Source organism: Triturus cristatus, chromosome 2_1, assembly GCF_964204655.1.
Source record: "Triturus cristatus chromosome 2_1, aTriCri1.1, whole genome shotgun sequence".
Taxonomy (NCBI): Eukaryota; Metazoa; Chordata; class Amphibia; order Caudata; family Salamandridae; genus Triturus; species Triturus cristatus.
The window spans coordinates 1190882924-1190955012 of record NC_140581.1 but is presented as its reverse complement, the minus strand read 5'-3'; the positions used below and the strand labels follow the sequence as shown (position 1 = coordinate 1190955012).

General features: G+C 49.8%; 5 pseudogenes; all 5 read left to right on the top strand.

The window, feature by feature from the left end:
- The first annotated feature begins 34794 nt into the window (after nt 1-34794).
- Nucleotides 34795-34912, top strand: LOC146866598 (5S ribosomal RNA; annotated as a pseudogene).
- A 325-nt stretch (nt 34913-35237) lies between these two features.
- Nucleotides 35238-35356, top strand: LOC146866597 (5S ribosomal RNA; annotated as a pseudogene).
- Nucleotides 35357-49085: 13729 nt separating this feature from the next.
- On the top strand, nt 49086-49203 carry LOC146866596 (5S ribosomal RNA; annotated as a pseudogene).
- A 1421-nt stretch (nt 49204-50624) lies between these two features.
- LOC146866595 (5S ribosomal RNA) lies at nt 50625-50733 on the top strand (annotated as a pseudogene).
- Nucleotides 50734-50801: 68 nt separating this feature from the next.
- LOC146866594 (5S ribosomal RNA) lies at nt 50802-50919 on the top strand (annotated as a pseudogene).
- Nucleotides 50920-72089: the final 21170 nt, after the last annotated feature.

The following is a 72089-nucleotide window of genomic DNA, read 5'->3' as shown; positions in this document are numbered from 1 at the left end:
AGGGAGTGGATTTTGCAGAATGCGGACTCCCACTCTGGCTGCGTGTCTTACGTTTGCCCCCGACCCAGTGGGTGTGCCTACTTCACCCTGTGTGTGCGTGCCAGGAGGTGTGCGCTTGTCCTTCCCTGCTGGTGTGGTGCCTGTGTCTGGTGGGGTGTGTGCATGCTGACGTCTGGGTGTACATGGGACAGGCATGGGAGTGGGAAGTGTGGATGGGGCATGGGTAGGGGGTGGGACGAAGTGCTGCAGGAGACCCACTGCTGCAGACAGTGTCGAGCCAATAGACCTCAGCAAGTTGCGTTGGGTCAGCCTGCGATGCTGAAATGCCCTCCAAGTATGCCTCCATGTTGGTGAGCACTTGGCTGTGGCCATGGAGGACATTAAGCATCGCAGCCTGACCAACCTGCAACTGCCGCAGGATGTCCACAGACTCGGCATTGGCGGCAGCAGTGGATACAGGGGCAGGGGGTGCGGTGCCTGGCAGGAAGGAGACACGTGGTGACCTAGCACACCAGGAAGGGACACGAGCAAGTGGGAGGCCGGTGATGGCAATGGAGGGGGCGGGGAGAGATGTTGTGCGGCTGTCAGCTGTTGGAGCAGCCTCCGCCCCCTCGGAGTGCTCAGCCTCGGACCCGTCAGCTTCATAATCTGTGGTGGCAGTGGACAGGTCCACCAGCTCACTCCCCTCGGCCTCAGTTCCACTCGATGTGCCAGCTAAGGTGTCACTGCTGGCACTGGTGCCCGGTCCCTCCGCACGGTCCGTGCCGGTGTCTCCATCCGTGTCCCCCGACGAGGCTGTGGGCAAGGTGAATAAACAGGAATTAATCAGACACCTGTATACATATGTCACATGAGTCAAATCTACATAGGTTACAATGCATAGCCTGAAATGAAAGATGAGTAACATCTACAATACAAGGTACATATATAGGCCCTGCAACACCCAGTTGGTTCACCCACCATGCCACTGAGAAACTATGGAGAGCATGACACATTTGCAAATGACATGATATGGATTTGGACAGAGGAGCCAGGCTCTGGGGCCAATCCAGCACTGCATCTGCACCACACAGCGTTGCCGTAACTAGGGATGAGCAGGGACCATCTCCATGAACTTGAGGCACATGCTGCAAAGGTAATACTTAAAGACATGCCCAACATGAATGGGACACTGCACCTTGAGTGTATGTCCAGACAAACATCACACACTGGCCAGACCGAGCAATGAGATTTCAGGTGTCGACATGTAGGCCTTGCCCGCACCAACCACCCCCTACATGAGACAATTTGATGAGACACAGGAAGCACTTGCATCTCTTAGTCTGGGAGAAATACACATGGGCTGCCAGAAACCCATATTGGACCCAAAATACCCCATGTGCGCCTGTACAACGATCTCATTTACAAATGGCCATCATCAGTAATTGTAACAAGACACACAGGCACTGGCCACCGTGAGTATGAACGAGGAAAATTAGGTCAGGCTGTACAGTGGACACTTGTAGAACACGTTACGTAAATATACATGGTGCCAGGGGACAATGGCACAGAGCACATCCTATGCTGTAGACACTGAGAGTGTCCACATATTGTGATGACACACATTATACCTAGCAAAATATGCCCCAGGGGACAGTAGTGGCCACAATATTCCATGGTCCTGAATGGTAATGACTGCAACACAGGCCACCATCCCAGCACTCTGCGTATCGCACACTCATGCACATCATGTCACAGGCCACAACATAGGACATGCTTGCTGTAAGGCATTACACTTCAGAGACATACTCCTATGTCTGGACTCAGCATCAGTGCCAATTGACATGGACCCCACAAGTACTGAACTGGACAGGGCACAGGCAAGGTCCCAAAACCTGTTACACACCACCCCCACACATGATGCTGCAAGCATTGGTCACGTGGATAAACTGCCAGCCCAGATGACCTTGTGAAAGAGTGACTACACACAGACCAGGGAACACATGGTAAGGAGGAGAAGGGAGGAAAGACAGCACCGCTATAATGTGGGTGACAGGACCTGCACCGCACATTTAAACACTGGCAGTGTATCCATGCAACTGCACACTTACAAATGCTGGTGACACACAACAAACACACATGTACCTACCCCCTTCCTGCTGCTGCTTCTCCCATAAGCGCCTGTCCATGTCTGGAAAGACCACCGCCAGCAAACGCTTGTGGATGTGGATCAGACGGCGACGCCCATGGTTCTTAGGGCCCACAGGTGAGTCCCCCAGCAAGACCCGTGCGATCCTCCGCGTCCAGCACCGGATATCCTGCCAGCGTTTTCTCACCTGGGCCAGGCGCCGCTTGCGACCCTCCGTCCTCCTCACGGCACTGACGGCGTCCCTCCAAATCTGCTCCTTGGCAGCGGCGCCTACCTGTGGGGTTGAAAAAGTGAGACTACATCAATACACCTGCCACATGTCACAGAGACACACATTAGTACAATTTTGCTGGTTTCAACAAGGCATTGTATGCAGCCAAAGCATTGCACCTTTGTCATAGGGACATTTTTCTCTGTGTAATGGCAAATGCACCACGTGCCATTGAAAGTACACAGGTGGCATGAGGGGTACGTCACAATAAATGATCCAGACTCACACTGTGCATCAGAAGGTACACCAGGATTATGTGCAGCACCTCAAAGCAGTCACATGCCACAGGCCACTGACGCTACCTCAGCAGAGTACACAGACACACACAGGCACAGGACATTCACCTGCCATTGCCAAATGCAGCTACAAACCTCACTCTGCACATGTGCCACTAGACTGGGGGGCTCACAGGTGTGGGGCTGGCTCTGCACGTCAGACACACAGCACTGCTCCCTGCTCGCATCAGATGGGCAGGGTATATCCATCCCTCATGCAGCTTGGGTGCTACACTCCACATATGCACCCACCCACATGACAGGGGACTTACACACACCCCGATGTCCAGGGTACGAACACATCATGTGGACACTCTCAGCACAGGTACACTGAACTAACACACATCTGTGGGTACAGTCACCTGTCACACTGGGCTGACCACAGAATCACATGAGGACTGTAGAAGCAACATTCCCAGGAGGATTAGACAGGCAGAATGTGGCATGCACCATGCAGTGATTGTCACAGTAAACACAATGCAAGTGAGGACGGCAGACATGCACCACAGCATGCTCTGGCTGGGAGACATCAGGCATTCCCCCCCTGGGACCCACTCTACAGTACAATGCATGTGTGTCACACCTGGACACAATGCCTGAAGTCCCAGTCACAAAAAAGGGACACAGTCTGTGCTAGTGGACTCTGCACTCACCTGAAACCCTGGTCGCCCATACAGCATGGGGTACTGTGGGAGGATCACATCCAGCAATGCCAGATTCTCCTCCAGGGTGAAAGGCTGGGCCCTCTCCACAGACCTTGACATGGTGCCAGGGAATCACGAGCAGCAGCAGTGTTGTAGAATCAAAAGATGTGCAGGCAAGTGCTCTCTCATGGGACCTGGCTGCCTTATATCTGCCTTGCTGGCCTTTTTCATGCACAGGAGTACAGAGTGATTGGTCACTCACATTTGCATCCTATGTTTCCTCCAATCCCTTTAAACCTAGCACAGTCAGTGGCTTTGCTCTTTTTTTTCTTGAGCATGATGTAAACTCCACAACCACTTTGCAACAAAGTAGATTCATTCAAAGCGACTTTTGCTGGGCACCTGATGAAAAATTCAAACTTTAAACTTGGTCTCCATGACAACCAGCATGTATGTAGGGCTTTATACTTGTTCCTCATGTGTCCCCTATGTAATTTTGAGACTCACACACAGGTACGGTGCGTTCCGGGGCCCTAGGGCACCCCAAATGCATAGCAACGGCCCGTACAGGCGTGTGTACGGTCCGTATCACTATGGGTATGCATACGCGAGCACACCCATAGTGATAGTGAGCGTACAGGCGTGTGTACGGTCCGTATCACTATGGGTTTGCTCGTGTATGGGTACCCATAGTGATACGGACCGTACACAGGCCTGTACGCTCACTATCACTATGGGTTTGCTCGCGTATGCGTACCCATAGTGATACGGACCGTACACACGCGTGTACGCTCACTATCACTATGGGTGTGCTCGCGTGTGCGTACCCATAGTGATACGGACCGTACACACGCCTGTACACTCACTATCACTATGGGTGTGCTCGCGTATGTGTACCCATGGTGATACGGACCGTACACACGCGTGTACGGTCACTATCACTATGGGTGTGCTCGCGTATGCATACCCATGGTGATACGGACCGTACACACGCGTGTACGCTCACTATCACTATGGTTGTGCTCGCGTATGCGTACCCATGGTGATACGGACTGTACACACGCCTGTACGCTCACTATCACTATGGGTAGGCCTACAGCAGCACTCCCATAGTGATAGGGAACGTACACACGCCCTCAGAGCGAATGTACGGTGCCTTTCACACATAACAGTGGTGACAGGCAGCACACAGAAAGGAATAGAGCTGACATACTTGTCCATGGATGGACATCAAGGCATTGTCTGTGCAGTACTCCATGTGTGGGGCACAGGTGTGAAAGGCTGTGATGTGGCACATTACTCCTGAGTTGTGAAGGCAATAGATGTATGATGAGATGTGTACAGATGTTATGTGTGACGGTGCACTATGTGCCAGACATGCCCTTCACTCCTTTGACATGTGTGCATGTCGTACAGCACACTTGAGATGAGCGTCACTGGAATGGCACAGTCAACAACACACGCAAGTGTCCCCTGATGCCCGCTACAGGGGTTGCCACACCTGACATGTGACTACCCACGTTGCACGATGTGACTATGTCATGTATGTGTGGTGTGTTCACATTAGCTTGATGTTGGTGTTCCCTCAAATGCATCTGCTGTTGCTGCAACCAACATGTGTCTGTGTGTAGATGGCCATGGCACACTGTTACGCACACCAGGCCACATGTGGTATCGCATGTAAGGTGTGTATATATGCATGGGACACGGAGTAGTGTAACAAGGACCTGTCTGCATCCTCTCAATGTATGTGTGGTCAGTCATGACATGTACACCTTCATGGCAAGGTGTGTGGGCTGTCCTAGTGTAATGTCATGTGACCTGTGGCTCTAGTGTTCCGCTACCTGTCTCTGCAATCAACATCCTACTTCTGCTCATATGTTGATGTATGTCACTCCTGTATTGCGTCTGGCTGTTCACTTACACTGGGACACAGCTAGTCCCATGCCATGGGATGTGGAGGTTCACAATCTCCGTGTGTAGCTGGGTCTTGGTAGGAGTGTCACCTGGCAGCCATACATGTCCAGGGCATGTAGCACATACCTGACTCCGTATGTAGCATATGTGTATTGACAGATTAACATGTGCTCAGTACATATAAATTGTTGGTGTAGTTCACTCACTCTTCCTTGTCACTTCCAAATTACTGCAGAGCGCCGCCTCTTCCCCGACCAATTCCGGACTTGGCTGACATGCGGGAGAATGACTTTATACGCTGCTACCGCTTCCCCCAACCGTTGATTGAGGAGTTGACGGCAAGGCTGGCACCACACCTGCAACCGCTGCACAGGTATCCTACGGCACTGACACCCAAGCTGAAGGTAATGGCAGCCCTACATTTTCTTGCCACGGGTACCTTTCAATATACCATAGCTCATGTTGGTGGCATGTCCCAGAGCATGTTCAGCCGTGTGCTGCATGATTTTTTAGAGGCCATGTTGCGTCACCTGGATGAGTTCATCCATTTCCCAACTCCTGATCAGTTGACTGCTGTCAAGCGTGGATTCCGTGCCCTGGGAGGGATGCCCCATGTCATTGGGTCCATAGATGGGACACATGTGGCTTTGGTACCACCACAGGCACAGGAGGTAGCGTACAGGAATCGCAAGCACTACCACTCCATCAATGCCCTTGTGGTGTGTCTGTCCAACATGGTGATTTCACATGTCTGTGCTCGTTTTCCATGATCAGCACACGATGCCTACATCATGAGGCGTAGCAGGGTGCCTGAAATGATGACAAACGAGCATGTGTTGTTGGTGGGTACACTCTGTCTGTCCTTTATTTTGCGTAGACTTCCAGCCCGACCGCTTCTCCTGTCCTACTTATGTCCATGTGGTTTCCATGTAGGGGACGCTGGCTATCCCAACATGCCATGGCTGATCACACCTCTCCGCAACCTCAGCACGCCGGCCCAGCTCCGCTACAACACCGCCCATGGCCGGACAAGGCGAGTGATAGATAGGACATTTGGCCTCCTGAAGAGCCGATTCAGGTGCCTACACAAGACCGGCGGCGCCCTCCCATATGCCCCGGCGAAGGTCTGCAAAATCTTCATGGTCTGCTGCATGCTACACAACATGGCAGTTGAGAAAGCTGTGCCACTCATCCTGGATCAAGATGATCAGGACCATCCACCCGTGGAGGACGAAAGGCTTGGCAATGGGGCAAGTGATGTGGAGGATGTGGTTCCGCAAGAGGACATCCAGAGTCGGCTCATACGCGACTTCTTTGCTTAGTGGTGAGTACCAGTGTCTGAGTGTGCACGCATTGGTCCCCGTGTGGCATGTGTTGCGATGTGTGTGTCCATCTGCATGTATGCCACGTGAGTCAGAGGTGTGTGTGGATGTGTCACTCGAGTGATGGTGCCAGTGATGAGTGTATTTCCACAGTCATAATTGTGACCTAGCATGTTGTCATCCTTACATGTGTCGAGTACATGCACATGCAAGTGGATGTGCTTTTTGTGGCTGACTTCTTGTGTGTCTCTCATCCCCAGGTACTTGCGCATGCCGTCTGCTGGTTGCATTGTTGTGGCACTGCTCTTCCTCATGGACACGTCATCGTGTGCTGACTCAGCGTTACACGCACGGACAAGTTTGGAAGTCTCCTTAGGGTAAGGGATGCATCAGGGGTGTATTGGGTGTGGCAGTTGTTTACGATGTGTGCACACTGCCCCTGTCAATGTTTGGTTCCTCTGCAGACATGTCGCATCACTATGGGACACATGACATGTAGCTGGATACACCTGAATAGATGGTCAGACTTGTTGACAGTCATCTGTAATGGGATAGTGGATTGTGATGATGGCATCAATGTGTGTAACACTGCCCTCGGACACATACAGTTTGCATTGGCTTGACATGGTGTGGGACTTCCACATCAGAGGATCAATGGTGTATGGCAGCCTCTCCGTGAGCAGCAGGGGGTGTTTAGCTGTTACCCGACACTTGTGTGCCAGTTCCATGGATATCAAGCATTTGTGGTGCAGAAGGGGGTGCCAGTGTTGGACCCACATGTTACTCCACAGGACCTGTGTATGTGTACTCCGAGTTGCCTCTGCATTCCGTAATACATGACTAATAAAGGTGTCCCTATGCCTCCAAGGTGCCTCTTCTCAGTCAATGCTGGTGTGTTGCCACGGTGCATACGGCATGTCTGGCATGGTTTTCAGTGATAGTGGCTGTGTCTATGTGTAGAGTAGCAAGATGCAAGCTGTTTGTCTGGGATTAGACTCTGTATTGTGCATGATGTCCATGACTGTGTGGGTATTGTGACATGTGCCATCCCCATGCATCCAAAGTTGGCCAGGCCACCATTCTCTGCATCCACCTGACTCAAGCTTGCAGGACATGGTTCTGCCACCTGTCTACACATACCTGGGTGCCCCCCAGGACACTCCACATGATCCCTGACCTCTGCGCATGACTGTTGCTGTACTCAATATGTCTGTCGGCACGGTTGTGCGACCACCCCCTCAGCTGGTTGGGCCCATCATGGGTGTGTATGGTGCTCCATGTCTGTCTTGCCTAATACATTGTGACCCATGTGTGTCGTGTGCCAGACTCAGGCCCCAGGGTATGGATGGTTGAAGTCATATGAGAACTCAGGCTTGGTTAGACTTTACAAGACACATGTAAGGTAATAATGCAAAATGTAGGCATCATCTCTTGATCGTGTAAGTTTTTATTTGTGTTGGGGTACGTGTTGGGGGGGGGTATGACAAGAGGGGCTTTCCGGGTGTGTGGAATCCAAAGTTCACTGGGGGAGTTGGTGTCCTTGTCATTGTAAATCATCTGAGTCCATGCCCCAGTCTTTGTCAACATTGGTCAGACAGTGACCAGCAAGTCCATGTGGCAGAGAATGTCATTTGCTGATGTGCTGCTGTTGGTCCAGTGGGCCAGGTGCCAGGCCAGGTGTCCTGGGAGATGGTGCTGTTGCGCCGACCCTCACGGTCTTTTCCGTGGACGACCCGCCCTCCTGCGGGAACCCTCAGAAGCAGGCCGTGACGATGTTTGGGATGCTTCATCGGATGTATCCTCCTCCTCCTGATCCCTCCCTGTGGGTGGTGATGTCCTTCGCCTGGTGGCACAGGAAGGGTTGCCCATGTTGTCGGCTATTCAACAGAGTGAACGGTTAATTCCCGTGAGCACCGTCACAAGCTCAGCCTGTCTGTCCTCCATCCGTCCTTGGTGTCGCAGTTGACAGGCATGTTGCTCCGCATGTTGCTGGGCCTGCTGGGTCTTGATCTCCTTGAGGGTCCCCTTCATCTCGTTGAGGGTGGACACAACCTGGCTCATGCCCGTGGTGTCCTGCCGGTATGTGTCCAGGATGTTTCTTACATGGGAATATACCGGTTCCGCAGCCAACTGGTCAGGCTCGCGCCTCCGCCGTCCTCCACTCCCACCACCCCTGCCCACTTGCACCTGGCCTGCCCTTGTGGGCACATTGGGTCTCCGGGACCCCTGAGGGGTGGCATTTGCGTTGTCGCCTGCCTCCTCCTGGGTGCCCGGTACACCGTGTTCCTCCTGGTCAGCCTGGCTGCGTTGTGGTGGTGGGGCAGGGATCCTGGGTGTCTCCTGGGATGTGGCAGGAGTGGGGGTGGTGGTTGGCCCAGTTGTACCTGACGCAGGTGCTGCAGGTGGTTGGACACCAGAGGGGCCAGGTTGGTCGGGGTCGTCCACAGAGTGGTGAGAGTCGTCGCTGCCGGTGGGATCGTCCTCCCGCAGAGCCAGGTCCTGTGAGTCTTCCCCCCCAGTGTTGGGGGGTGATCCACGACGTTGACCTGTGTGAGAGAGACAATGTTATTTTTGTTCCATGCAACATCCATGTTTCATTCGTTTCAAAGTTGGCACATTTCCTCAGGGTATTTGGATATGTCTTGCATTCCACTCACAGTGCACTTGTGCATGGGTATGTCCCTTGGCCACAGCTTTTGAGACTTTACCTATGTTTGACACAGTCTTACTTGCTGCGTCAATTGTGACTGCAGTCAGCAGTGGAGTTGATAAATACAGGCCCCAGCTAGGCCCGCAGAATACAAGGGTTCGCTCTCTTGTAACAAAAGCTAGAAGGAAGTTGGCACGGAAACTGCAAAATACAAAGACAAAGTTTATTAACCCTTAAGGGTGGTCCTACAACCTATACAACACCTTTCAGTATTGCACAAAGAACTTGCGCACACAGTCCCCTTTTATACACAACAGAGGGGCTCATAAGTGGGTGGATACAACATGAAGCAAAGAGTATTACCTTTTATGGACATTTTCAATATGTGGGCGGAGTTAACACACTCCTAAGCCCGCGAAAACATGGTCAAGCAAGGACTAACTGATAACAGATGTGGTCAAGTCTGGGCATGCGCCAGACGGACAAAGGAGCTATTTATAGACTGTTACTAGGCAGATTATGAGAGCAACTGATACGAAGATAGGACTCTTCTCGTGCTGAGCACGTGGAGACACGACAATACAAAATGGAGTCCAGACATTAGTCAACATAAGGAGAGAAACTTGGTCCAAGGAAGGGGAATTCATGTCTTTAGTGAATGCTTAATTATATCGCTGTTTCAATTTTCAACAGACGACCCTTTCAGCATTTACTGAAGACATCCGGCTTATTAGGATAATCATCATATATGTCAATTTTCATCATCTCTTCCACCTCTTTGGTTAAATGTTTCTGATAGGTAACATTGGCAATAGCTTTCATTTCAGGAATACAAAATGACACACATAGGGAACAGAGTAAAGGACCACATTGGACACAAATGCAACAAGAAAACAGAATTGCTACAATAATGCAGAGACCAGTCAAAACCTTCCACCCCCATGCAGTGATCAATGCCCAAAACCATCCAGAAAAGGTCCAAGTGCCATTTTCTGTATGAATTTCAGCTGCGATTTTATGCAATTTATTGATAGCATTATAAACTGATGGCGTGTGGTCAGGAATAAACACACAACAACTACTTCCGATAATTTTACATGCTCCACCTCGGTCAGCTAACATAACATCTAATACCATACGATTCTGTAATGCAACAATTCTAGTAATTTGTAATTCTTCCGTAAGATTCCCAAGAGCAGCAGCGGTTTGATTTGTCACAGCCTCTACAACTCTTGTTAATCTTCGAACCTTCCTACTATTTAGGGCAGCTCCAACAAAGAAAAACAATCCTAAGTTAAAATCAATATACTGCTGCAATCTGGTATCAGTTTGATCAACATCATCAATAGATAGAGTACGCTTATACCTATTTACAGTCACATTATTCAACAATTTCAAATCTTTATGATAAGATGCAGGTGCCAAAAATACAGGAGGTAATAGGAATGCTACATAACATACTCCGGACCAGCCGGCTGGCAAACGATAATAACCCTTATTCCCACATACAAAGTATGTGTTATGGGAGGCTAAAAAAGTACTGTTATTCAACCCATCAATATTCAGGATAATGATACAGTCACTAACACCAACAGGAATATAACCCACACTCTGGACACACAGGTCCGCTTGAGCTTGTGCCACTTGAATCACAAATTGTTCCTTCCCTACAGTGTCTCTAGTGTTCGTGAAAATGTAGGGGATCGATTCATTGTCTGGTCGATACTCTTCCCATTCCCATATTGTCCCATTCGCTTGTGGATAACCATCTTTATCTTGATGACATTCCCTATTAAGTCTGAAAAGTAATCGTCCCACTGTAGGTTTCCGTGTGGCAAAAAGCAAAGTGTACCATGCTCTACAAGAGCCATTATGAGAAAAAGGAAGAGGTATGAACGGAGTTCCTCCTTTCTTCTGATGAGCTGGCATCATGCCACATATCCAACAGTTCGTAGCATTTGTAGCAACATGGGTATGATGCAACATCTGGATGAAAGTGTTATTCAAATAAGACTGACGATGCTTCAATTCTTGATACGGAAGGGTATAAAAGTAGTGCTCCTCAGGCACTGGAGTGGTCAAAACAAGCAACTCACGGGCAGGAGTCACATCCTCAACAAACCACGTGGTTGTACCAACAATAACTACAATGATAATAAAGCTCGTCGCACAAAGAATCTTCTTCTTCTCCATCTTGTAGTAAGAAGTCACTATCTTCCTGAAACTAAAAGGTTGTCAGAACTCTTCCCCTTAGGCAGCCGTTGATTTCTTCACCAGCGGGCCAAGACGGGTGTCGCTACACTAATGCAGGGCTGATCCCCCCCCCTTGCCACATTGGCTCTCCGTTTCACTAACCTAAGGGCCGTTCTGACAACTGTGGATACAGCATTCATTTCCTTGGTCTGAGGTGATATCTTCTTCCTCCAGGAATCACTTGGTCCGGGAAGAGCTCCTCAGTGTCGTTCGGTTCCACAGCACGGCCTTTCTCCGCAGTCAGGATTTCTCGATGGTCGGTCAACACAGCAGGCTCCACCAACCCAGGCGGCACTTTACGACAGTGCAAGGAGTGGATCCAGTTCTTCCGGTTGGAAACCCGCACAGCTGTCCTCGTCGCGAGCAAGACTTGCTCAGGACCAACCCATCTCGGCTCCAGACTGTTCGTCCTTTCGAAGATTTTTAGCATAACATGGTCTCCAGGTCGGAGATTATGACCTTCACCTGTGGACCGATCAGGGAGCGCTTCTCGAACCTGTTGATGAATAGAAACCAAATTATCCGTTAACTGTGCCAGATAATCATTCATCATTACACAAGGTACATCATACACTGACCTCGGTTTTGGTGGACCCCAAATATTCATTGGGCGTCCAAATACAATCTCGTAGGGTGTGAGACCGGTCCGAGAATGCGGTATCGATCTAATTGACAATAATGCCAACGGTAAAGCGTCTGGCCAAGTCAAAGAAGTCGAAGCTTGGATCTTAGCGATCTTAAGCTTCAAAGTACCGTTATATTTCTCAACCAATCCCGCAGACTGAGGGTGAAATACTGCATGAAACTTCTGGGTAATGCCTAGGCCTTTCAGGACATACTTGATAACGTCTGCTATAAAATGAGGTCCGTTATCACTCCACAACAATCTGCAAACACCATATCGAGGGAAGAACTCCTTCAATAGCATTTTGGCTGTAGTCATTGCAGTATTATCTTTCGTAGGGTATGCCTCAACCCATTTGCTGAAGGCACAAACCACTACTAGAACATACTTCAGATTGTTACAGCGCTCAAGCTGAATGTAATCCATCTGCAAAACCTCAAAGGGTGCAGTAGGTGTTGCAAATCCTCCTGCTGGAGTTCGTGTACCCTTTCCTGGGTTATACCTCAGGCAAATCATGCAAGTCTGCACTACCCTCTTTGCCGTACTAGCGATCTCCGGTGTCATGTTACGGCGCTTGCCGTCCCCCGCCACGAAGACGCACACACAGAGACGACCCGAAATACTCACTTCCGGGCGGAAGTCGAGTACCGGTCTAGTCATCCACAGGAGCACTAGGGTCAAGGAAGCGCTTCCGGGGGAAACGCTTATACGCCGCGTTTCCCGCCGGCTCGGCGCTTCGTATTCTTTGGAGTTCCGAGCAGCGAGGAGCGAGAGTGACCGTCCTGAAGCCGAACGGAAAAGAACGCCGTCCCTATCCAGTGGAACCTGTTTCTACCTTCGTCCACGCTTCGGAACCAGTCCTGGCTTCTCAGGTTTTTCCTAGACCCTTGTCCCCTAGGCTGTTGAAGGGTGCCGTTGCTGATTTGCCTTTGATGATTTTGCACAGTTCATTTAGCCTAAAACGCGCATTGCGCCATTTCTGATTTCCATTGCTGATTTTGCCTGGATGATTTTGCCACAGTCTGTTTTTGCCTAAACGCGCTTTGCGCCATTTCTGATTTCCATTGCTGATTTTGCCTGGATGATTTTGCCACAGTCTGTTTTTGCCTAAACGCGCTTAGCGCCATTTCTGTTCTCCATTGCTGATTTTGCCTTTGATGATTTTGCCCATTAGTATGTGCTGAAATACTATTGAGGAGTTTCCTTTGACTTTTTCGCTGTTGCGACTTGCAGTTTGTTTTCTCTACTCGGAAGCAGGGGTTAAACTCTGATTACCGCTTCCAGGGTTGTTATTGGGAAACCAGCTTGCATTCCACTGACCACGGTGTGAGAGCACCGACATCTGCTTTACTGTAGAGCCTGTCCTTGGCCTTTCACCTACTCGACGGCCGTGTAGCGACCGGCGTTCCCGCAGTAGGGTGAGTTCCTTGAGTCTGGGACAGGACATAGCTCTGTGTGTGCTTCCATTGTGGTTGTGGGTTCTTCACTGACCATAGTCTTCCTCCTTCGCAGGTCTTTCCGAGATACCCTGCACCCCTACCCACCGCTTTCATTCAGGCTCCTTTCCCTGCGTCCATCTCATCCCTGCTGGGTTCTACGGTCCACGAGGGTCAGGTGGGTGCGGGGACGGGCGCTCCTGTCGTCTCTGTGGAATCGCTGCACAAGCAGAGGTAAGTCTTGTGGAGCATAACTGACAGAATACGAAGCCCACGTTTACTATTCTGCCCGGACGACATGGGCGACCCAGAGGTCACCTTGCAAGACATTGCCTCCATGCTAACCGCAATACAGGCAGAAAACCTCAGCTTACGTCACGACATGACTACTCTACAGGGCCAGATGTCATCGGGGGTCACCAACCCTTGGGGGTCCGCCCCGAGCCACCGGAGCATACAGGAAGGAATATTACGACAGCCAACATTTACGTTCGGGGGGTCATCTGCCGCCAGCAACCCGACTCCTGCAGTCCAAGTTATCGCTCCTCATCCTGTACAACTGGCACCACCGGAACGGTTCTATGGCGACAGTACCAAGTATGGCATCTTTATCCATCAATGCCACTTGCATTTTATGGCCAGGAATACTGCCTTTCCTGATGATGCATCCAAAGTTGCCTACATCCTGTCGTACATGGGCGGAGACGCCGCTCAGTGGTCAATAGCATTGGTTGAACACGACGACCCCATGCTGCACCACCTGCCGACCTTTAAGGAAGCTATGCGACGTATGTTCGCGCGGCACACCTTTGTGCAAGCCGCTGATAACGCGTTGCTCAGCCTCAAGCAAGGCAACCAGGACCTCCTGCACTACATCACCACTTTCAGTAGGCTAGTGATTGAGTCCCAGTGGCCCGAGGACAAGAAGGTGTCAGTCTTTTATCGAGGTTTGCGAGACGAACTAAAGGATCTCATTTCGCAGTTCCCTGACCCACCCGAGGAAATCGGTCCCTTCATCGATCTGGTGGTGAAGATGAACTTTCGGTTGCAAGAACGAAAGTCAGATAAAGGAGGAAGCAGTGACAGTCGTTTCCTATCTATGGGGGAGAAGGAGACCCGGAAGACCCAGGAAGGGCCCGGTCCCCAGAGCGACGCACCTGAACCTATGCAAATCGGAGGCATAAGAGGTCCTTTGTCAAGTCAGGAAAGGGAACGGCGGAGGAAACAGAATCAATGTCTATACTGTGGGAAAAGCGGACACTTCGTCAGGGAATGTCCGGTGAAGCCCACGAAGTCCCGGAGCGGGAGGCCGTTCGCGTTGCCCATCACCAAAACGGAGAAGACGGGAAACGAGACAACCCAGTAGATAAGGGGATCCGTCCTCTGGGTTTTTCGTATTGCAATGCCGCGATCCCTGCTGTAGTCGACGGTACTCACCATATAGGAATGGATGTTTCCTTGCAAAACCAGGAGGGCAGAACCTGGCAAGTAACGGCGATGTTGGACTCCGGTGCTACAGGCTGTTTCATAGACACCGCATTCTCACGTGCCTTGGGTATAGCTACAGTGTCAAAGGCCCATCCCGAGAGGGTCAAGGCGGTGGATGGAACAGACCTAACTTCCGGCCCTATTCGGCACCACACCGAGAACATGACTATGTCCTTTATCAATCACCACGCCGAAGTCATCAGCTTTGACGTCATTGATGCTCCTCAATTCAAGGTGATATTGGGGTTGCCGTGGTTGGTGAAGCACAATCCTCGCGTTGATTGGGTATCCAGAAGCATCCACTTGGATTCAGAGCATTGTTGTGATTCCTGTTATACTCAAGACCACCTCCTCGGGACTCGCTCCATACAAGCAAGATCGCTGCCCGTGCAAGGAATGGGGTTGGTTTCCCAAGCAGCCGTGCCCAAAGAATACCTGGACCTCGCCGACGTGTTCGACAAAAAGGGAGCCAACACCTTGCCGCCGCATCGCTCGTTCGATTGCCGGATAGATCTGATTCCCGGTTCCACGTTGCCCTGCAGCAGGATTTATTCTCTCACGGAGAAAGAAAACGCCCACCTACGCTCCTACTTGGACGAGTATTTGGTCAACGGCTTTATCCGTCATTCCAGGTCTCCGGTTTCCTCTCCTCTATTTTTCGTGGCTAAGAAGGAGGGCGATCTGCGGACGTGCATTGACTTTCGAGCGATGAACAACATCACCGTCAAAAACCGTTACCCGCTACCCTTGATAACCAATCTCCTGGAACAGGTAAAAGACGCCTCGGTGTATACTAAACTCGACCTGCGGGGTGCGTACCATCTAGTCAGAGTCCGAAAAGGCGACGAATGGAAGACCGCTTTCCGAACCAAATTCGGGTTATTCGAATACCAGGTCATGCCTTTCGGACTCTGTAACGCTCCCGCAGCGTTCCAGTACTTTATCGACGAGGTGTTGCGGGAGTTCATAGACGTCTTTTGCATCGTCTACATAGACGACATCTTGATCTATTCGCAGACCATCACAGAGCACGTGCAGCACGTGCGTTCCGTCCTTCAGCGGCTGGGTAGACATCGTCTGTATGTAAAGCTGGAAAAGAGCGCCTTTCACGTCACCACGATCGAGTTCCTGGGGCATGTCATCACTCCAGCGGGCATACAAATGGACAACAAGAAGGTGGAAGCCATCCTGTCCTGGCCCCCCCCGGAGTCCGTGAAAGGGGTACAACGGTTCCTGGGGTTTTCCAATTACTACCGCCGATTCATTACTGGCTTCTCCGAGATGGTAGCCCCGATTACCCGGTTGTTGCGTAAGGGCGTGCGCTTCGATTGGGATCAAAAGGCGGATGACGCCTTCCAAGAACTGAAGAGACGTTTTACCATAGCCCCGGTTCTGATGCACCCCGACACCAAGCAGCCCTTCGTCGTGGAGGCGGATGCCTCTAAAGATGCCATCGGGGGCGTGCTGTCTCAACGGAGCACCCGCACTGGACTACTGCATCCGGTGGCATTCTATTCCAAGAAACTACAACCTGCGGAACGTAACTACTCGGTGTCGGACAGAGAGCTCCTTGCCATCAAGACCGCTTTCGAGGAATGGCGCCACTTCCTGAAAGACGCCAAACACACCGTAACCATCTATACGGATCACAGGAACCTTCAGTTTCTCCGGTCAGCACGCGCTCTCACCGCCCGACAACTCCGATGGACCCTTTTCTTCAATGACTACGATTTCATGATCACGTTTCGGCCAGGAAGAGAAAATGCCAAGGCTGATGCCCTCTCGTGGATGGAAGAAGCTGACAACGAAGCTGAGAACACCGAGCCTGTTCCTATCCTTGCCGAGAAACACTTCCAGGGTGTGGTGACGTCTTCGGGCTTCTTAACTCAAGTACGGAAGGACACGGAGCAAGTCGACCTGGAGGGACTGGCGGATGGACGCACGGACGTGTCATACACGGACGGATTGCTGTTTCATGGAGACCGGCTGTATCTACCTGGGGTGCCCAGTCGGCAGGAAGCGGTCCGCCTATGTCACGACCACGTTTTGTCCAGCCATCCCGGTTTCCATAAGACACTAGAGCTCTTGCAGAGACAATTCTGGTGGCCGACCATGGTGGCCGACACAGGACTTCATGTGAGGAGCTGTACCATCTGTCTCCTGAGTAAGAACGCTTCCGTGCCTCCGGTGGGCCTTCTGCGTCCCATTCCGATACCACCGTATCCATGGCACACCATCTCCATGGACTTCGTGGTGGAACTCCCCACCACCAAGACGGGGCACACCACGATTCTCACCATCGTCGACCATCTGTCCAAAATGGCGCATTTCGTGCCTTTGCTGAAGGTGCCCACAGCTGTGACCCTGGCCGGAATCTTTGTGCAAGAAGTAATCCGCCTTCATGGCATTCCATCGGTGGTCATAACAGACCGGGGATCGCAATTCGTGTCCCACTTCTGGAGAGAGGTGTGCAGAATCCTCAAGATGGACGTACGCTTGTCCACAGCGTACCACCCACAAACGGACGGTCAAGCGGAAAGAACAAACCACACCATGGAGCAGTACCTCCGTTGCCTGCTGCTTATGGTTGACAAAGACTGGTCCGAGGTCCTATGGATGGCTGAGTACGCCTACAACAACAGTAAGCATTCTGCCATCGGAATGTCTCCCTTCTTTTGCCTCCAAGGCCGTCACCCCCGCACCTCTGCCTGGGAAATACCCCGGGACTGCTCCTTGCCGTCAGTTCATTCCTATCATGCTGCCTTGCGTACCATCTGGCAACAAGCTCGGTTTGGGTTGGCCAAGGCAAAGGACACCTACAAGGCGCATGCTGACGCCCATAGACAGAAGGAACCCGAATACCGCTTGGGTGACCAAGTGTGGTTGTCTATCAGACATCTCAACGTGCATGGCCCCAAGAAACTGTTACCCCGTTATGTGGGTCCCTTTGTCATTGAGAAGGTGGTGAATCCGGTGGCTATGAGACTCACGCTCCCTCCGCACATGAGGATCCACCCCGTTTTCCATGTCTCTCTTCTGCAAGCGGTCCGCCCGGATGGCGGGGTTCCCTCTCCTCCGTCTCCAGTGGTGGTGGAGGACCACGTGGAGTACGAAGTCCGGGCCATCCTGGGTTCTCGTCGTACCAAGGGGAAGTTGTTCTACCTGGTCGATTGGAAGGGGTACGGCCCGGATGAGCGGTCTTGGGAGCCTTTGTCCCATGTTCGCCATGCTCCTGTTCTGGTCCGTGCCTTTCATCTCAGTCACCCCTGCAGCCCTCGCCCTGCTGTCCCTTTTTGAGCCCCTGGGGGGGGGGGGACTTGTTTTTGAGGGGGGGTTCTGTCATGTTACGGCGCTTGCCGTCCCCCGCCACGAAGACGCACACACAGAGACGACCCGAAATACTCACTTCCGGGCGGAAGTCGAGTACCGGTCTAGTCATCCACAGGACACTAGGGTCAAGGAAGCGCTTCCGGGGGAAACGCTTATACGCCGCGTTTCCCGCCGGCTCGGCGCTTCGTATTCTTTGGAGTTCCGAGCAGCGAGGAGCGAGAGTGACCGTCCTGAAGCCGAACGGAAAAGAACGCCGTCCCTATCCAGTGGAACCTGTTTCTACCTTCGTCCACGCTTCGGAACCAGTCCTGGCTTCTCAGGTTTTTCCTAGACCCTTGTCCCCTAGGCTGTTGAAGGGTGCCGTTGCTGATTTGCCTTTGATGATTTTGCACAGTTCATTTAGCCTAAAACGCGCATTGCGCCATTTCTGATTTCCATTGCTGATTTTGCCTGGATGATTTTGCCACAGTCTGTTTTTGCCTAAACGCGCTTTGCGCCATTTCTGATTTCCATTGCTGATTTTGCCTGGATGATTTTGCCACAGTCTGTTTTTGCCTAAACGCGCTTAGCGCCATTTCTGTTCTCCATTGCTGATTTTGCCTTTGATGATTTTGCCCATTAGTATGTGCTGAAATACTATTGAGGAGTTTCCTTTGACTTTTTCGCTGTTGCGACTTGCAGTTTGTTTTCTCTACTCGGAAGCAGGGGTTAAACTCTGATTACCGCTTCCAGGGTTGTTATTGGGAAACCAGCTTGCATTCCACTGACCACGGTGTGAGAGCACCGACATCTGCTTTACTGTAGAGCCTGTCCTTGGCCTTTCACCTACTCGACGGCCGTGTAGCGACCGGCGTTCCCGCAGTAGGGTGAGTTCCTTGAGTCTGGGACAGGACATAGCTCTGTGTGTGCTTCCATTGTGGTTGTGGGTTCTTCACTGACCATAGTCTTCCTCCTTCGCAGGTCTTTCCGAGATACCCTGCACCCCTACCCACCGCTTTCATTCAGGCTCCTTTCCCTGCGTCCATCTCATCCCTGCTGGGTTCTACGGTCCACGAGGGTCAGGTGGGTGCGGGGACGGGCGCTCCTGTCGTCTCTGTGGAATCGCTGCACAAGCAGAGGTAAGTCTTGTGGAGCATAACTGACATCCGGATGCTCCCAAACTCGTGTCAGTAATTTAACAATTGCGGAAGCTCCGACATGCGCTAGTCCATGTGCCATCTGAACCATAGGTTGTACAAAGGCCTTGGGTAACTTCCATTTATCCATCTGCTTACTTCTCCAACACCCTTCATCATCCAACTCCCCATCATTGGACCATTGCTCCCGTTCCTTATCGGAAGCGGTCCTCTGTATTTCCAGCACTTCTCTCCTAGCATCGTGCCATCTTTCTGCCTGCGACTTCACAACATACATTGCAGTAGCACCAGGCTGCATCGCAGTCTCTCGTGCCACACGGTCTGCTAAAGCATTCCCTTCTCCAACTTTATCAACCACTTTCTTATGGGCACTACATTTAATTATAGCAATCTTCTTTGGATATGTTAATGCAGTCAAAAGGTTGTGAACTAACTCCCCGTACGTTATCTGTGCTCCATGTGACGTTAAAAACCCTCTCTCCTTCCAGAGTAGGCCACAATCGTGCGCTACTCCGAAGGCATAGCGGCTATCTGTATAAACATTCACGCACAATCCTGCACTGAGCTCACATGCTCGTGTTAATGCTATCAGTTCCGCTGCTTGAGCTGATTTCTGCGGTATGCGTGCTGTCTCCACTATTGTTTGTAATGTGGTAATTGCATACGCTGCTGAAGTCGTACCATCTGGTAGCTTCAGGCATGATCCGTCCACCCACAGTTCTCCATCTATATCTGTAAAGGGCGTATCCTGGAGATCAATACGACCCTTTGGCTGTTCCTCAGTCACAAGAATACAGTCATGTGCTTTTCGTGCTTCAAACTGAGTTTCCGGGAACGGCAACAATGTGGCCGGATTTAACGTTGCACATCTCTTTAACGTAATATGAGGAGCCAAAAGCGTCAACTCATATCCCGTTAAACGGGCACTGGTCAAATGCTGCGTCTTTGTCTGATTAAGCAGGGCATCAACAGCATGGGGAACTAATACCAACAGTTTGTGAGATAACACAATTCCCTCACTTTGGCGTATTGACACAGCTGTCGTCGCAACCGAGCGAAAACAACCAGGCAATGCTCGGGCAACAGGATCAAGTACAGCCGAAAAATATGAACAAGGGTGCTGCTTGTCGCCGTGCATCTGCACTAAAACTGATAATGCACATCCATCCTTCTCATGCACATACAGTGAAAAGGGCTTCGTATAATCAGGGGTACCTAACACTGGTGCTGAACAAAGGGCTTGTCGTAATTGCTGGAAAGCAATTTCACACTCATTTGACCAGGGAAGAGGGATTGGTGTGTCTTTTGTCAAAAGTGCTAACAGTGGTTTAGCTATGTGTGAAAATCCCAATATCCATTGCCTACAAAAAGAAGCAAGACCCAAAAATGCACGCACATCCTTCTGTGTGGAAGGCACTGGCGTGTCCAAAATTGCTTGAATACGATCTGGTGTGAGTGCACGCCCCTCCTTAGACAAAAGGTGACCCAAATAAGTCACCTTTGGTCTACAGAATTGCAATTTCTTCTTCGACACTTTGTGATTGTGAGATGCCAAAAAGGAAAGCAAGGATAACGTACTCTTTTCACACAACTCTGGGGTGTCGGCCGCCAACAAGATGTCATCGACATATTGTATAAGGGCGACACCCTCGGGCAGAACAAAGGAATCCAATTGTCTTTTCAATGCTTGACTGTAAATGCTAGGGCTTTCTGTGTAGCCCTGAGGGACTCTACAAAATCTATAAGACCTATTATTCAAAGTGAAACCAAAAAGGTATCGGCTATCAGGGTGAATAGGGATCGAAAAGAAGGCATTTTTCAAATCAATAACTGAAAACGTGGTCGCCGTTGGCGGGACCAAAGTAAGTAACGTCGTGATATCAGAAACCACTGGATACTGGGGTATCACAATCTTGTTCACTTCCCTTAAATCAATGATAAAACGATAAACCCTGGTATCCGTATCTTTCTTTAAAATGGGTAAGATAGGACTGTTGCAAACATTATAGGGAACTTCTTCCACTACCCCCACCTTAATCAAATCCTGCACAATCTGTATGAGTGCCTCCTCCCCCTCCTGGGAAATGCGATACTGAGGGAGGCGCGGTAACACCGCACCCTCCTGGACACTAATATGGACAGGCGGAATCACCATCTGTCCCACATCAGTATCCGAAGTAGCCCACAAAGAATGAGGGAGGGAAGCTAATACAGTATCCTCTGCAACCACACACATGCGGTCTGTCATAGGGTGATTATCGTTTAAGATCACACGCACTCCAGTAGGGGAGCAGCGGATCGTTGCTCTGAAGTACTTGAGCATATCAAGACCCATAATGTTGTCGGGCGTGTTCGGGGCAAGCAAAAACGGACAGGACGCAGAAAGGTTGTCAACATGGAACGCAAGAGGTCGGGAAAGAGGGCTTCGAGAGAGTGTACCATCAAACCCTACCGATGTAACCATTAAGCCAGATGGGGGAGCCCGCGGAACCAATTGTTTGGACAGTGCACTGCGAGTAGCTCCTGTATCAACTAGGAACCGATCAGTAGAACCCAAAACATTTGCTGAAACATAAGGACCCTTCTGATCAACCGGTACTTCAACTGATTCCAACCCCCATCCGACGCAATCCTATGCATGCTCCGAATCATGATACCCAGAGCGGTCAGTCCCAGACATCTGATACTGATTTTGCCGATCAAATACATTGGGTCTATCTCGTTGCTGCGCGTTAGGTTCAAAGTGAGCACGATCATTAGAATTCCCCCTGAAATTCGAAAAGCCCCCTCTACCTCTCGGTGGTCCCTGACCACGTCCCTGACGGGATGCATATAATACCGGACAATCTCTAGCCCAATGACCCGACTGCTTACAATACGCGCATTGATTTCTATTTACATCTAACCGACCCGAAGGGGGACCATAGAATCCTCCCCTACCTCTGTCGACACCCCGACGAGGCAGACCATACACTTGCGCTAACATCACCTTTGTTTTCAAATCTTTCGATTTCTTCTCCTCATGCCCCTTCGCTTCTTGTTCCTGACGCTCATAATACTGAGCCATAGTCAGGAGGGATGCCGGAGACGAGGTGGACCAAGAACTTTCACTCGCTTTCAATCGAGCTGCTATTCCCGGCAATAAATTCGCCACATATTTATCAACAAAAAGATGTCGACCCGTATCATCCGTAAGTGACTGACCACTGAAATCATGAAATGTCTCCTCAAAGCGTGTAAAGAAATCTGAGACTGATTCATCAACCTTCTGTTTACACGATGCTAACATATTCCAGTCAATCTTTTTAGGGGGAATAATTGTTTTCAACTTAGTCAAGATAGCAGCAGGAAGATCTAAAATAATCCGCGGTGGTTTTTGCGCGGGTTTTCTCTCCCTATCCTCATCCTCAATCTCGGACCACCTAGCCTTAAAAGCGGGAACATCATCCAGCTTCCCCACAGATCTCCACATATCCGGTGGTAATATGAGCCCAAAGAACAAATCTATATCTGCTAAAGTCATAGTACAAGAATTCAAGGCCCCTTCGACCTCTTCATAAAAGGCCGCTGGATTCTTGCGGGGGTCAGGCAATGCATTCTTTAATGCCATAACATCAGCCCTATGCCAGGGAGTATAGACCCAATTATACACAAAATATCCCTTAGCATCGGCGGAAGTAATATCCGAACTAGTTCCCGCTCCTTTAGGAGGAGGTGCCGCCTCTCGCATTGGTTTAGCATGCACTAGTTCGCTCTTATCTGAGTGGGAGGTAGATGATTGGTCATCGCCGATACGTGGATCCGACTGCTCCTCCTCCCCTGCTTTTAGGCACGCTCTCTCTTTAAGGTCACTCGCCGCGTCCCGCAATGCAAACAGCCGTCGGACCGCATCAGGTGCCTTAGAGGGAGAAAAAACACCGTTACGTAATGCTTTAGCATCTAATACTACATCATCAGGCTCAAAAACTTCTGAATATTTCCGAAAGGCAGTAATCACTTCGTCAGAAAAGGTTCCCAGAAAATACAACTTCTCTCTATCCCGCCACTTTTCCAAAGAGTCCAACAATTCAGCAAGGGATAACTTGCCCTTAAGTGCACGAAGAGAAATTTTCCGAAGCTCACCCATACGCTCAACTGATAACATAGACCGCGTGTCTACCTTATCCGAAACCAATCCAGAATCCTGTGAGCTCGGGGCAGTTGCGCCAACATAAGGGGGCGGAGAGCGATCTAATAAATAAAAATCATCGTCAAGATTAGTAAGGACAGGATAAAGCGGTTGGCGGACAGCATATTGACCCGAGACTTGCAACCTACGCTCTTTCTCTTGTCTCTCCGCCAGTTTTCTTTCTTCCCGACGCTTCGCTTCCTGCGGTCTCACATGATAATTTTTCCGTTGCTCTTTATCAAACAGCGCTTTCTCACGTTTCTCTCGCTCACGCACTTCCTTCACCCATAACCGTACACATTCAAACATGTCTTGCCGAGCACGCCGTTTACACATACACTGTTCCACATACTCAATCTTACGCATATCAAACGATCCATACAAAGGCCAGCGCAACTCAGGATCCTTTTTGGTGTATTTCCTCCATACTGTGCTGTACATTATAGAAGAAAGACCATGCTTCACATACATATCGCTATTAGAAGTCCCCTCTGGGGGGGCTGGAGCAGATTCCTCGAGGCTTAACCGGTTTCCAAAACAGCAGCACCACTTACGGAGTGCGCTAAAAGCAGGCATGCTCAAAAATAATGCAAAATATGCAGTATTATCAAAAATGGCACTTAAACTTTGCGCTGTTCAAATTTACACAGCTCCGGAGAAATATCTCCACATTACCTGCCTATATGTGTTGCAACGCATATATTCTCACAGTAATCAATACAAGATATGACCGGTCTTCACAAATCAAACTCAAATAGCCAACCCAGGCTTCAAAACTCGGAGCAAGTACCGTACAACGGTTCTTACCAATCAAGAGTGTCCAGATTCCAACTGCCAAGTTCCAAAATTCGCCCAAACGGCTGTCACAGCAAAACCGACAGAAGAGGTCTCAGTCGAGGACCGGCGCCACCCAGAAGGTCAGTTCGGAAGGGAAGGAAGAAAACCTCGGGATGCCAGGACTAAAACCGCCACTGGCAGTGATCACATCCCCGGCCAAATTCCTCACCTTCGTCACGACCAGTCCTTCGAGCATCCGAGTCGCCGATGAGCCCCACGTGACGGGCACCAATTGATAAATACAGGCCCCAGCTAGGCCCGCAGAATACAAGGGTTCGCTCTCCTGTAACAAAAGCTAGAAGGAAGTTGGCACGGAAACTGCAAAATACAAAGACAAAGTTTATTAACCCTTAAGGGTGGTCCTACAACCTATACAACACTCTTCAGTATTGCATAGAGTAGCACAAAGAACTTGCGCACACAGTCCCCTTTTATACACAACAGAGGGGCTCATAAGTGGGTGGATACAACATGAAGCAAAGAGTATTACCTTTTATGGACATTTTCGATACAGAATCAATATGTGGGCGGAGTTAACACACTCCTAAGCCCGCGAAAACATGGTCAAGCAAGGACTAACTGATAACAGATGTGGTCAAGTCTGGGCATGCGCCAGACGGACAAAGGAGCTATTTAAAGACTGTTACTAGGCAGATTATGAGAGCAACTGATACGAAGATAGGACTCTTCTCGTGCTGAGCACGTGGAGACACGACAATACAAAATGGAGTCCAGACATTAGTCAACATAAGGAGAGAAACTTGGTCCAAGGAAGGGGAATTCATGTCTTTAGTGAATGCTTAATTATATCGCTGTTTCAATTTTCAACAGAGTGAGCAGGTGTGGCGAGCCATGCATTGGCGCCTTCCGTGTTGCACTGTACGTGGGCACATGGAGTTGTTCCACACACTTATATAATGCAGGTAGCTGGCGTTATGCTCGTGCACAGGTTGAGACATGGCCCAGTGTTTTGCCATGGAGAAGAGAGGGGGATTCAGGCACTGGCCACCCTTGTCTACATGCCCGCAGTCCACCTGCTGACGAGCAGACATTCCCACACCACCCAAGGCTGAATTGGTCTCCCTGTGTATCCCTTTCTCACTCCCTCTCTGTCCCCCTCTCCCTCCCTCCCTGTGTCAGCCTCCTCCCTCTGTCCGTCTCCCTGTGTCTCCCTCCCTCTCTCTCCCCCTCTCCCTCCCTCTGTGTGTCACCCTCTGTCACCTCAGCCCACCTTCCTAGACACACACTTTTTGCAGATCTTTGAATGGCCCTTGGCTTGTTCATGTGAGTTTGTTTCTGATCTCCAGAGACCCATTGGGTGTAGTGTCTGTGTCTGCGCTGCTGCTGTGGTGGTGTGTGCTGCTACTCTTTCACAGTGTTGGCTGTTCATTGGCTGCTGTCATGTGCAAAAAGTGCCTTCACCCCATGTCTTCATGCAAGGCGTCCGCCATTTGCAGGCAAGTCTTTCCTGTGTGTGGACACACTGTTTGTCTGGCTGTGACCTAGGTCATATGGGCAGAGGGCATTGTTGTCTGCTTCTGAGTTGCACTATGTGATTTTTGAGGCCCACACTCCCGCCATCCGGGTTACCGTGTCTTGTGTTGGTGTTTTCTGTGGCCTGTGACTTGGCATTGTTCAGCTGGGTGCATGGGGCATGGTGGAGCTAGTGGCATGTGCGTGTTTATGGAGTGTGGTTGAGTCATGCGATAGCTTTGGGGTGGTTGCATGCATGATTGTGAGTTTGGTTGTGGATGACGTTCCCCCCATGTGAGGTGAGTTGTTTGTGTACTCACCAGGCTCTCGGAGTCCTTCTACTCCCTCCACTGCCACCACCGGCAGTATGGCCATCACCTTCTCCTCCCAGGGATGGTATTGTACGCGTCTGCGGGCCGGCCCTCCTCCAGTGATGTTGGCCTGGTTGTGGTCGTCGGTCATTTTGCGGCGGACCGTCCTCCGCAGATCGTACCACCTGGCTTGGCATTCATGCCTGGTCCTTCTGGTGGACGCAACAGCATTCACAGCATCGACAATCGTCTGCCACATGGCTGTTTTTTCGGAAATGCTGGACTGTCTGACCAATGTTCCAAAGAGGTGTGGCTCGACTCTGAGGATTTCATCGACAAGGACCTCCAACTCTTGGCTAGTGAACTTTGGATTCTTGTTAGTGGGCATGGTGAGGGGTGTGGGTGTGGATGGTTGTGGGGGGTGTGGGTGTGGATGGTTGTGGGGGGTGTGGGTGTGGATGGTTGTGGGTGTGTGGGTGTGGTTGTGCAGGTGTGTGAATGTGATGAGGGGGTGTTTGTGAAGGTGGTTGTGTGAAGGTGTGCAGGTGTAAGGTGTAGTGGAGGTTGTAGTATGGTGCAGTTGTTTCTCTGTGTGGTCTGGCAGCAGTGGGTCTGTTGCAAAGGATCATGGTTTGTGTGTGTTGGGCCTTTTTATTGGTCCATTGGTGGGTGTGGCTGTGCTTGAACTTTGGGTGGGTGTGTTATAAGGAGTGGTTGTGTTTTGGGCCTCTGTTTGGGAGTTTGGCAGTTGCAGGTCAGTGAATAGGTTGTATTTGTGCTTGTTGGACATGTTTTGTGGCTTTGTGCGATTCGAATGGAGTCTTCTTGTGTTGTTTTGCTTTGTCCTGGTTGTGTACGTGTGTTTTTAGCGTCTGTACGGTGCGTACATCGGCCATTTTGTTGTACAGTGCTGTCCTTGTCTCTGGCTTGGTACGACTCGTACATGCGTGATGTTGGGTGAGGGTGCTGGTGTTGGGGCCTGGGGTGCGCTCCGTACTTAGACTGGTGGGGTGTGTGTTCGCTCCGTACATACACGGTTGGGGTGGGGGTACGCTCCATACATACGCGGGTGGGGGTATGGTCCGTACATACACTGTTGGGGTGGGGGTACGCTCCATACATACGCGGGTGGGGGTACGGTCCGTACATACACTGTTGGGGTGGGGGTACGCTCAAATACATACGCGGGTGTGGGTACGGTCCATTCATACACGGGTGGGGGTACGGTCCGTACATACACTGTTGGGGTGGGGGTGCGCTCCATACATACGCGGGTGTGGGTACGGTCCATTCATACACGGGTGGGGGTACAGTCCGTACATACACTGTTGGGGTGGGGGTGCGCTCCATACACACGCGGGTGTGGGTACGGTCCATTCATACACGGGTGGGGGTACGGGCCGTACATACACTGTTGGGGTGGGGGTACGCTCCATACATACGTGGGTGAGGGTACGGTCCCTACATACACTGTTGGGGTGGGGGTACGCTCCATACATACGCGGGTGGGGGTACGGGCCATACGTACGGGGGTGTACATACACGGGTGGGGGTTCGACTCGTACATACACGGGTGTACATACACGGGTGGGGGTTCGACTCGTACGTACACGGGTGTACATACACGGGTGGGGGTTCGACTCGTACATACGAGGGCTGGGGGGGTGGTTGGGCGCGTACATACGGGGGCTGGGGGGGGTGTTGGGCGCGTATGTGGGCACATGTCTCCATGGTTGCTATAGGAGTTCGGTGCGGACGGTGTTTTTTCCATCCGGTTGTAACATCGGACGCACGGGATGGATCGTACTTGCGCGGTCGGACTTCACTTTTCACATTTGTACGGTAAATCGTCCGGGGACGTGTCGGACACATTTTCCAACCCGAGGACGTGTGGGGAATTATTCCCAATGCGATTCGTATGGACTTTTTCCCATGCGAATAGTAGTTGGCAGTTTGTACGGCACTTGTACGATTCGTACGGTAAAAAGACCGGATACGAGTCGTACGGGGAATTTTTTTCCAGGATCCTAATCGGCACCCAAGTGTCTTACTGGAACCTGTTATGGGGAGCGGCTAACTGTGCAATTCCTCAAACTCAAGAAAATATCTTTTTATGTAGATTGTTAGCTGTACCCAATTCTATTCCCATATATAGTGTGCATAAAGAACTGGAAGCTACATATAGTAACGATTTTATAAGCATAATAAGTTTAAATACCTGGTATGGGATATAGAGTAAGGAAGGCACAAAGTTCACACAGGAGGTCATCAAGGATTGTATTGCACTTGATCATGGGAAAAAAATCCCGTGGCTGATATACATTAAAAATCTCTTAAATAAATGCGCCACAAACATTGATTTTAATAATCCCTCCCAAATACTTGAGTACAATAAAAAAGATCTGAAGACTAGTCTAATGGAATCACGGAATTGGTCAAGGGAAGTTGACACTAACATGAAACCATTGACCAAGGCATACTGCAATAACACCTTTGGGATAGGGATTCAAAATTATTTACTACAGGTCACAAATATAAAACATAGATTTTACCTTAGAAGATTACGAATGGGGCTGGCCCATTTTTTAATAGCTTTTCCTAAAATGGGCAAGTGGGACCATATTCTTCTAAAGTGCCCTTGTGATGGGAAATCAGATCAGAAATCATTGCACTTTATCTTATTTTGCGGTTTTTATAGAGATATCAGGAAGAGTCTCTTACGGCCGCTGTTTTTAAAGGAGAGACTGTTCACATATAAAACCATCTTTGAGTATATTAATGGCCTAGTAAATCTTTGTAAAGTTTGTAATACAGTGGCGGTTTACATTCAAAAGGCAATCAAAATAAGATACAATAATTCTCATCCGGAGGCCCTTGTTTACGAAGAAACTGGGTCACATAATGATAAATGACGTCCATGTTTGTATTTTTTGTTCTTTTAAACTATATATTCTAGCATATGGCACTTTATGTACTATGTCTTTCTAGATATACTGATGAAATCCTTAACCTAACACACTTTATTTCATATATTTTATATATATTTTCAGAAGAATAGTTATGTTACTGGAGTTATAGCCCTGCACTGAATTGGTAATTTTGCACACAACACTTTATGTATAAGGTTTTTCTTGGGTCTGCCATTAAAATTCTAATTTTACTGTTATTTTTAAATGCATTTTATTGCATATTCGGCAATGTGATGATGTTCTTTAAAGTTATAGCCCTGCATCGAATCAGACATTTTTGCATGTATCACTTTAAGCATATGGTTTCCTGGGCCCTGCTCTTTTTATCGCTTTTTTAAATGCATTTTATTGTAGATTTTGTGATGTGAAGATGTTTATGACTTGTAGGATGCTTTTATGGTTTGAGATTTTTAAACCGAATAAAGGTTGTTTGATTTGAGTTGATTTGATTTGGACTCACACTAATGTTCATAACGGAACAAATGATGTGGCACTTGGCATGGTGTTGCCTCTGGGTGCACCTTGTCAGCTTGCGGGAACTAAGGTGAAATGGGTGAAAAGAACAATGACGAAGGAGTTCTGCGAGGAAGTAACAGATATCGAGATCAACAATTATAGTAATGGTATAACTTTTGGATATATTATGTCTTCTATTTTTACACTGGGTGGAATTGCCATGGCAAGAGGTGAAAAGGCTCAAGAGTATTTTGGGTGTAAGTTGCAAATATTATCCAATACGACTGTGGCAGCTCTGCATGACATCGCCACTCAGTTAGAAAGCATGGAGATTTATTTCAAGCAGACAAGATATGCTGTTGATTTTTTTGGGGCTAAGAATGGTGGTGCGTGCGCAGTAGTTGGCGACCAGTGCGTAGTCGGGGTAACAAATATGGAAAAGAATATTACCAAGCATATTCTGGATATTTTAGAAAATGTCAAGGGGATGGAAAGTGGAAATTGGAATTGGTCTCTTCATCGTGGTTGGGGCTGGATCCTTGAGAAAGTGATTTACCTTATTGCTATATTGGTGTTTTACTGTGTTCTTGTTCAATGCCTGCCTGCCTGTTGTACCTATTGTACTAGCCTGCTGAAACCCAAAAGACAGATATAGGTTCATGACACCAATGCCGCAATTATGGTCCCGAAGGATACTGATGACCTCATGCAGACAGATGAGGGCATCTTCGTGACTTCTTCCCTTCTCACAGTTTCTCTTCCTGATGCTGAAAGTATTGAGTGTCACTTACGATTGCATTGATTTGTATGTTCTTTGCTATTGTAGTAAAAAATATGTTTAGCTCATGCTAAAAGGAGGGTCTGTTAGAATAGAAAAATTCATGTTTGTGCATTGTTCTATGTATGTTAGCATTCGCAGTGCCATTTGTTATGTAGGCGCCATTTTGAATCGTGATCGAAACTAATCCTTTGCTATTTGTGAGAAACGGCCTTCGCTAGGTTTCGTTTCTCCAAGGTTGGGTTTTGCTTTACTAATGAATAGACTGTTCTTATCAGCGCATACCTTTCCCACTAGATATAGGCCTTCTACCTCTTGTCTGAAGACGGGCCCGTCTGCAGTGGCCTTGGACTCTGCAACTTTGTAAGATATGAGTACTGAGGTTGTTTTTTTCTCTCGTTCACATTGCTTTACAGCACCTGCCTGGAAAATTCCACTATGGGCGTGCACTATCCCATTTACTAAATGTACTAAATGTATCTCTATGCTTGTGGGCTTTAGTCCCTCTGCAGTACTCCTTAGAGACTGGGCAGACAGGGCTCCACTCTGAGTGTACTGTGAATAAACAGATGTTGGTTTGTATTCTCTACTGTCTGACCGACTCTTCATTTGGTGTGGAAGGCTGAGAGGTGGTCGTGAGTGACCCGGGTGACCCTAATCGGGCCACTTCCTTCACATTAAGTTCGGCAGTGGTTTCCGATGCCACTTCAGCCCTATGTACCCGGCTTCCCTGGGATAGGTAACTCTGATACTACGGTATCCACGGGTGGCACTATAACCACCTAAGTTCCACAGGATTTCTCCGAAGTCCACTTGGAAGGGTCCTAAAACTTTGAAACTTCAACCGAGACTCCCCCATAGAATTGTACGGCGCACGCGGTCATGTTCCCACACTGCACCAGTACTCTGTGGGGTCTCTACTTACTCACCTTTGGTGGTTCCTTGGGTTTCCAGCGATTCTACGTCCTCTAGACACTGTCTTGACTCAAGTCGTAATTCTGATACCGCTAATTTAGTATATAGTTTGGTCTTCCCCTGGAGCCCACTGTGTATTAGTGCTACTTACGATTGTTTCTGTGCTACAGTATTGTGTGCTTTGTGAGTATCTTCATGCAGAAGATACTGTGTCATTCTTAAAGAGTGTTATATCAATAAATACATAATTTTAAAACTACAGTGTGATTCTCCTTTCATTTAACCAATACTATAAGGTTGCTATCTGGTAAAACAAGCTGCTTAACATTCCTTCAAGACTGAGCCTGAAGGCTGCTATTCACAGCTACCACTAGCTTTCAAAGGTTATCGTTGATCTCTTAAATCACCATAAGGGTTGTTTGGACTGGTACAGGGTGCCCATTTTAATTAGTGGACAGCATATACCAGGCCAACTTCTCACATTGGTGGGATTCAAGCCTGCATTGTTTTAACAGATAAATCTTTGTATTGATTAACTGAAAATCACTAAGTACTAGGAACATATATTACTAGCTTAGAATAAGTAAATTCTACTGAACTTAGGGTTGGGTAAGTCAAGGGTTTAGCACACCCTTTCTCTAACCTCAGAGAGTTTAGTTCCCACTAGGTTAGGTAGGTGCAATACCTCACCACACTTAGTATGTTTACTAAAGGAGATGCCAGTGGCTCTATGCCCGCTAGATACAGTGAGCTTTCATTCCAAGAATTGAAAGCCCTGTGTGCCTCTAGAAAGCTGAAGACAGGGAGCAGTGCCAACACTCAACGTCTAATAGAGATGTTACTGTTAGATGACCTAAGGAAGACTCCTGGGTCAGATGAACAGGACAGAGTGGGTGGGACAGATAATGAAGACAGGTCAGGAGGTGACACCATTTACGACCTGGAATCTAACCCTGACCTGGGGAACCAATATGGGTCCCTCCTGGATAACTCAGATCTTGCAGAAGGCAGTGTAGAATGCCATGATGGCCCCCTCTTCACCCTTCCTGGCAGAGGGCAGAGTGTTGTGTCACTAACTCCACAGGAACGAAACGATGCTCAAAAATGGCCCACCTCTTGATAGCCTCAAGTGTGTTTGCTGTTATAGCACAGATCAGTGAAGTGATCGAGTGAGGGAAGGAAAGGGTGGGGACAGAGGGAAGGAGACCTGAAATGACAGTAAATGATAATCTCATGAGTAACAGGATGGAGTGTATTCTAACAAGTATATAACCACTATGGAGTCTTTCAAGTACCTGTGAAAAAAAAGAAGGTGATCTTTTCAGATGAGCCCTTGAAGAGGATCTTGCTCTTATTTACTCAGCAAAGGACCATAACCATAAACCTTCTGGTAAGGGCACACTAATGATGATACATGGGAACTCAAAGGATATATGCAACCATTAGAACATACGATCTTTCTATTGAGGTATGTATACTTTCCAACAGTATTAGTTTCCTCACTGAATCCAGACCTACCCAGTTATCACCAAGCCTTGTGTCACAGGGTAGTAAGAGATAGGAACAATGGCTCTTACACCATTCCCTGCTATTGTGTGCAGCGTGAGCATAGAGAAACATAGGTGATCAAGCATATAAATCATGTATACATAAGCTTAATTCAGTTTTCACTTACCTTGCAGTGAAATATACTATAAGGATATTTTGTGCATGCTATGCATTGTCAACACTCATGCTCTTCGTGTTGTGATGCACATCTCCAAATTACCACGAGGAGCATGTAAAATACAAACAAACATAAAACATACAGCATAGGAAAAGTATATCTTCGAAAAGCGCACACGTTTTAGAAGTGTTTTTGGTCCAGGCACATGAGGGGCCAAATGGTGAAAATCGCACCGAGAAATGCCGGTATCCCTAACACCTGCATGAGACGACACACGTGTGTCCCACTAACAGGGAGGAACACCGTATTAAGGAACTGAGGAGAAATGCCTGTATCCCGACCACCTGCACAAGACGTGTGTCTCACCAACAGGGAGGAACACCGCATTATGAAAATGAGGCTGAAATGCCTTCCAAACAAGATTCCTTCAACGGCGTGACGAAGTCCACGCTTAACCAAATAATCGGGTCCCCAAACGAACGTAATGATGGTGTTATGACACCCTTATCGGACCCGCACAAGGAAAAATAAAGAAGCAGCTCCCAAAGCGTCCGAACTCCTTCCTGGTAGCTCTTGGAATAATCAGCAGCGCAGCGGGGACGCAGACATACTTATGACTCCCTCCGCTCTCCCTAACGGCAGCGTGCCTTCTGCAAAGCATCACGGGATGTGTAGTCCACCATGTATCATGGGCGAAACGTCCTAGAGGACGCATGGAATGTGTCGGGAAAAGAAGGCATGTAACTAGCCTCAAGGTGAGACAGGGTTCACGCAAGCTGGGAGGGGGGTAATATGACACAGAGTTTACCAAGGAGATCTAGATCTCCCTCTGTAGAGTCTAATCACTCAGGGCAGTCTGTATGGTCCTCTGTATCTAGCAAGAGGGACCACTCTTATGATAGTGTGTACCAATTGCTTAAACTTGGCTCAGGCAAGAGCGATTGCCAATTGCTAAAAAGTCTCTAGAATTAAAGAGAGCTAGAAAAAAGTTGGGACTAGAGCCCCATGGAGACAGCAACAGTGTCCCTAGAATTAAGCAACGTTCCTTTGATAATAGTAACCTGAGCAAGATTGTCCCTTCCTACCATGTTGGGATGACATCCATAAATGGATAACTGCTTTGGAGAGGGCCTGCAAAGTACAGAGGGTCCCTCAAGAGCAGTGGGCAGCTATTGTGTGGCTCTCCTTTTCTGGCAAGGGTAGAGGTAAGCTCCTCACTGTTAGAGAAGAGGATGCTGACAACTACTCATTCTTGTAGAATGCTCTGATTGATGGGTTTGACTTAACCACTGAACAGTATAGGATTAAGCTCAGAGACACCCAGAAGACACAGAAATGGGATTGGGTAGACTTTGTGGATAGTGCATTCAAGGCTCTGGAAGGCTGGTTGCTTGGCAGCAAAGTAAATGAATTCAAGGGATTGTACAGTTTAAATTTGAGGGGGAAGATACTTAATAATTGCCAAAATCAGTTATTGCCTCAACACCTGGTTGACTCTGATTTGACTTCTCCCCAAGAATTGGGAAAGAAGGCATATAAGTGGGTCAGAACCAGGGTGAAACAGAAAAAACAGATCAATGGTGGTGACCAAAAGAAGCAAGATGCTAAAACTCCAGACAAGGGCGGGGACAAGGGTAGACATCAAAAGTCTTCATCAGGGCCCCAAAAACCTGCATCGGAGTCACAATCCAGGTAAAGACAAAAAGAAACCTTGGTGTTATTTCTGTAAACAGAACAATGTTTCATGCTTACGACCTTACCACCCTGAAACCACCTGATCTCATCTGATTACAGAAGTTTAGCAGGGTTGGGCATGGCTAGTACCTGGATGGGAGACCACCTGGGAATACCAGGTGCGTAGGCTTTTTTTTTTTTTGTTTTGCTTTAGGTGAATGAGGGTGGATTGTCTTGCTTACTATGGCCAGCACTGAAGAAGAATGAAAATAGCTAAGAATCCCCAAAGTCAGTGGTTTGCATGCGTCTGGCCATACCACCCTGAAAGCACCTGATATAAGAAATTAAGTAGGGCGGGCCTGGTTAGTACCTGGATGGGAGACTGCCTGGGAATACCAGCTGATGTAGCCTTCTTGTTTTGCTTTAGGTGAATGGGGGTGGCTTGTCTCACTTACTATGGCCACCACTTAAGAAGAATGAATAAAGCTAAGATCCCCATAGTCTTTGACTTTAATTCCTATCTCCTCACCACCCTGAAACCACCTGATCTCATCTGATTTCAGACGTTAAGCAGGGTCAGGCCTGGTTAGTACCTGGATGTGAGACCACCTGGGAATACCAGATGCTGTAGGCTTTTTTTTTTTTCTCTATGTGAATGAGGGTGGCTTGTCTCGCTTACTATGGCCAGCACTGAAGAAGAATAAATGAAGCTAAGACCCCCAAAGTCAGTGCTTTTCATGCCCATAGCCATACCACCCTGAAAGCACCTGATCACGGAAGGTAAGCAGGGTCGGGCCTTGTTAGTACCTGGATGGGAGACTGCCTGAGAATACCAGGTGCTGTAGCCTTCTTATTTACTTTAGGTGAATGAATGTAAGCGGCGTGTGCCGCTTACCATGGCCAGCACTGAAGAAGTATTAATAAAGCTAAGAGCCCCGAAGTCAATGCTTTTTTTATCCCTCCGGACTTATTACCCTGAAAGTGTCAGCTCTGATAGCTTCAAGTAGAGTCCGATGACCACCTCGGAGTTGGTTCGTTGCACAAAGGGTTCCACCTCTTGATCGTTTCCTCTCTGATTGCTATTACAGCACAAGAGATAGATCGGATCAAGTGAGGGAAGGAAAGGATGTGAACAGCGGGGAGGGAAACCTGTAAAACATAAACATAGACCATTAAACTTTATCTATACTTCATCTCTACCTGACTACATAAAGCATGGGAATGTACCCTGTGAGAAGCTTTCGTTACCTGTAAAGAAAAGAATTGTGAACATAATTCAAAAGGCATATACTATTCAAATCTCTGTGATTGTCTTGTATCAGGGGTTTGTTTGGAGCCTATAGTTTTGTTACTCCATTGAACACAGTAAGCGTTAACAGCACCAGAAACAACAGGGATTGATATTCATAGCTCCATATGATTTGAACTCCACCGTTTCTCAACACGGTTTCGGCCAATAGATTTCGTGCACTTCAGTTACCGGTTCTCAACCCGGCTTCGGCCCTCAGTGCTCCCCCCGGGAAGAGATATCCTCCAAATTCCCCCCAGCTCCCAATGTTCGAGCCAACAGGGTTTCGTTTCCCAAAGTTGAAGATAGGACTTCTTCACGTGAGCTATCTTTTCTCTATAAACGTACCGTTTACTTCACGGTGTTTCTCACGCTCTCTCTCTCATACAACAGTAGAGCCGTTCACCTCACGGCGTGTCTTGTCACTCTCTCTTTCTCTCTCAAAAGGAACAGAGCCGTTACCTCACGGCGATGTTCTCGCTCTCACACGCACTTCTGCTCTCTCCAGGTTTGAGGGGCACCCATATGCTTGATACCCTTCTCGTATCACATGTCCCAACACAAATGCCCTGGGAAGCGGTACGCCCACGATGCAGTTAGTAGCATAGCGGCTTCCCCGAACCCATTGCCTCCACACTCTAAATATATCAGAGACTTGAATGGTGCAGATGCACCCTTACCCGACCTCCGCCTCCTACAGACTGACCCTCCTATAATCACCGCAAGACTGGAACCAAAGTAGGAATATCCGACAGCGCCATGGTTCCTCCGTTCTTCTTTTCACGGCGCGTAAAGCCGGAACACGACGCATTGCGTCGGAAGTGACGTCAGCGCGCGAGCACTGCGCCGCACTGGCTGCTGGGTAGGATAGTTCCGGTGAACCTGACAACGTGCCGCAAACAACCCCGTAACAGTACATCCCTCCCCAGCGGGACGTTGTCAGGGTTTTGGTTTTAATGGATTCAGAGCGTGAAATCTTTTTATCAGACGCGGAGCATGTACATCCTCCGCAGGCTCCCAAGAATCTTCCTCAGGTCCGTATCCCTTCCAGGATATCAAATACCATATCTTCCTTCCTCTTTTCTTGGAGTCCACCACTGCACGTACTTCGAATTCTGGTTCATTGTCAATGAGAATTGGCTTTGGGTGTCTGAGTGCAGGAGTGTGGGCTGGTTTTAACAAAGAAACATGGAAGACCGGATGAATCCGCATGTGATTTGGTAACGCTAGTTTGACCGCTACCGGGTTGATGATTTTGAGTATTTTGTAAGGACCAATGTATCGAGGGTTGAAGATGCTATAGCGTCGAAAGCGGATATTCTTGGTGGATAACCATACCACATCTCCGCTCTTATACAAAGGTTCGGGCCTCCTATGTTTATCGGCTTGTGCTTTATACTTGGCCTTTGCTTCCTGTATATTTCTTTGGGTGTTCCTCAAGATGCCTTGGATTCTGTGGATTCTTGTTTGTACTTCTGGTACCTTACTTGTGTCCTTGGGCAGAAGAAACGGGAGGAACCGGGGATGAAATCCATAAGTAACAAAAAACGGTGCTAGTTTTGTGGTACTGTGTTGAGCGCTATTGTAGGCTATTTCCGCTAGCCATAACCACTCTACCCACCTTTCGGTAGTGCTTTGGACGTAGGCTTTCAAATATTGTTTCAATGTTTGATTTAACCTCTCCGTCTGTCCATCTGTTTGTGGGTGAAAACTAGTTGACATGTTAGAATTAATTTGCAAGGCGGAACACCATACTCTCCAGAACTGAGACGTGAATTGGGTGCCTCTGTCTGTTATGATAGTCTTGGGAAGGCCGTGTAGACGTACTACATGAGTCAGTAATAGTTTGGCTACTTGTCCGGAAGTAGGGAGACTCGCACACGCAATAAAGTGTCCCATCTTAGTCAAACTATCGATCACCACCAGGATCGTGGTACATCCGTTATCCTTAGGTAATCCTACAATGAAATCCAGCGATATGTGCTCCCAAGGTGTGTCTGGGGTGGGCAATGGCCGAAGCAGCCCATATGGTTTACCTCGATCAGGTTTGGTTTGCATGCAGACCTGACATGTTTGTACTAGCACTCTTACATCGCTGGACAGTGTGGGCCACCAGAATTGTCTAAGAAGCCTGTCTTGGGTCTTTTCCCTTCCGTTGTGTCCAGCTGTGGGTGACGCATGACACCAATGTAATGCTTCCTGGCGTAAGCTGGGGGTAGGTACGAATAACTGTTTTCCTTTCATAGGGAGGCCTTCTCGAACCTTCCACTCTTTATGCTCCACCAGCCATTTTTTCCATTTAGGTTTTCTCATTTCTATTTTCACTTTAGTGAGGAATTGTTCGGATTGCACTGCGCATATTGCCTGTTCAGGATGTATGATGGATCTCGCAATTGGGTCGGAGGGCGTGGGTGTACTTTCCTGCCGTGAAAGGGCATCTGCTTTTTTGTTTGCACTTCCAGGTCTGTATGTGAGCACAAAACGAAATTCTTCAAAAAATAGCATCCACCTTAGTTGTCTGGGTGAGAGGAGGCGAGCTGAAGTCATATACTGTAAATTCCGATGGTCGGAATATACAGTGGTCATGTGTTTGGCCCCCATTAAATAGTGTCTCCACACCTTGAAAGCGTCTCGTATAGCGAGTAGCTCTTTTTCTGCTATTGTGTAGTTAATCTCTTGTCCACTGAGTTTTCTAGACATGAAAGCGATGGGGTGTAACAGCCCATTCTGAGAATCCCTCTGGGATAGTACCGCACCAATTGCAACTTCAGAGGCATCGGCCTCAACCAGGTATGGTCTGTCAGGATCAGGGTGGGCCAGCACAGGCGCAGTGGTAAACGCTTCTCTGAGTTGACTGAACGCCCGTTGTGCCTCCGGAGTCCAACTGAATTTAACCTTTTTTCGGAGGAGTTGTGTTATGGGGGCTACTATATCTGAGAATTGAGAAATAAACCGCCTATAAAAGTTGGCAAATCCTAAAAAGGATTGCACGTCCTTTACATTTGTAGGGGTTGGCCACTTCTGTACTGCCGAAACCTTTCTTTCCGCCATGGTTTGTCCCTGAGCTGACAACATTACCCCCAGAAACTCAACCTGATCTACATGAAACTCACACTTACTGAGTTTACAGTACAAATTATTGGTTCTCAATGCCTCTAACACTTTCCCTACATGTTGTGGGTGATCCTGGTCGTTTTCTGAATAGATGAGGATGTCATCTATGTAGACAATTGCAAACCGATCCAAATATTCTCGCAAGACTTCGTTTAGAAAGAATTGGAATGCTGCAGGTGCATTGCAAAGCCCAAACGGCATCACTCGATACTCGAATAACCCATATCGAGTGCGAAAAGCCGTTTTCCACTCATCACCCTGTCTCATGCGGACAAGGTGGTAAGCGCCCCTTAAATCCAGTTTGGTATAGATTACTGCCTTCTTCACTTGGTCCAACAGGACGGAGATCAAAGGTAGCGGGTAACTATTTTTGATTGTTACTTTATTCAAGGCGCGAAAGTCTATACAAGTTCTTAACTCGCCGTTAGCCTTGGGAATGAAGAAAAGTGGCGATGCTTCTGGGGACTTTGATGGTCTAATAAACCCATTTGCTTGGTACTTCTCGAGATAATCTCGCAAATGCTCGTTTTCTCTTTCCGAGAGAGCATAGATCCTCCCGCATGGTACCACCGCCCCCGGAACCAGATCTATTTGACAGTCGTAAGAGCGATGGGGAGGAAGCCTATCAGCCTGCGTCTCATTAAAGACCTCTAGATATTCTCTATATATGTCTGGTAATTTGATGTCCTTTTCTGCCGCTGTAGCTATGGTATACCCCTGTGAAGGAGGATCTTCCGTCTGTTTCTTCTCCATCCCACAACATTGCTTACAAAACGGGGATGCGAAAACTATACTGTGATTTATCCAATTTATGGTTGGGTTATGTTTGGTTAACCATGGTAACCCCAAAATTACCCCATACACAGGTGTCTTGATGATATTAAATGTCAACCATTCACTATGTTGTTCCCCACATCCAACCTTCAGGGAAGGGGTACAGAATCCTATGGGTCCGGAAGCTAGATTCCTACCATCCACCGTTAACACATTTTCCAACTGTTTCTTAGCTACTCTTGAGATACCCAACTCCTGTACTACTTCTTCATCCATAAAGATACCTGTAGCGCCTGAATCCAAAAGGGCAGTTGCTTCAACTGGTTTCCCTTTGATATGTATCTGAAGTTTAAAAAAAAAATGTTTTTTCTGTCCTATCACCGAAGGTATTTCATATTGGCCCATGGAATTTCCTCCCCCAATCCCGGGGCCTGCTAGTTTTCCGCCTTAGTTACTGTCAATGGAGGAGCCCGTATAAATCCGCTCTCCTTAGCCTTGGGTTTTGCCATGCATTCTCTTACGTAATGCCCTTTCTTCCCACAATACATGCATAAGCCTTGCTTCCTCCTTACTTCCCTTTCTTCCTGTGTAAGGGCCGCTCTCACGGTGCCTATTTCCATAGGTTCCACCGCTGGGCCGGACATGACTCCCTGTGAGCGTGGTCTTTCATTCCTCACAAAAGGACGATCATATTTCCTTCTGTCTCCCTTACTATCCATGAGACGGTGATCTAAACATCTCGCTAAGTTAATGAGATCTACACAGGACCTCGGTTGTGGATCGATTTGAGCAATCACATCCTTCAGCTCATCCCGCAACCCATGGTAAAAGACCGCTGCTTGCTTTTCTTCAGGCCAATTCGTCTCTGCTACTAATCGCTGAAACGCATTGACATATACCAATAATTCACGGTTCCCTTGCTTTAACTCCAACAACTCTCTATCCACAGAATAGGACTGAGCTCTGTGGTCAAAAATACCTTCAAACTCCTCCCGAAACCCATCCCAATCATATAATAAGGGATCATCCTTCCGTACTAAGGGGACCGCCCATTGCGCTGCATCTCCTGCCAAATATGAGATTAGAAAGGCTACTCGAGCCTGATTGGTACTAAATACCTTGGGGCGACACGTGAAATGAAGCATGACTTGTGTCAGAAATACTTGTACTTTCTTCTCGTCCCCATGGAACCGTTCTGGAGCGGCTAAGGGAATTGGGGTGGGTATTTCCACCGTAAATGGAGTGGACGGTGTTGTGGGAGCTCCCCCTACCCAACTACCTCCACTAACTGTTCTGCTTCCAACTGCATCAAAAGGATTACGCTGTATCCGGTCTACGCGGTCCTGCAACAGCGCTGTTTCTGCTCGGGAGGCTGCTACCTCGGTCTGCACTAATTGTAACGCTGCCAAAATCTCATCTAGGGTGGCCATTGCGCCCCGAACCAACTGGGAAGTAAAAGTTTAAAGGTCGGATATTCTGTCAGCTCTGATAGCTTCAAGTAGAGTCCGATGACCACCTCGGAGTTGGTTCGTTGCACAAAGGGTTCCACCTCTTGATCGTTTCCTCTCTGATTGCTATTACAGCACAAGAGATAGATCAGATCAAGTGAGGGAAGGAAAGGATGGGAACAGCGGGGAGGGAGACCTGTAAAACATAAACATAGACCATTAAACTTTATCTATACTTCATCTCTACCTGACTACATAAAGCATGGGAATGTACCCTGTGAGAAGCTTTCGTTACCTGTAAAGAAAAGAATTATGAACATAATTCAAAAGGCATATACTATTCAAATCTCTGTGATTGTCTTGTATCAGGGGTTTGTTTGGAGCCTATAGTTTTGTTACTCCATTGAACACAGTAAGCGTTAACAGCACCAGAAACAACAGGGATTGATATTCATAGCTCCATATGATTTGAACTCCACCGTTTCTCAACACGGTTTCGGCCAATAGATTTCGTGCACTTCAGTTACCGGTTCTCAACCCGGCTTCGGCCCTCAGTGCTCCCCCCGGGAAGAGATATCCTCCAAATTCCCCCCAGCTCCCAATGTTCGAGCCAACAGGGTTTCGTTTCCCAAAGTTGAAGATAGGACTTCTTCACGTGAGCTATCTTTTCTCTATAAACGTACCGTTTACTTCACGGTGTTTCTCACGCTCTCTCTCTCATACAACAGTAGAGCCGTTCACCTCACGGCGTGTCTTGTCACTCTCTCTTTCTCTCTCAAAAGGAACAGAGCCGTTACCTCACGGCGATGTTCTCGCTCTCACACGCACTTCTGCTCTCTCCAGGTTTGAGGGGCACCCATATGCTTGATACCCTTCTCGTATCACATGTCCCAACACAAATGCCCTGGGAAGCGGTACGCCCACGATGCAGTTAGTAGCGTAGCGGCTTCCCCGAACCCACTGCCTCCACACTCTAAATATATCAGAGACTTGAATGGTGCAGATGCACCCTTACCCGACCTCCGCCTCCTACAGACTGACCCTCCTATAATCACCGCAAGACTGGAACCAAAGTAGGAATATCCGACAGCGCCATGGTTCCTCCGTTCTTCTTTTCACGGCGCGTAAAGCCGGAACACGACGCATTGCGTCGGAAGTGACGTCAGCGCGCGAGCACTGCACCGCACTGGCTGCTGGGTAGGGTAGTTCCGGTGAACCTGACAACGTGCCGCAAACAACCCCGTAACAGAAAGCCCCTGATCTCATCTCATTTCAGAAGTTAAGCAGGGTCGGGCCTGGTTAGTAACTGGATGGGAGACCGTCTGGGAATACCAGGTGAGTAGGCTTTTTTGGTTTTGTTTTGCTTTAGTTGACTGAGAGTGGAGTATTTCGCTTACTATGGCCAGCACTGAAGAAGAATGAAAAAAGCTAAGAGCCCCAAAGTGACTGCATCTCATGCCTACGACCATACCACCCTGAAAACACATGATCTCGTCATCTCTCAGACGTTAAGAAGGGTTGGGCCTTTTTAGTACTTGGAAGGGAGAATGCATTGGAATCCGATGTGCTGTAGGCTTTCTTTTTTTGCTTTTGGTGAATGAGGGTGGCTTGTTTCGCTTACTATGGTCAGCACCGAAGAAGAATGAAATAAGCTAAGACCCCAAAAAAACAGTGCATTTCAATCCTATGGCAATACCATCCTGAAAGTACCTCATGTTGTCTGCTCTCAGAGTTTAAGCAGGGTTGGGCCTGGTTAGTATCTGAATGGGAGACCACCTGGGAATACCAGATGCAGTAGGCTTTTTGTTTTGCTTGAGGTGAATGACGGTGGCTTGGCTCGCTTACTATGGCCAGCATTAAAGAAGAATGAAAAAAGCTAAGAGCCCCAATGTCAGTGTTCTTTCATCCCTACAGACCATACCACCTTGAAAGCACCTGATCTTGTGTGATCTCAGAAGGTAAGCAGGGTCAGGCCTTGTTAGTACGTGGATGGGAGACTGCATGGAAATACCAGTTGCTGTAGCCTTCTTGTTTTGCTTTATGTGAATGAGGGTGGCTTGTCTCACTTACTATGGCCAGCACTGAACAAGAATAAATAAAGCTAAGAGCCCCAAAGTCAGTGACTTATATTCCTACCTCCTTAACACCCTGAAACCACCTGATCTTATCTGATTTCAGAAGTTAAGCGGGGTCGGGCCTGGTTGGTACCTGAATGGGAGACTGTATAAATACTCCACACGAAATTACTTCTTAAGTCTTTTTTATTTTCAAAGTAAGTATGGAAGTAAAAAGGGTGCTGGTACCTCCAACGAAAACTTCAGCTCTACTACATGCATTCTAAGGTTCTACAACACCAACACTCTATATGATGCAATACATTCCAGAGATACAATTCTAATGCTAAGTACAGCATATCCAAACAACTACATTACTACACATCTCCCTTACTAAATAACACATTTTTTTTTAAAAACAAAATAACATTGCAAGAAAAGACTACAATAAATACATATTCCTAGTCACAAACAAAATCTTGTAAAAATGTAGGTGCAACTATTTTTCTACCACATTTGGTGGACACTGGAAGAATCCCATTTCCAGCAGCTGATTCTGCTGTGGAACCTGGAGGCAAGGAATCCTGTGTGTCAGGACTCAATGTGACACCAGGGTCCAAATCAGTACTACAAGATTCCCTTCCTCCATTGTCATTCTGGCTGATGCTAGAATCGGCGCCAGATAAAGGACTCAACCACCAGAAATCGAGACCAATTCCTCCTTTGTTGGAATTGTTTTCTGAATCAGAAAGTCTAGCCAATGCAATACAGCTCATGTGATGAATGGTGCCCTCATCTAACATCACAGTATTCCTCATCACCATGGTGACAGTCCTCGGATCAGAAAAACGTGATTGTAATTTTCCAACTTTCTTTGAATTTTTAATTCTAACTAATTGACCAACTTTCACATCTACATTTTTAGTACCATGTTTACTGTCAAAATACATTTTATTCTTATTTTTGAGATTTGTATATGCTTTCCCTAACTTTTGTACAATCCCATGTGTATTTTTTACTTCTGCCCATTCATACTGGATTAATTTTGCAATAAGGGAACCTGCCTCTCATCAGTCCAAATGGACTTTCCCCACAAGTGTCATGAACCGTTATTCTGTAGGACCATAACATTTTATCAAGTTCAGCATTCCAGTCTTTCCTCCCCTTGTTAGCCAATTTTAAAGTTCTTTTTATGACTCTATTAACTCTCTCTACAATAGAATTCCCTTTTGGATGGTACAGAGCTGTGAACTTTTGTTTAATGCCAGTTGTCTCCATAAATTTTTTCATGATATCAAATTTGAATTGCACTCCGTTGTCTGTTAAGAGAGACGAAGGCAAACCCTCTCTAAGAAAACATTTGTCCAAAAATTTGATTACAATTTCAGTGTTGACTCTTTTAACCACTTTTAATTCAATCCACCTTGAGAATAAATCCACTAAAACTTTTACATATTTAGTGGTACCATCTTGCCAAATCACAGGTCCCATGATATCTAAAGCCAATTATTCCCATGGCAACCTGGGGCACCCCAATGAAGACATGGGTGGATTAAGAGTTTTTTTACTTTTGTCTGCACCTTCACAATCAAGAAATTCTCGAATATATCTCTCTATTTCTAGATCAATTCCAGGCCACCAATATAATGCTTTAATATTTATTTTTGTCCTGGAGATCCCCGGATGACCCTCATGTCCAATGTTAATCATTTTTGTACAAATAGCTTTTGGTGGAATGAGTTTTTTACCACGACATACAAAACCGTTATCCATACTTAATTCATTCCTAATTTCCCAAAAGGGTCTAATCTGTGGATCAGATTTAGAATGCGTAGGCCAACCATTAGTAATTTTATCCACAACATTTTTTAGGACTAGATCGTTTGTAAATTCTGATTCCCATTCATCCTTAGATACATTATGGGGCTCAGAAAACACTCCTGCAACACAACAGTCATTCCATGGGCTTTGATCAATTTCTTTCAAAGGTAGGGAAAGTCTACTCAGAAAATCTGCAGTGACATTTTTGGCTCCAGGAACATATTGTACATCATAAACAAAATCTTGAAGTCTCATGGATAATTGCAATTCTAGCCGATGCCCTAGATAACCCTTCTGTTGTTAATAATTTGGTTAATGGTTTATGATCAGATCGGAGGGTATATTTTTTTCCCCAGATAAATTTCCTAAAGTGTTCCATCGCCCATACACAAGCCAAAGTCTCACGTTCGATGACAGAATATTTTTCTTCACAAGGAGACAAGGAATGTGAAGCGAAGGCTATGACAACTTCTTTATCATGGGATGATACTTGCGAGAGAACACTCCCTAAACCAGTACCACTAGCATCCTTGGTGAGGTACGTGTCAGCTGACGGGTCAAACCCTTGCAAAGTAGGTGCATTAGCAATAGCAAACTTTATTTCTTGAAAAGATTTTCTGCAGACATCGCTCCAACAAATGGTGTCTTATTCTTCATTCACACTCACATATCTTACGTTTTCTGCAAGAATTGATTGACGAACTTTGAATAAAATTCGGCCAATCCTAGAAAGGATCTGAGTTCGTCCTTTGATTTGGGCTCCGGAGCGTTAATAATTGCATTAATTAATTTAGTTTTAGGTTTGATACGAAATTCACTAATTTCGTGCCCTAAGTATGTAACAGACTTCTCTGCGAATCTATATTTGTTTAACTCAGCTGCAAATCCATTGCTCTCTAAAATTTTAAGGACTTCCCTGAGAATAGAATCATGATGAGATCTGCCTTTTCCCATGATTAAAATGTCATCTTGGAAGAAAATGACTTCAGACATATGTCCGAATAGTCTAGACATTAATCTTTGGAATACTGCTGCCGCTGATGCCAGCCCGAACGGCATGCGCTTGAACGTGAAACACCCAAAAGGAGTACAAAATGTTGTCAAATGTCTGTTATCAGGATAAAGAACTACTTGATGGTACGCTGCCAATAAGTCCAACGTGGAAAACCACTTTGCTCCTCTTGTCAATGACAGCATTTCATCTATCCTAGGCAGTGGGTATTGATCAATTAGTATTTGATTGTTTAAGTATCTTAAATCTACACATAACCGGGCCTTTCTATTGGCCTTGCATGCTACGACCAATGGAGAAACCCATTCTGCTGCTTCCACTGTCTCAATAATGTTTGAACTTAACAATTTGTCCAACTCTGACTTGACTTCATCTCTTATAATAAATGGTATGTTGCGTGCTTTATGTATCTTTGGTACGGCACCATCTTTGAGCTGAATCTGGTGAGTGAAACCCTTAAGATTACCTATTTGCCCAGAAAAAACGGATGCGAATTCGTCAAGAACCCATTTTTTAGTGTTCTCACCTTCACATGAGACTAACACTTGTTCCTTGCTATTGGGGTCGAGAATGATATCCAAGATTTTCTGGTCTTTCCAACCCAAGACGGATGGCCCATCCTTAGCTATATATAGTTTTCCAGTGGCATGTCTGCCTTTAAATCTGAAAACTAGTAACCTGAACACTTAAATATCAATTCTTTCTCCAGTATAGCTCTCAGGAGCAATATCAGGTGGCTCTAACCAACTACCAATTTGTGAGATGAAATGCTCTTCCCATACATGTTGAGCGATAATAGTGTAAGGTGACCCAGAGTCAGCTGCTAATTGATTAGACACTCCACCCAAAGAAACTTGACATAAAGGTTTCGAAGAAGAGGAATCTGAAATGTTTAAAACAACTTTCTTCTTCGTGGTGTTATGGGTTTGTATACTTTCTTCACTTGAAGATGAACTATCGTCAACTTCAGTCTCCTGAACACAAGATACTTTACTTTTATTACTCTTATGTGCTTTCCTTCTGCACACCTTTGCAAAGTGTCCTACTATTCCACACACTAAACATTTAGTAGATCTTGCGGGACACTTTTGAAAGTTGGCTGGATGCGAACGACTGCCACATCTATAACACACTAAATCAGAACTTTTTTTTAATTCATTTTCTTTCTTGCTGTTAACTGTTTTAAACTCCTTATTACTCTTATGGCTAACCTTACTTTCAGAATTTTTTTTTACAACTTCACCTTCTATTTCTTCATTAGCTAACGACGCCTTAGCGCATCGCTCTGATAGCTCAGCTTTTTTTACCATAGCAATAATCTCTTTTAATGAACCTTCACTTTCTACCCATAATCTATCTTGTATTGTTTTGTTTTTTGTATACATAACAATCTGATCACGTATGAGTTCGTCATGAAGTTGCGCGAATCTGCACTTGACAGCTAGTTTCTTTAACGCAGCCACGTAGTCTTCAATGCTTTCGTGTTTGTCTTGTTTCCTTTGGAAGAAAGAATGTCTTGTAACAGCAATGCAAACACTTGGCGTAAAATGGTCATCCAAATCTAAAATAGCTGGTTATACACCCGAAGACCTTCTGGTCCCAAACACAACATGAGAATTCTTTTTTTTCTTTCAGGTGAAAATGTACCGTTTACGTCTTCAAGATTTGCAATATAATTAATGAAGTACTCTTTCCAGTCACTCCAGGCAACAGGAGGCTCACCTGGGACAGATAAGAATTCTCTAGGCGAATTAATATGCATTGCGTGGGTGGAGGTTTCTCCAGGAGAAGCACTTGAACTTGTGGAAGGCATATGGACGCAGTACTTAACCACAACAAGAATATAGAATAATTGTAAGGTATATCTGTGTATGCTCCTACTAATAAAGAGATTCTCAATACTTGAAAATATATATATATATATATATAATGGATTAAATGTGCAGCGCAGCACCCTTGTACAAAGTAATTGTAAAAAAATTACAGTACCGTATGACTCAATTGTCCTTTTGAAATTCTCCGGTTACTTCCTTTTGTGCCAAAACGCGCGAATTAACTCCCGATCTCTCCGATGTGGATACCTTCTTCCTGTACTAAGATGGCCGCCGTGCGTGACCTTTGTGCACCCTGACGTGGTTTGATCACTCCACGGTAACGTCAGGGAAACGCGTCACGTCACAGACCTTCAATCCGAAGAGGATCACAATGCGCGATGCGCGGGAGCATGGAGAACGCGTCTTTTGAAAAGCAGGCTGGGAACGGTAAGCGCCGTTGAACCAATGCGGTAAGACGCACTTACTTGTAGAATCGATACCCAAGACAAATGCCTCACAGTCCATACGCGTTGATGAAATCCTTCAAGCTTTTGATTTAATATCCGTATTCCTTTGAAGAAACACAGTTCCGCTCACTCGGTCTTCATAAAAAAAAAAAATCGCTGGCACCATATTAATTTGTTGCAATGCCGCGTAGATTGGTCGCCGGATCGTTGCCAAAATGACCATGGCTTGGCAGCATTTACTTTTTGATTTTTGTTGTTGTTTTGCTTTAGGTGAATGAGGGTCGATTGTCTCACTTACTATGGCCAGTACTAAAGAAGAATGAAAAAAGTTAAGAACCCCAAAGTTAATGTTTTTTATGCTTACGGCCCTACAACTCTGAAAGCACCTGATCTCAGAAGGTAACCAGGGTCTGGCTTGGTTAGTACCTGGATGGTAGACCGCTTTGGAATACCAGGTGGAGTAGGCTTTTTGTTCTGCTTTAGGTGAATGAGGGTGGCTTGTCTTGCTTACTATGGCAAGCACCGAGGAAGAATGAAAGAAGCTAAGAGCCCCAAAGTTATTCCTTTTCATGCATACCGCCATACCACCCTGAAAACACCTGATCTCGTCTGAATTCAGAAGTTAAGCAGGGTTGGGCCTGGTTAGCACCTGGATGGAAGACTGCCTGGGAACACCAGGTGTGTAGGCTTATTTTTTAAATGTTTTGCTTTAAGTGAATGAGGGAGGCTTATTTGGCTTACTATGGCCAGCACTGATGAAGAATGAAAAAAGCTAAGACCCCCCAAAGTCAGTTGTTTTCATGCCTCCGGCCATACCACCATCAAAGCAGCTGATCTCAGAAGTTAAGTAGGGTCGGGCCTGGTTAGTACCTGGATAGGAGATTGCCTGGGAATACCAGTCGCTGTAGCCTTCTTGTTTTGCTTTAGGTGAATGAGGGTGGCTTGTCTTACTTACTATGGCCAGCACTGAAGAAGAATGAATAAAGCTAAGATCCCCAAAGTCAGTGACTTCTATTCCTACCTCCTTACCACCCTGAAATCACCTGATCTCTACTAATTTCAGAAGTTAAGCAGGGTCGGGCCTGGTTGGTACCAGGATGGGAGACCAACTGAGAAAACCAGGTTCAAAGGCTTTTTTGTTCTTTTTGTTGTTTTTCTTTAGGCGAATGAGGGTGGATTGTCTCGCTTACTATAGCCATTACTTAAGAAGAATGAAAAAAGCTAAGATCCCAAAAGTAAGTGCTTCTCATGCCTAAGGCCACACCACCCTGAAAGTACCTCATCTTGTCTGATCTCAGAAGCTAAGCGGGGTCAGGCCTGCTTAGTACCTGGATGATAGACAGCCTGGGAATACCAAATGTGAATGAGGATGGCTTGTCTCACTTACCATGGTTAGCATTGAAGAAGAATTAAAAAAGCTAAGAGGACCAATATCAGTGCTTTTCATGCCTACAGCCTTACCACCCTGAACCCACCTGATCACATCTGATTTAAGAAGGGTCAGGCCTGGTTAGTACCTGGGTGGGAGACCGCCTGGCAATACCAGGAGCGTAGGCTTTTATGGTTTTTTTTGTTTTGCTTTAGGTGAATGAGGGTGGATTGTCTCGCTTACTATGGCCAGCACTGAGGAAGAACAATGAAAAAAGCTAAGGATCCCAAAGTTAGTGTTTTGTATGCCTATTGCCATACCACCCTGAAACTACCTGATCTCATAAGGTAAGCAGGATCGGGTTTGGTTAGTACCTGGATAGGAGACCGCCTAGGAATACCAGATGCTGTAAGCTTTTTTTGTTTTTTTGCTCTATGTGAATGAGGGTGGCTTGTCTCGCTTACTATGGCCAGCAACGAAGAAGATTAAATGAAGCTAAGACCCCCAAAGTCAGTGCTTTTCTTGCCCATAGCCATACCACCCTGAAAGCACTGGATCACGGAAGTTAAGCAGGGTCGGGCCTTGTTTATACCTGGATGGGAGACTGCCTGGGAATACCAGGTGCTGTAGCCTTCTTGTTTTTCTTTAGGTGAATGAATGTAAGCGGCTTGTGTCGCTTACTATGGCCAGCACTGAGGAAGAATAAATTAAGCGAAGACACCCAAAGTCAGTGGTTTTCATGCCTCTGGCCATACCACCTTCAAAGCACCTGATCTCAGAAGTTAAGTAGGGTCGGGCCTGGTTAGTACCTGGATAGGAGACTGCCTGGGAATGCCAGGTGCTGTAACCTTCTTGTTTTCCTTTATTTGAATGGGGGTGGCTTGTCTCACTCAGAGCCCCAAAGTCAGTGACTTTCATTCCTACCTCCTTACCACCCTGAAACCACCTTATTTCATCCCATTTCAGAAGTTAAGCAGGGTCGGGCCTGGTTAGTGCCTGGATGGGAGACCCTCTGGGAATACCAGGTGCGTAGGCTTTTTTGTTGATGTTGTTTTGCTTTAGGTGAATGAGGGAGGATTATTTCACTTACTATGGCCAGCACTGAAGAAGAATGAAATAAGCTAAGACCCCCCCAAAAATCTGTGCCTTTCAAGGCTATGGCCATACCACCTGAAAGTACCTCATCTTGTGTGCTCTCAGAAGCTAAGCAGGGTTGGGCCTGGTTATTACCTGAATGGGATAACGCCTGGGAATACCAGGTGCCGTAGGCATTTTGTTTTGCTTTAGGTGAATGACGGTAGCTTGGCTAGATTATTATGGCCAGCATTGACTTTTTTTGTTGTTGTTGTTGTGGAGATGTAACTTAGCCAAGACTAAGACTTCTGTCTTGTATCGGCAGAATTTATGCCATTAAGATGGTGATCCTGCCAAAATTTCTACACTTATTTCAGAGTCTCCCCATCAGGCTGGAGAAACACTTCCTACATAGAGCGCATAAATTGTTTAAAAGATTTGTGTGGCAAAATAAGAGGCCGAGACTGCCTTTTTCATCTCTTACGAAAACCCACAGACCAAGGAGGCCTAGCGATGCCTGACCTGGCACTCTATTATAAAGCAGCACAACTCTGTGTCATAGTCGAATGGTCCCAACGTGTGTCGGATAAACACTGGTTACATATGGACCGGGCAATAGCGGGTCGGGGTATCTGGGATCTCCTCTGAAAGCAGAAAACAGACCGACCAGCAAATGCTTATATAAGCATCCCCACCAAAACGACCCTTCACATCTGGGACAGAAGGACTGGACGACGTTTCCATCCCCATTCACGCCTATACACTACAACCCGGCATTCCCCCCTGCACTACAACCGGGCCCTTTCAACGCATGGAGGGGGGTGATGCCTCGCTCTTACACATCTATTCCATAACTGGGATATCCTCACATTTGAAAACTGTCAGCGAGATTTCAATTTGCCCAAGTCAGAATACTTTCATTATCTCCAATTACGCCACTGGGCCTTGCAACCCGAGATCAGGGAAGGGGCGACGAGGGAACCCACACCATTAGAACGCTATCTAACGGGGGCAGGCACAATGAAAGGGGCTATCTCTTTCCTCTAGACACTACTATTACACACTTTACCATCCCCCGTCCAGGCTACCTTGACTTTTGGGAAAGAACTCTTGGTCAGGATATCACGGACGCTCAATGGAAAGCTTCATGGAGGGACATACGATGTCACAGTCACTCACTGTCACAGCGGAAGGCCCACTACAAGGTACTCTACGACTGGTACCTATACCCCGCTAAACTCAAGAAGATATTCCCTAACACAACAGACTTATGCTGAAGGGGTTGCGTCCTCCTCTGTGATTTTCATCACAGATGGTGGGACTGCCTGGTCATTCACCCTTTTTGGACCAAAATTCTCGCTCATATCAAAGACATACTAGGGTATCCCATCCCAGATTCTCCTGAATTTGTGCTTCTTGGGCTTCGAGACGTGAGTCTGAAATATCAGATCACGTCGGATCAGGCCATCATGTAGCTTTGTCTGGGTGTGGCCAAAACGGCTTTGGCCGCAGCCTGCAAGAAGAAGGACGCTCCGGCCATGACGCAATGGCAGGCACGCTTATGGAGGGAACTAACCATGGAATGCATGAGTGATATTTATAGTGATGCCTTTAAAAAATTCGAATTCGCTTGGGATCCCTTGGTAAATTACTTGTCGACCGGCCTTCTGTTGACCACCTGCTTCCCGAGGGTTAGAGCATTACACCTGTTCCAATTCTAAACAGCGTAACGTTCCACACCAGAGCACATCACAGACTTTGCTCAGCATTACCTAGTCACCTAGGGTCACATATAGACTGGGTTTGGCGCACCCAGCTTGTCGGACTTTTAACTTATTTTCATTTTGTTTTTACGTTTTGTTATCACACATAGTTTGAGGTTTTTCTTAGGCTCCCCCATCTGCTCCTCGTAAGCCGTAGTAGGAGTGTAACTCTCGGTAAAAGGGCCGGGTAATGGGGAGGGGGAGGTATAGGCGTATCTAGTGGGGGTCAGTTTAAGAAGAAGCAGATGAATGTAATATATTGGTAATCTGAATATGACTCCCTGAGAAACTATGACTTGTAAGCAACCGTAATACTCTGTTCAAGGAATTAGCACTATGACAACTGTATACGGGTGGAACGATTGTATGTATTACCATATGCTATGATACTTTTTGTGTAAAACTTAATAAAAAACAAGTTAAAGAAAAAAGAAGATAAACAGGGTTGGGCCTGGTTAGTATGTGGATGGGAGACCACCTGGGAATACCAGTTGCTGTTGGCTTTTTGTTTTGCTTTTAGTGAATGAGGGTGGTTTGTCTTTTTTACTATCGCCAGCAATGGAGAAGAATGAAAAAAGCTAAGAGCCCTAAAGTCAGTACTTTCCATGCCTACAGCTGTACTACCGTAAAATCATCTGATTTCAGAAGTTAAGCTGGGCCCGGTCTGGTTAGAACCTCGATGGGAGACCTCCTGGAAATACTAGGTGATGTAGGCTTTATAAAAATGTGCTTTAGGTGAATGAGGGTGGGTTGTCTCTCTTACAATGGCCAGCACTAAAGAAGAATGTAAAAGCTAATACCCCCAAAGTCAGTGCTTTTCATGTCTACGGCGCTACAACCCTGAAAGCTCCTGATCTGAGAAGTTAAGCAGGGTCAGGCCTGGTTAGTGCATGGTTAGGAGGCCGCCTGGGAATAACAGCTGCTGTAGGCTTTTTGTTTTGCTTTAGGGGAATGAGGGTGGCTTGTCTTGCTTAATATGTCTAGCAATGAACAAGAATGAAAAAAGCTAAGAGCCCCAAAGTTAGTGCTTTTCATGCATACGCCCATACCACCCTTAAAGCACGTGATCTGGTCTGATCTCAGAAATAAAGCAGGGTTGGGCCTGTTTAGTATGTGGATGGGAGACTGCCTGGGAATACCAGGCGCTGGAGGCTTTGTTTGTTGTCAAAGTTCTTTTTATCGAGCGTCATAAGCCAAAATGACAGCATTAATACAGTAGAGTGTTTAGAGCCGAGGGTCAAAAACATTCAGCTAATTTGAGCCCAGATTCATATGTCCCAGGGTCCGTACACACCCCCCCCACAGACAAAATAGAAGACGCCTGTTTTGAAGCAACAAGTCTTAAGGATGAGTCCTCAGACAAGAACACAAAAACAAAACCCCCTCAACCCCCCCTCCCCTTCCCCGGTGGTGGTGGTGGTGGTGTCTCATGATAAAGGAGGGGGCAGCATAGGTACATCTATGAAGCTGAGTGGCTTCGCCCCAAACGTGTTTCCATTCCTCCTCAGTAATATCGCGCCCTAGAACCTTCTTCTCAAAAGGACATGTAACGCGCCCGAGGGGCGTGTAGCGTAGTGAATAACATAGTGTACAGAGTGGAAATCGCACCCTTCATGGAGCCTGCCTTGTGAACCACCAGTCTCTCCATAGCCGTAAGCTCTCTAGTAGCGGCCTCTCTTATGAGTGATAGTGAGACTCAGGCGCCGATCACAATCCTGTAAAAACCGGGTACGAACCGTCGGACGGAGCATATTCTCCGTCCGACGCGTACCCGGTCGTCAAAATCTACCAACATGGAATTACGATTCATGCGAAAACACCATTTCCGTACGAATCGTACAAAACCCCGACCGACGATAATAAACCTACAAATGCCATCCGGGAAAGCGCCGACCTGACGTCGGGACGCTCGCAGCCTGCCATTCACGAACCAGGAATTACGATTCGCACCGACGTCATCCCGCACGGTGAATATTATCTGGCAGCCAAAAACTGCCGGGAAATCAGGACGACGCGAACAAGGAGTACCAGTACGCGACGGACAGACAGGACGACGCGAACAAGGAGTACCCGTACGCGACGGACAGACATGGACCCGAACCTACGTGTCATCCCGGCCCTCATAGCAGTCGACCTCCTCTACAGGTTCGGGCGCAGACGCCGCAGAAGGTCAGAACAACTAAGGGAGGGGGGGGGGGTGGCAGGACCAGGGCAGGCCACAAACCCCCCACCAAAGTCACACAGCACACATGCCCTGGACATACCTGACTCCCAGGCCCTGGTCACTACGAGGGGGTGGGGGCGTGTCCAGCTAAGCCAGCGACCGCCACAACGGAAGTCCTTCACGACGCGAACCGGCAACACAACCAGACAGGTAAGTCCCGTACCCACGCCTGAAGAGCGTGGGTACGAGTCGTACCATGCCCACACCCACGTCACCCCAACAATGGCGGGACGGCTCGTACCCACATGGCAAAGGCCTGGGTACGGGCCGCACAAGCATCACATAGCGTGGGGACGGATATGTACGGACCGTACCCCCACCCCGTATGCATGGAGGGTACCCCCACCCCAACAGTGTAAGTACGATCCGTACCCTCACCTCGAATGCATGGAGCGTACCCCCACCCCAACAGTGTAAGTACGACCCGTACCCTCACCTCGAATGCATGGAGCGTACCCCCACCCCAACAGTGTAAGTACGACCCGTACCCCCACCCGCGTACGTATGGAGCGTACCCCCACCCCAACAGTGTAAGTACGACCCGTACCCCCACCCGCGTACGTATAGAGCATACCCCCACCCCAATAGTGTAAGTACGACACGTACCCCCACCCGCGTACGTATGGAGCATACCCCCACCCCAACAGTGTAAGTACGACCCGTACCCTCACCTCGAATGCATGGAGCGTACCCCCACCCCAACAGTGTAAGTACGACCCGTACCCCCACCCGCGTACGTATGGAGCGTACCCCCACCCCAACAGTGTAAGTACGACCCATACCCCCACCCGCGTACGTATGGAGCGTACCCCCACCCCAACAGTGTAAGTACGACACGTACCCCCACCCGCGTACGTATGGAGCGTACCCCCACCCCAACAGTGTAAGTATGACCCGTACCCTCACCTCGAATGCATGGAGCGTACCCCCACCCCAACAGTGTAAGTACGACCCGTACCCCCACCCGCGTACGTATGGAGCGTACCCCCACCCCAACAGTGTAAGTACGACCCGTACCCCCACCCGCGTACGTATGGAGCGTACCCCCACCCCAACAGTGTAAGTACGACACGTACCCCCACCCGCGTACGTATGGAGCGTACCCCCACCCCAACAGTGTAAGTACGACCCGTACCCTCACCTCGAATGCATGGAGCGTACCCCCACCCCAACAGTGTAAGTACGACCCGTACCCTCACCTCGAATGCATGGAGCGTACCCCCACCCCAACAGTGTAAGTACGACCCGTACCCCCACCCGTGTACATATGGAGCGTACCCCCACCCCAACAGTGTAAGTACGACCCGTACCCCCACCCGCGTACGTATGGAGCATACCCCCACCCCAACAGTGTAAGTACGACACGTACCCCCACCTCAAATGCATGGAGCGTACCCACATCCGTGTATGTCATGAGCGTACATATTGTGAAATAGGAGGGGTGTGTGGAGAGTCCTCCCAGCAGTGCCCAGAGACAGGAGGGGTAGGGGCCTATCACTCCCAGCAGTGCCCTGAGACAGGAGGGGTGGGTGCAGAGTCCTCCCAGCAGTGCCCAGAGACAGGAGGGGTGGGGGCCTATCACTCCCAGCAGTGCCCTGAGACAGGAGGGGTGGGTGCAGAGTCCTCCCAGCAGTGCCCAGAGACAGGAGGGGTTGGTGCAGAGTCCTCCCAGCAGTGCCCTGAGACAGGAGGGGTGGGTGCAGAGCCCTCCCAGCAGTGCCCTGAGACAGGAGGGGTGGGTGTAGAGTCCTCCCAGCAGTGCCCAGAGACAGGAGGGGTGGGTGCCTATCACTCCCAGCAGTGCCCAGAGACAGGAGGGGTTGGTGCAGAGTCCTCCCAGCAGTGCCCAGAGACAGGAGGGGTGTGTGCAGAGTCCTCCCAGCAGTGCCCAGACACAGGAGGGGTGTGTGCAGAGTCCTCCCAGCAGTGCCCAGAGACAGGAGGGGTGGGTGCCTATCACTCCCAGCAGTGCCCAGAGAAAGGAGGGGTGGGTGCAGAGTCCTCCCAGCAGTGCCCAGAGACAGGAAGGGTGTGTGCAGAGTCCTCCCAGCAGTGCCCAGAGACAGGAGGGGTGTGTGCAGAGTCCTCCCAGCAGTGCCCAGACACAGGAGGGGTGGGTGCAGAGTCCTCCCAGCAGTGCCCAGAGACAGGAGGGGTGGGTGCCTATCACTCCCAGCAGTGCCCAGAGACAGGAGGGGTTGGTGCAGAGTCCTCCCAGCAGTGCCCAGAGACAGGAGGGGTGTGTGCAGAGTCCTCCCAGCAGTGCCCAGACACAGGAGGGGTGTGTGCAGAGTCCTCCCAGCAGTGCCCAGAGAGAGGAGGGGTGGGTGCCTATCACTCCCAGCAGTGCCCAGAGACAGGAGGGGTTGGTGCAGAGTCCTCCCAGCAGTGCCCAGAGACAGGAGGGGTTGGTGCAGAGTCCTCCCAGCAGTGCCCAGACACAGGAGGGGTGTGTGCAGAGTCCTCCCAGCAGTGCCCAGAGACAGGAGGGGTGGGTGCTTATCACTCCCAGCAGTGCCCAGAGACAGGAGGGGTTGGTGCAGAGTCCTCCCAGCAGTGCCCAGAGACAGGAGGGGTTGGTGCAGAGTCCTCCCAGCAGTGCCCAGAGACAGGAGGGGTTGGTGCAGAGTCCTCCCAGCAGTGCCCTGAGACAGGAGGGGTGGGTGCAGAGTCCTCCCAGCAGTGCCCTGAGACAGGAGGGGTGGGTGTAGAGTCCTCCCAGCAGTGCCCAGAGACAGGAGGGGTTGGTGCAGAGTCCTCCCAGCAGTGCCCAGAGACAGGAGGGGTTGGTGCAGAGTCCTCCCAGCAGTGCCCAGACACAGGAGGGGTGAGTGCAGAGTCCTCCCAGCAGTGCCCAGAGACAGGAGGGGTGGGTGCCTATCACTCCCAGCAGTGCCCAGAGACAGGAGGGGTGGGTGCAGAGTCCTCCCAGCAGTGCCCAGAGACAGGAGGGGTGTGTGCAGAGTCCTCCCAGCAGTGCCCAGAGACAGTAGGGGTGTGTGCAGAGTCCTCCCAGCAGTGCCCAGACACAGGAGGGGTGGGTGCAGAGTCCTCCCAGCAGTGCCCAGAGACAGGAGGGGTTGGTGCAGAGTCCTCCCAGCAGTGCCCTGAGACAGGAGGGGTGGGTGCAGAGTCCTCCCAGCAGTGCCCTGAGACAGGAGGGGTGGGTGTAGAGTCCTCCCAGCAGTGCCCAGAGACAGGAGGGGTTGGTGCAGAGTCCTCCCAGCAGTGCCCAGAGAAAGGAGGGGTTGGTGCAGAGTCCTCCCAGCAGTGCCCAGACACAGGAGGGGTGGGTGCAGAGTCCTCCCAGCAGTGCCCAGAGACAGGAGGGGTGGGTGCCTATCACTCCCAGCAGTGCCCAGAGACAGGAGGGGTTGGTGCAGAGTCCTCCCAGCAGTGCCCAGAGACAGGAGGGGTGTGTGCAGAGTCCTCCCAGCAGTGCCCAGAGACAGGAGGGGTGTGTGCAGAGTCCTCCCAGCAGTGCCCAGAGACAGGAGGGGTGGGTGCCTAACACTCCCAGCAGTGCCCATGGAACGCAAAGGGTGGAGTAGCCACAGATACCATGCCCACAAATGTCAGTCAGGTGCACAAAGACCCTGCAGTACATGTACCACATGTGTGCGAGGCTGGGAGTATACGCATGCATAGGGCCAAAAAGATAACATGTACACATCAAGTCATGTCAATAGTCCACGTACACAAGTACAATGACTACCAAGGATGCCACGAATGATGCAGGTGGAGAATGGCTCAGCATGCATGTGCAAAGTTGAAGGAGTCCGTCACACACCCAGCTAATGTACACACAGCTCGGCGCTAAATATTGGGAACACCCTGCAGGGAAGAAGTCAGGGTACACAGAGGAAGGAAAACACCTTGGGACAATTGCAACATGCAGCAACTGCTTACATGAATTGAGAAAGCTAGCTAACACCGTGTGATGGCACAAAGATCCCATGGTCCCCCCTATGAGCAGCACACTACTACATTTCCCACACACCCAACACATGAACACCACCCACAACCATGTAGCAGCCCCACCGACAGCAATGCCAGCAAAGCAGTAGTGTTCCAAGGGCAAAAAATAAATAGCTTTATTCAGCATGATCCAAAAACTGGTATGTAGAAAGTTCAATATTTACAAAGCCCATAGGGCAGTCCAGGAGTCACAGCTGGATGGGGGACACAGAGGGATGCGTGTCCCCTAGCTTGCCTGCACAGTTACAAGCCGTTGTCTTCCACAGGGGTGAGGGCATCAAGTGGGGGGGAAGGAACAGGCACCGCAGGGACAGGAGTGCGAAGGGTAGGCGACGTGGGTGCAGGGATGGAGGACTCCACCACAGGGGGTGGGGCAGGGCCAAAGGTGGATTCTAGGAGCGCGCTGCACACCTCGGCAAGGTCCTCCAGGGACTCCCCTGCACCCGAAGGAACCACAGGCCCCAAGGAGGGGGGGGGTCAGAGGGATGGGTCGCAGCGCCACTGGGGGAGGGTGTGGACAGAGGGGGGACTCAAGCACCCTGACCGTGGACTTCCTTGACCGCTTGCGGGGTGGTGTCACTGTGGGGCTCAGGGACAGAGCGGCCATGAAGGAATCTTTGGGGGAGATGTGGCCAGGAGAGCTGAGGGGAGGGGATTTGGAGGGAGTGGATTGGGTGGAATGCGGACTCCCACTCTGGCTGCGTGTCACACGTTTGCCCCCCGACCCAGTGGGTGTGCCTACTTCACCCTGTGTGTGCGTGTCAGGAGGTGTGCGGCGGACCTTCCCTGCTGGTGTGGTGCCTGTGTCTGTTGTGGTGGGTGCATGCTTACGCCTGGGTGTATGTGGGACAGGCATGGGAGTGGGAAGTGTGGAAGGGGCAGGGGTAGGGGGTGGGACGTAGCGCTGCAGGAGACCCACTGCTGCAGTCAGTGTGGAGTCTATGGACCTCAGCAAGTTGCGTTGGTCAGCCTGCGATGAATGAATGCCCTCCAAGTATGCCTCCATGTTGTTGAGGACCTGGCTGTGGGCATGGAGGACATTAAGGATCGCAGTCTGACCAATCTGCAACTGCCGCTGGATGTCCACAGACTCAGCATTGGCGGCAGCAGTGGAGACAGGGGCAGGGGGTGCGGTGCCTGGCAGGAAGGAGACATGTGGTGACCGGGCACGTTGGGAAGGGACACAAGCACGTGGGAGGCGGCTGATGCCAATGGAGGGGGCGGTGTGAGATGTAGGGCTGCTGTCAGATGGTGGTGCAGCCACCGCCCACTCGGAGAGATCATCCTCGGACCCGTCAGCTTCATACTCTGTTGTGCCAGTCAACAGGTCCGCGGGTTCACTCTCCTCCGCCTCAGGCCCACTCGATGTGCCAGCCCGATGTCACCGCTGGCACTGGTGCTCGGTCCCTCCACGCCGTCTGTGTCCATGTCTCCCTCCGTGTCCCCTGACGATGCTGTGGGCAGGGTGAAGAGACAGGAATTAATCATACACCTGTATACATATGTCACATGAGTCAAATCTACTTAGGTTACAGTGCATAGCCTGAAACAAAGGAAGAGTTACAACTACAAAACAAGGTACATATGTAGGCCCTGCAAGACACAGTTGTGTGACCCACCATGCCATGGAAAAACTATGGAGAGCATGACACAATAGCAAATGAGATGACATGGAATTTTGACTGAGGAGCAAGGCCCTGGGGACAATCCAGCACTGCATCTGCACCACACAGCGTGGCAGGCAATAGGGATGAGCAGGGACCACATCCAGGAACTAGAGGCACATGCAGCATAGGTAATACTGATAACATGCCCACCCTGACTGGCACACTGCACCTTGAGTGTATGTCCAGACAAACATCACACACTGGCCAGTCCTAGCAAGGAGATTACAGGTCTTGACATGTAGGCCATGCCCGCACCACCCACCCCCTACATGAGACAAATCTGTGGAGACACAGGAAGCACTTACATCTCTTAGTCTGGGTGAAATACACATGGGATGCAAAAATTCAATATTGCACACAAACTACCCAAGGTGCGCCTGTCCAAATAATCATGTACAAACAGGCATCATCAGATGATTGCAACAAGACACACAGGCAATGGCCACCGTGAGTATGTACTTGGAAAATCAGGTCAGGCTGGACAGTGGACACTTGTAATACATCTCACGTCAATATACATGGTGCCAGGGGACAAAGGCACAGAGCACAACCTATGCTGTAGACACAGAGATTGTCGACATGCTCGGATTACACACATGATACCTAGGAAAAGATGCCCCTGGGGACAGTAGTGGCCACACAACTCCATGCTCCTGAATGGGAATGACTGCAACACACGCTAACATCCCTGCACTATGCGTAACGCACACTCATGCACATCATGTCACAGGCCACCACATGGGACATGCCTGCTGGAAGGCCTCGCACTCGAGAGATTAACTCCCATGTCTGGAATCAGCATTAGTGCCAACTGACATGGAACCCACAAGTCCAGAACTGGACAGGGCACAGGCAAGCTCACTAAACCTGTTACACACCACCCCCACACATGATGCTGCAGGCATTGTACACTTGGAGAAGGTGTCAGGCTACATTACCTTGTGATGGAGTGACTACACACAGACCAGGGAACACATTGCAAGGAGGGGAAGGGAGGCAGGAGAGCCCTGCAATACTGTGGGTAACAGGATCTGCACAGCACCATAAACCCTGGAAGTGTATCCATGGAACAGTGCACTTACACATGCTGGTGAAACACAACGAACACACACATGTACCTACCCCCTTCCGGCTGCTGCATCTCCTGTAGGCGCCTGTCCAAGTCAGGAAAGACCACTGCCAGCACACGTTTCTGGATGTGGGAGAGACGGCGGCGCCCGCGGTTCTTATGGCTCTCAGGTGAGTACCCCAGCAGGATCCGTGCGATCCTCCGCGTCCAGCACCGGATATCCTGCCAGCGTTTCCTCACCTGGGGCAGGCGCCGCTTCCGACCATCCGCACTCCTCACGGTGCTGACGGCGTCCAGCCATATCTTCTCCTTGGCAGAGGCGTCTACCTGTGAGGATGGACAAGTGACACTACCTCAATACACCTGGCACTTGTCACGGGGACACAGATTAAAACACATTTGCTGTTTCCAACAAGGCATAGTATGCATCCAACGCATTGCACCTTTGTCATAGGGACATGATCCTCTGGGGGAAGGCCAAAAGCAGTACGTGCCATTTAAAGGACACAGGTGGAATGAGGGCAACTACACAAGCAATGAGCCAGGCTCACACTGTGCATCACACCCACCCCTCCTGTCTCAGGGCACTGCTGGGAGTGATAGGCCCCCACCCCTCCTGTCTCTGGGCAATGCTGGGAGTGTTAGGCCCCCACCCCTCCTGTCTCAGGGCACTGCTGGGAGTGATAGGCCCCCACCCCTCCTGTCTCAGGGGACTGCTGGGAGTGATAGGCCCCCACCCCTCCTGTCTCAGGGCACTGCTGGGAGTGATAGGCCCCCACCCCTCCTGTCTCAGGGGACTGCTGGGAGTGATAGGCCCCCACCCCTCCTGTCTCAGGGCACTGCTGGGAGTGATAGGCCCCCACCCCTCCTGTCTCAGGGGACTGCTGGGAGTGATAGGCCCCCACCCCTCCTGTCTCAGGGCACTGCTGGGAGTGATAGGCCCCCACCCCTCCTGTCTCAGGGCACTGCTGGGAGTGATAGGCCCCCACCCCTCCTGTCTCAGGGCACTGCTGGGAGGACTCTGCACCCACCCCTCCTGCGTCTGGGCACTGCTGGGAGTGATAGGCCCCCACCCCTCCTGTCTCAGGGCACTGCTGGGAGGACTCCGCACCCACCCCTCCTGTCTCAGGGCACTGCTGGGAGTGATAGGCCCCCACCCCTCCTGTCTCAGGGCACTGCTGGGAGTGATAGGCTCCCACCCCTCCTGTCTCAGGGCACTGCTGGGAGTGATAGGCCCCCACCCCTCCTGTCTCAGGGAACTGCTGGGAGTGATAGGCCCCCACCCCTCCTGTCTCAGGGCACTGCTGGGAGTGATAGGCCCCCACCCCTCCTGTCTCAGGGCACTGCTGGGAGTGATAGGCCCCCACCCCTCCTGTCTCTGGGCACTGCTGGGAGTGATAGGCACCCACCCCTCCTGTCTCAGGGCACTGCTGGGAGACATCAGGCATTCCCCCCCTGGGACCCCCCCTACAGTACATAGCATGTGTGTTACACCTGGACACAATGGCAGAAGTCACAGTCACTAAAAAGGGACACAGTCTGTGCCAGTGGACACTGCACTCACCTGATAACCTGGTCGCCCATACAGCATGGGGTACCGTGGGAGGATCACATCCACCAAAGCCATGTTCTCCTCCAGGGTGAATGGCTGTGACCTCTCCACAGCCCTTGACATGGTTCCAGGGAATCAGTAGCAGCAGCTGGGTCGTGGAATACAAAGATGTGCAGGCAAGTGCTCCCTCATGGGACCTGCCTGCCTTATATCTGCCTTGCTGGCCCATCTCATGCACAGGAGTACAGAGTGATTGGTCACTCACATTTGCATCCTATGTTTCCTCCAATCCCTTCAAACCTAGCAGTCTGTGGGTTCTAAATCTGTTTTTTTCTCCTGCATGATGTCAGCCCCACAAACACATTGCAACAAAGTAGATTCATTCCAACTGACTTCTGCCATGCAGCTTTCTGAACAAATTCAAAATTTGAACTTGGTCTCCATGACAACCAGCATGCATGTAGGCCTTAATACTTGTCCCTCATGTGTCCCCTATGTAATTTGGAGCTTCACACACAGGTACGGCGCGTTCCGGGGCCCTAGGGCACCCCAAATGCATAGCAACGGCCCGTACACGCGTGCCTACGTTCACTATCACTATGGGTGTCCTCGCGTATGCGTACTCGTAGTGGTACGGGCCATACACGCGCCTGTACGCTCCCTATCACTACGTGTACGCATACGCGAGGACACCCAGAGTGGTATGGAGCGTACAGGCGTGTGTACGGTCCGTACCACTACGAGTACGCATACGCGAGGACACCCAGAGTGATAGGGAGCGTACAGGCGTGTGTACGGTCCATACCACTACGAGTACGCATACGCAAGAACACCCATAGTGGTAGGGCCGTACACGTGCCTGTACGCTCCATATCACTATGGGTGTTCTCGCGTATGCGTACACGTAGTGATAGGGAGCGTACAGGCGCGTGTACGGTCCGTACCACTACAAGTACGCATATGCGAGGACACCCATAGTGGTAGGGCCGTACACGCGCCTGTACGCTCCATATCACTATGGGTGTTCTTGCGTATGCGTACTCGTAGTGGCACGGACCGTAAACATGCCTGTACGCTCACCATCACGATGGGTACACATACGGCAGCACTCCCATAGTGATATTGGCACGTACACAGGCCCTCTTAGCAGCAGTATTACGGTTTACACACATCACAGTGGTGACAGGCAGCACACAGGAAGGAATAGGGCGGACATAATTGTCCATGGATGGACATCAAGGCATTGTCTGTGCATTACTACATGTGTGGGGCACAGGTGTGACAGGCTGTGATGTGGAACATTACTCCTGAGTCGAGAAGGCACCAGATGTATGATGAGATGTGTACAGATGTAATGTGTGACGGTGCAATGTGTGCCAGGCATGCCCTTGACTCCTTTGACATGTGTGCATGTCGTACTGCACACATGGGATGAGCGTCACTGCCATGGCACGGACACCAACACACGGAAGTGTCCCCTGATGCCCGGTACAGGGGTTACCAGACATGACTTGTCACTACCCATGGTGCACGATGTGACTATGTCATGTATGTGTGGGGGCTTCCCATTAGGTTGATGTTGGAGCACCCTCAAAAGCTGCAGCTGTTGCAGCAACCGACATGTGTATGTGTGTAGATTGACATTGGACACTGTTCCGCACACCATGCCACATGTGGTATCAGATGTGTGGTGCGTATGTATGCATGGGACACGGATTAGCGTGACAAGGACATGTCTGCATCCTCTCAATGAAGGTGTGGTGAGTCATGACATGTGCACCTTCATGGCAAGGTGTGTGGGCTGTCCTAGTTTAATGTCATGTGACCTGTGGCTCTAGTGTTCCGCTACCAGTCTCTGCAATCTGCATCCTACTTCTGCTGATTTGTGGGTGTATGTCACTCCTGTGTTGCGTCTGGCTGTTCACTTGCACTGGGACACAGCTAATCCCATGGCATGGCATGTGGAGGTTCTCAATCTCCGTGTGTAGCTGGGTCTTGGTAGGAGTGTCACCTGGCAGCCATATGTGTCCAGGGCATGTGGCACATACCTGACTCCGTATGTAGCATATGTGTATAGACAGATTAACATGTGCTCAGTACAAATTATTTGTTGTTGTGGGGCACTCACTCTTCCGTGTCACTTCCAAATTCCTGCAGAGCGCCGCCTCTTCCCCGAGCAATTCCGGACTTGGCTGCCATGCGGGAGAATGATCGGATCCGGTGCTACCGCTTCCCCCAACAGTTGATTCTGGAGTTGACGGCGAGACTGGCACCACACCTGCAACCGCTGCACAGGTATCCTACGGCACTGACACCCAAGCTGAAGGTAATGGCAGCCCTACATTTTCTAGCCACGGGTACCTTTCAAAATACCATAGCTCATGTTGGTGGCATGTCCCAGAGCATGTTCTGCCGTGTGCTGCATGATTTCTTAGAGGCCATGTTGATTCACCTGGATGACTTCATCAAGTTCCCAACCCCTGAACAGTTGACTGGGGTCAAGCGTGGATTCTATGCCCTGGGAGGGATGCCCCATGTCATTGGGTCCATAGATGGGACACATGTAGCTTTGGTACCACCACACGCACGGGAGGTAGCGTACCGCAATCGGAAGCACTACCACTCCATCAATGCCCTTGTGGTGTGTCTGTCCAACATGGTGATTTCACATGTCTGTGCTCGTTTTCCAGGATCAGCACACGATGCCTACATCATGAGGCGTAGCAGGGTGCCTGAAATGATGATGCAGCTGCGCAACCAACGAGCATGTGTTGTTGGTGGGTACAGTCTGTCTGTCCTGCCTACCAGCACGACCGCTTCACCAGTTCTAACGATGTCCATGTGCTTCACATGTAGGGGACGCTGGCTATCCCAACATGCCATGGCTGCTCACACCTCTCCGCAACCCCATCACGCCGGCCCAGCTCCGCTACAACACCGCCCATGGCCGGACAAGGCGAGTGATAGAGAGGACGTTTGGCCTGCTGAAGAGCCGATTTCGGTGCCTCCACAAGACCGGCGGCGCGCTCCCATATGCCCCTGCGAAGGTCTGCAAAATCTTCATGGTCTGCTGCATGCTGCACAACATGGCAGTTGAGAAAGCTGTGCCACTCATCCTGGATCAACATGACGAGGACCATCCACCCGTGGAGGACGAAGGGCTTGGCAATGGGGCTAGTGATGTGGAGGATGTGGAGCCGCAAGAGGACATCCGGACTCGGCTCATGCGCGACTTCTTTGCTTAGTGGTGAGTACCAGTGTCTGAGTGTGCACGCATTGGTCCCCGTGTGGCATGTGTTGTGATGTGTGTCTCCACCTGCATGTATGGCACGTGAGTCAGAGGTGTGTGTGGGTGTGTCACTGGAGTGATGGTGCCAGTGATGGTTGTATTTCCCCAGTCATAATTGTGACCTAGCATGTTGTCATCCATACATGTGTCGAGTAAATGCACATGCAAGTGGCTGTGCTTTTTGTGGCTGACTTCTTGTGTGTCTCTCTTCCCCAGGTACTTGCGCATGCCGTCTGCTGCTTGCATTGTTGTGGCACTGCTATTCCTCATGGACACGTCATCGTGTGCTGACTCAGCGTTACAGGCACGGACACGTTTGGAAGTCTCCATAGGGTAAGGGATGCATCAGGGGTGTATTGGGTGTGGCAGTTGTTCACGATGTATGCACACTGCCCCTGTCGATGTTTGGTTCCTCTGCAGACATGTAGCATCACCATGGTACACATAACATGCAGCTGGGTACACCTGAATAGATGGTCAGACTTGTTGACAGTCATCAGTGATGGGATAGTGGATTGTGATGATGGCATCAATGTGTGTAACACTGCCCTCGGTCACATACGGTTTGCATTGGCTTGACATGGTGTGGGACTACATCAGCGGATCAATGGTGTATGGCAGGCTCTCCGTGAGCAGCTGTGGGTGTTTAGCTGTTGGCCGACAATTGTGTGCCAGTTCCATGGCTATCACGCATTTGTGCTGCAGAAGGGGGGTGCCAGTGTTGGACCCACATGTTACTCCACATGAAGTGTTCATGTGTACTTCAAGTTGCCTCTGCAATCCCGAAAACATGACTAATAAAGGTGTCCCTATGCCTCCAAGGTGCCTCTTCTCAGTCAATGCTGGTGTGTTGCCACGGTGCATCCAGCATGTCTGGCATGGTTTCCCCTGATAGTGGCTATGTGTCTATGTGTTGAGTAGCAAGATGCAAGCTGTGTGTGTGGGCTGAGACTGTGTATTATGCATGATGTCCATGACTGTGTGGGTATTGTGACATGTGCCATCCCCATGCATCCAATGTTGGCCAGGCCCCCATTCTCTGCATCCACCGGACTCAAGCTTGCAGGATATGGTTCTGCCACCTGTCTACACATACCTGGGTGCCCCCCAGGACACTGGACTGGATCCCTGACCTCTGCGCATGACTGTTGCTGTACTCAATGTGTCTGTCAGCACGGTTGTTCGGCCACCCCCTCAGCTGGTTGGGCCCATCACGGGTGTGTGTGGTGCTCCATGTCTGTCTTGCCTAATACACTGTGGCCCGTGTGTCCTGTGCCAGACTCAGGCCCCAGGGTGTGGATGGTTAAAGTCAAAAGAGAACTCAGGCATGTTTAGACTTTACAAGACACATGTAAGGTAATAATGCAACCAGCAGGCATCTTCTCTTCATGGTGTGAATTTTTATTTTTGGGGGGGGGGGTATGACGTGAGGAGCTTTCCGGGAGTTTGGAATCCAAAGTTCAGTAGGGGAGTTGGTGTCCTTGCCATTGGAAGTCCTCAGAGTCCATGCCACAGTCTTTGTCTACATTGGTCAGACAGTGACCAGCAAGGCCATGTGGCAGAGAATGTCTCTTGATGCTGTGATGCTGTTGCTCCAGTGGGCCAGGTGCCAGGCCAGGTGTCCTGGGAGATGGTGATGTTGCGCCGACCCTCACGGTCTTTTCCGTGGACGACCCGCCCTCCTGCGGGGACCCTCAGAAGCAGGCCGTGACGACGTCTGGGATGCTCCATCGGATGTTTCCTCCTCCTCCTCCTGCTCCCTCCCTGTGGGTGGTGATGTTCTCCGCCTTCTGGCACAGGGAGGGTCGGCCATGTTGTCGGCCATCCGACGGAGTGTATCGTGAATTCCCGTGTATGCCGTCACGAGCTCAGCCTGTCCGTCCTCCATCCTCCGTTGGTGTTGCAGTAGACAGGCATGTAGCTCCGCATGTTGCTGGGCCTGCTGGGTCTTGATCCCCTCGAGGACGGACACAACCTGGGCCAGGCCCGTGGTGTCCTGCCGGTATGTGTCCAGGATGTTTCGGACATGGGAATACACCGGTTCCGCAGCCAACTGGTCAGGCTGGTGCCTCTGCCGTCCTCCACTCCCACCACCCCTGCCCACTTGCACCTGGCCTGCCCTTGTGGGCACATCGGGTCTCCGGGACCCCTGAGGGGTGGCATTGGCGTTGTCGCCTGCCTCCTCCTGGGTGCCCGGGACACCGTGTCCCTCCTGGCCAGCCTGGCTGCTTTGTGGTGGTGGGGCAGGGATCCTGGGTGTCTCCTGGGATGTGGCAGGAGTGGGGGTGGTGGTTGGCCCCGTTGTACCTGACGCAGGTGCTGCAGGTGGTTGGACATCAGAGGGGCCAGGTTGGTCGGGGTCGTCCACAGAGTGGTGTGAGTCGTCGCTGCCGGTGGGATCGGCCTCCCGCAGATCCGGGTCCTGTGAGTCTTCCCCCCCAGTGTTGGGGGGTGAACCACGACGTTGACCTGTGTGTGAGAGAGACAATGTTAATTTTGGTCCATGCAACATCCATGTTTCATCAGTTTCAACGTTGGCACATTTCCTCTTGGAATTAGGATCTGTCTTGCATTCCACTCACAGTGCACTTGTGCATGGGTGTGTCCCTTGGGCACCACTTTGGCCCCTTTAACTATGTGTGGCACAGTCTTACTTGCTGCGTCAAGTGTGACTGCAGTCAGCAGTGGAGTGGGCAGGTGTGGCGAGCCATGCATTGGCGCCTTCCGTGTAGCACTGTACATGTGCACATGGAGTGGATCCACACACTTATATAATGCAGGTAGCTGTCGTTGTGCTCGTGAACAGGTTGTGACATGGCCCTGTGTTTTGCCATGGAGAAGAGGGGGGGGTTCTGGCACTGGCCACCCTTGGCTACATGCACGCAGTCTACCTGCTGACGAGCAGACATTCCCACACACCACACGGCTGATTTGCTCTCCCTGTGTCTCCCTCCCTCTCTGTCCCCCTCTCCCTCCCTCCGTGTGTCAGCCTCCTCCCTCTGTCCGTCTCCCTGTGTCTCCCTCCCTCTCTGTCCCCCTCTCCCTCCCTCTCTATCCCCCTCTCCCTCCCTCTGTGTGTCACCCTCTGTCACCTCAGCCCAGCTTCCTGGGCACAGACTGTTAGCAGATCTTTGAATGGCCCTTGGCTTGTTGATGTGAGTTTGTTTCTGATCTCCAGGCACCCATTGGGTGTAGTGTGTGTCTCTGCGCTGCTGCTGTGGTGGTGTGTGCTGCCACTCTTTCACAATGTTGGCTGTTCATTAGCTGCTGTCATGTGCAAAACAGTGCCTTCACCCCCATGTGTTGATGCAAGGCGTCCGCCATTTGCTGGCGAGTCTTTCCTGTGTGGGGACACAGTGTTTGTATGACTGTGACCTAGGCCATATGGGCAGAGGGCATTGTTGTCTGCTTCTGAGTTGCACTATGTGAATTTTGGGGCCCACCCTCCCGCCATCCGGGTTACCGTGTCATGTGTTGGTGTCTTCTGTGGCCTGTGACTTGACATTGTCCAGCTGGGTGCATGGGGCATGGTGGCGGCAGTGGCATGTGCGTGTTCATGGAGTGTGGTTGAGTCATGCGATAGCTTGGGGTGGTTGCGTGCCTGTTAGTGATTTTGGTTGTGGATGACGTTCCCCCCATGTGAGGTGCGTTGTTTGTGTACTCACCCGGGTCTCGGAGTCCTCCTAATCCTTCGACTGCCTCCACCGGCTGTATGGCCATCACCCTCTTCTCCCAGGGCTGGTAGTGTACGGGTCTGCGGGAGGGCCCTCCTCCAGTGGCATTGGCCTGGTTGTGTTCCTCCAGCATCTTGGCTCGGACCCTCCTCCGCAGATCGTACCACCTGGCTTGGCATTCATGCCTGGTCCTTCTGGTGTCCGCAACAGCATTCACAGCATCGACGATGGTCTGCCACATGGCTGTTTTTGCTGCCATGCTGGTCTGTCTGACCAATGTTCCAAAGAGCTGTGGCTCGACTCTGAGGATTTCATCAACAAGGACCTCCAACTCTCGGTTACTGAACTTTGGATTCTTGTTAGTGGGCATGGTGAGGGGTGTGGGTGTGGATGGTGGGGGGTGTGTGTGGATGGTTGTGGGTGTGTGGGTGTGGTTGTGCAGGTGTGTGTGTGTGTGAATGTGATGAGGGGGTGTCTGTGAAGGTAGTTGTGTGAAGGTGTGCAAGTGTAAGGTGTGGTGAAGCTTGTAGTATGGTTCTGTGGTGTCTGGCAGCAGTGAGTCTGTTGCAAAGGCTCATGGTTTGTGTGTGTGGGCCCTTTTTATTGGTCCATTGGTGGGTGTGTGTTGGACAGGCCACATCAAGGGCTTGCTCCCTCCCCGCATGACAGGGCCCAAGCCCCGGCCTCCCAGGTGTTACCCACAAGGGCAACCCGCACCCCGTCTCCCAACGGAACTCCTGCCCCCGGACAGCCATGTATCATGGGGCCGAACCACTACCGGCTCCCCCGGCCGGATCAGCCGCCATCTTGGCCACTGCGCCACGAGGCCGCGTGGCCTCAGCTCGACCCTAACCCTGGGCCTGGCCGGCCCCGACATCCCGGCACCACCATCCACCCAGGAGGTGAATGGACCACTTGGCAGGTCAATGGGAGAAAGAAGTGTCGATGGCTCTCCCCCGCCAGGTGCCGATCGCCCTCCAGCTCCCCCAGGCGCTGGCTCCACCCCCTGCTGGGTGTCTGGACTCCCTCATCCCGGACCCCCCGACCTCCAAGTGCGAGGGTCCGGACATCAAAGGGCGCCAGACCTATAACTAGGGCAGCTCCAGAGCACGAAGGCAGTTGTATCCTGGAGTCGAGAGACACCGAGAAGAACTCAGCCTTGACGGACTACTGGCGCGGCCGTAGCCCTGCCTTGTGAAATATCGTCCTGCCTGCTGGCGCTGCCGCGGCCTTCTGCATCATCCATCCTCGTCGGGACCTGCTGGCGCTGCCGCGGACCGTTGTAACGACCACCTTCATCGGGACCTGCTGGCGCTGCCGCGGACCGTGTAACGACCACCTTCATCGGGACCTGCTGGCGCTGCCGCGGACCGTGTAACGACCACCTTCACCGGGACCTGCTGGCGCTGCCGCGGCCCGTCCAAGCTAGAACACCGAGCTCGAGGATTGTGAGCTATCCACCATACCATCTCAGCTACCAGATTGGTAACCAGACTGTCCCGCTACCCCCTTTTCCCAAACCAAGAGACTAGAATCGAGGGGACCCCTGAGTCCAGACCTCCTTGTACCATTTCATCGTACCTTAAGAAATCACCTATAAAGAACGTTAAATCCTATCCTTGTGTGGTGTATATCTGTGGGGGGGAAGTTATTCATCTGTACGATCGCTGGAGACGGCTCTCCCCGGAGACCTCTCCCCTTGTCCTCGGCCGACCCTCCCGGTCCGTCTAACATTGGTGGCCAGCGGCGCGATCCGAATCAACGCGTAATCGTACAGAGAGTAGCTCACCCCACGACAAAACCACGATGTCAACCAAAGAGAGCGGATCCACCGAGAAATTCCAGATGGATAAATTGGAAGAGTATAGCCATCGTGAACTGAAACAATTCTGCATGGAACTAGGCATTGCTACCAC